This window comes from Equus asinus, chromosome 6 (assembly GCF_041296235.1).
Source record: "Equus asinus isolate D_3611 breed Donkey chromosome 6, EquAss-T2T_v2, whole genome shotgun sequence".
Lineage (NCBI taxonomy): Eukaryota > Metazoa > Chordata > Mammalia > Perissodactyla > Equidae > Equus > Equus asinus.
The window spans coordinates 77,620,416-77,692,004 of NC_091795.1; the positions used below are offsets into that span (position 1 = coordinate 77,620,416).

A 71,589-nucleotide genomic window follows, 5' to 3' on the forward strand; every position below is an offset into this window, starting at 1 on the left:
GCTTAGTCAAGCCAGGCATTCCAGCCTGTGTGATGGTCCTGAAGTAGAAAAATCCCAGGGTCCAGAACACCTGAAAGTAGTCCAGGATGGGAGACTGGACAGCAGAGCACCCAGGCTTGCAGGAGGCAGGGAGAGTGAGATGGCTCAGGATCAGAAGGCTTTGGTCTTTATCCTAAGAGCAAGGGGAGTAACGAAATGAGATTTGAGTTTTGGAAAAGACCCTCTGACTGCCGTGTGGGAAATGGAGTGGAGCAGTAACAGATGTGGGAGACCAGTGAGTCTCAGTGCTGGCTGTAAGTTGGAATTAACTGGGGAGTTTTCAATAAGGATGATTGGAGCCCACTCCCAGATATTTTTTCACTTGGTCTGGCATGAGGCTTGGGCATTAGTGACTTTTTAAAGTTTTGCAGGTGACTTTAATGTATATCTAGGGGTGAGAACATTTGAGTATATTTCTAAGGAGGAAGGAGAAGGGGAGAAAGAGAAGGAGAAAAAGAAAAATAAGGAGGACAAAGAGGATATTGCTCTACTCGAGGTAATAGAAATGGCGGCTTGGCGCAATGGTGATGGAGATGGAGAGCAAATGACGGGTAATTTTAGGAGACAGATTAGAGAGTAGTAACCAAGAAGTCCTGCCGGATTTTTGGTTTGGGCAACTCACTGAGAAATAAAACACTGGAGAAGTACCAGTTGTGGGGTTTATGACATGAATTTAAGTTTGGACATGTTGAGTGTAAGGTACCTATGAGCCATCTAAGGGGACAGCAGGAAGTTGGATACAAAGACCTGGAGCTCAGAGAAGTCTGGGCTAGGATGTAATTTTGAGCATGACGGATGTAGAGACAGTATTTAAGATGTGGCTGGGATTGCCTGGCAAAAGGAAAGTGTGGGGGTGGGAGGAGAGAAGAGGCTGAGGGACTTCCGCATTGGAGGTTCAGTAGAGGAGAGGAGTTGGCAACAGAATCTGTAAACAAGACCCTGTGGAGAGTCTTGAAGCTCAGAACAGTCAACATTTTGATGTTCCTGAAAGTCAGAAAAGATAAAGTTTGAAAAATGTTTATTGGATTTAGCAACCTCTAGGTAATTGATGACTTTGGAGAGAGATGTTTTAGGAGAATGGTTAGGGAAAAAGACAGACTGGAATGAGTGGGAAGGAAGGAAATGTAGAGAAGGACACACCAAGAGTTTGGTTGTAGAAGGAAGAGAGAGGGGGTGGTGGTTGCTGGAGAGGGTTGTAAGATCAAGGAAGTGTTTGTTAAGATGGGCGAGAACTGAGTGACTTTAAATGTTATTGGAAAGGAGAGAGGGGGATTGCAGATACAGGAGAAAGACAGGATAATTGAAAACAGAGAGGAATGGGATGGAATCCAGAGCCCTGGAAGAGGGATTAGGATCAGTTTTAAGGAGTCACCTTCCATTGTAAGATGAACGGTTGGGTGCTGAAGTGGATAACTTTGTCCGTTAGAGTGGGAAGGTAAGGGACTTCTTATCTGACAGCCTTCATGTTCTCAGTGAGGTCATCGACTGGGAGTAAGGGGAGTGTGCATATTGGGAAGGATTCTTTGAGTGTGGGTGGTAAGAGGGTTGGAAATTTGAAGAGAGTTGGAGTGATCAGCAATATTTGTTGTGGAGAGATGAAGAGTGAGGCCAGAGAAACAGTAGAATGCGAGGCTGTATAACAGGCTTGTAGAAAACGCTGATGAAGAATTTATAGTAGGGTTAAATTCTGGAGTGACTTTCTGAGACTTAGTGAGACTCTATTGTATTAATTATTACTATATTGCCAGTTATCCCAAACTTGTTAAAAGAATAAACATGTAATATCTCTGTTTGGGGTCAGGAATTTGGGCACAACCTAGCTTGGTGCCTTTGCTTCGAAGTCTCTCACAAGGCTGCAGTCAAGGTGGCAACCAGGGCTGGGGTCTCATCTGAAGGCTCGACTGGGGGAAGATTTGCTTCTAAGCTCACTCACGTAACTGTTGGCAGAATTCAGTTTCTCACAGGCTGTTGGGCTGAGGGCCTCAGCTCTTCACCTGCTCTTGGCCTATGGCCTCTTTCAGTTCCTTAGCAGGTGGGATTCTCCAAAGGACAGCTCACAATATGGCAGCTGGCCTCTCTCAGGGCAAATGAGAGTGAGGGAGGGTGTGCAGATGGAAGACATGCTCTCTTTGTGACCTTATCTCAGAATTGGTATACCATTGGTTTTGCCTTACTCATATGGTAGAAGATGCTCCCCAGGCATAGCAACTCTCAAGAGGAAGGGATTACACAAGGATGGGAACACCAGGAGGTGGGGATGATTGGGGCCATCTCAGAGGCTGCCTGCCACATTGCATGGAGTGTGCATCATAGGAGATAAGGCTGGGGAAGGGCTTTGGTCAGGTTGTGAAGGCCGTGGACACCAAACTAAGGGATTGGAGTTTCATTGCACAGACTATTGGAGTCATGGGCAATTTTGAGGCAGGAGGGTGGCAGATCAGTTTTTAAAAGGTTTACTCTGGGTCAGGGTGGATGATGGTTTGGTTAGGGAGAGAGAAGAGGTTCAGGTAGAAGAGCCAGGAGCCTGTCTATAGCAATAGTCTCGAGAGAGTGATGATTTAAACTGGAAATTGAGAGTGGTTATAGGGAGGGAAAAATGGATTCAAGAGGCAGCCGAGCATTATTACAGGGTTCTCAGCCAGTCCTCCTGGTTGTGGCCCAAGGGGCTGCCCTCCATGAGGAGTTGAGCTGGGGTCTTGGGTATTTTAAATATTGGGAGGAAAGACAGTGGGAATCTCCCCAGCATGAGGTGGTAGCTGTTTTCACCTTTGTAAGATGAGTGTGCCCAGATGTAGGGGAGCCTCCAAGAGGGTGGGAGGGGTTGTAGATGGGTCAAGTCATTCAGGGAAGGTGGGGACTTTCGTATAGAAAAAAAAAGCTTTAGGAAAAAATGCAGATTTTTGAGAAGCGAATGAGGGTGAGCTGATTCAGAGTAACCAACTCAATAGGAAAACTTAAAGAGTAAGAGAAGGAGGAAACAGGAAGCAGAGAGCTGCTGGGTGGAGCCCGGGGGGTGGGGGCGACTGAGGTGGAGACTCAGCCACAGAGCTGAGTGGCGGGGCACTGGGCCAGGGAAGTCAGCTATGTCACAGGTTCATGGGAGGGGGCCCGGTCGGGGCAGGGTCATAACCGCTTGCATTTATACAGCATTTGACAACTGGCAGAACGCTTCCACATAGGTTCTATTGTAATTTCACAACAGCGCGGAGAGGCAGGCAGGGCAAGGATCACAGCCTCCGTGTTAGAGGTGAAGAAAGAGAGGTTCAAGGAATTCAGATGACTTGTTCAAGGTGACCCAGCTAGTACTTGGGCCAGCTGCAGGGTGATCCTAGGGCGCCCGAGTCCAGGCCCAGTGCTCTCTCAGCTTCACTGTGCTGCCTAGTGTAGGCAGCCAGTGTAGGAGGTCTCACTCCTGCAGGGATGCAGATGGCCAAAAGAGAGAGCACCTTCTAGGTCTGAAGAATGAGAAGAATCCCAGAAGTTGGGCTCCAGAGTTCACTTAGAAGAAACAAAGGGTGAGGTGGGAGTAATTGCAGAGATACAGGGATATCTGGTGGAATCCAAGGGTAGGAACCCAGGGGGCCCTCTCCAGGGAGGCACGGGAACCAGGAACCTGAAGCTGTTAGGAACCCCAAAGGTGACCTCTCTTCCTCTCGCAACACCCAGCTCCCCAGGCCCAATAGGAAAACCAAAAGGGTAAGAGAAGGAGGAAACAGGCAAGACTGTTTCCCCTATCTCTGTATCTTTATGTCTGTCACTCTGGTCTCCCTGCCTGTGTTGATCTCTGTCTGTGTCTCATGCCTTACCTCTCTCCCTCTCTCTGCACATCTGCTTCACCATCTCTTCATCAGCTGTTTTCTCTGCTTGTGTGTGTGTATGTGGGAGGGGGGTGTAAATGGGGCTGCCCCCTGGCTCTAGAAGCCACATCACAGCTCTACCTGAGAACAAACCAGACCATTAACAGAATCTCCTGGAAGACGGGATCTGATAGGCTGAGGGAGAGCCAACACAACTGCCACCCCTGTGACTTTTAGAAAAGGGGGTCCCTGTGAGTTGAGACCTGAGAACCAGAGTCCTCAGTGGGGAGTAGAAGAGACTGTTTGATGCTGTATGGAATAATCCACCTCCAGGGACGCAACAGGTACTCACCTTGGCTAGACCCATTCCAGCCCCAGGGCCTGTGCACTTGCATTTCTTCTCTCTGGAATGCACTTCCCACATAGCCACGTGACTTGTTCTCTAACCCTCCTCAGGGCTTTGCTAAATGTAACCTTCTCTGCTAGCCCTTTCCTGACCTCCCAGTCTAAAAGCACACTCCCAGCCCCATTAGGCATTCCTGACCCCCTGCTTCATATTTCTCCATCACACATCACTCTCAGGCCCACTATACATTTTGGTATTTATTTCTTATTGTCTATCTCCTCCTGCTAGCATGTGAGCTCCACACAGGCAGGGATCTTTGACTGCTCTACTCGTTTCTGCATCCCCAGAGCTTAGCAAATAGTAGGTGCTCAGTGAAGATTTGCTGAATGAACTAATTAATAAGTAAAATATATCTTGTCTTCCCAAGTGCCCTCTCCCTGCAGAAGTGAATGTGAAATGACTGAGTCTCATGAAGCGGGGACCACGGGGTCCCCTGAATGGATGAAAAAATAAGAAAGATTGTGACGCTAGAGGTAGACCTTTAGAAAGGAAATCTTTCTTTCTCTGGTCCTTACGGGTTGGCAGAATTAGCTAATGGTTTGGGAATGAATACAAATAAAGACTTTCTAGGTAAAATAAGAATAACTATAGATTATCCCATAGAATGACAAACCCTATGAAATGGAGTAAGTGGCATAAACGTTATTAGTGAGGGCTGCCATGGGGTGGGGTTCACCATGGTCCCTCCAGTGACACCCTATGGGCAAACACCTAGCCTTTTTATGACTAAAGCCGGCTTTCTGTGACCTGACACCTTCCCTTAGGAATACAGAACATGCTACCAAGTGAGGAACTCTTGGCACAAGATGTTGTTGTCCAGCGTGCCAGGAGGAACCATCCAGCCTGGGCAAGATGCAGGCAGGGCTCAGAGCACAGAATTTAAGGAGGCACCCACTCTGGGCTTCATGACAGAGCAGGGTCAGTCCTTGTAGGAACCTGAAAACGGGAGCCTCCTTAAATCCTGTGCTCTTAATAGGATGCTCACTCTCAGGGCAAGAACCGTGATGACTTTTGGGTTCCTAGGCACTTTTGCCTTTGTTGACCCCTTCCTCACTAAGAAATATACATTAAAATTATATTTCAAGCTGTGTTGAAATAAAGAAAAATACAATCCAAGCCAGATTATATTTCTTTCTTTCTTATGACTTTAAAATAAATTAAAACAGCTTCATGGTTCCTAAACGGGTCCTGGGCCCTAGGCACTATGCCTACTGTGTCTGATGGCTGTTGGCCCTAGTGAGGGGTTGCACAAACCCGAGAGCGAGTCCTCCTAGATTTTGCACCCTGGCTGCCTCACTTGCCTCACCCTAGTCCCAGTCCTGGGTGCAGGAAGATTGATAGCCCCTAAGTCAGCCACCTCCATTGAGTGATTTCATTTCCTTCACTTCTCTGAGCTGTAGTATCCTCAGGTCTAAAATGGTTATAATCAAGTAAGAATTCTTTATCCAATATAACTAGGAGAATACAATAAAATCACCATATGATCCAGCAATTCCACTCCTATGTAATACCCAGAAGAATTGAAAGCAGCGACTCAAACAGGAACTAGTACACCCATGTTCACAGCATCATTATTCACAATACCCAAAAGGCCAAATGTCCATTGACAGATGCGTAGATAGACAAAATGCAGTATCCACATACAATGGAGTATTATTCATCCACAAAAAGGAATGAAATTCTGATATAGGCTACAACATGGATGAACCTGAAAACATTATGCTAAGTGAACTAATCATATACAAAAGGACAAATAGCGTATAATTCCATTTATATGAAGTACCCAGAATAGGCAAACTCAGACAGAAAGAAGTTCAGGGTTTCTGTCTGGGATGTTGAAAAAGTTCTGAAAATAGATAGCGGTGATGGTTGTGCAATATCATGACTATACCTAATGCCACTGAATTGGAAACTTAAAATGGTACTTTTTATATACATTTTACCACAATAAAAAAAAATAGGTTAAATGTCATACGAATGTAAGAAATCATTATTATTCATAATTACCATGTTGCTATGGTGGACGAGTGTTCCAAAGTTCACAGACAGACGGGCAGGCATAAAACTGCTTCGTGAACACAGCCTTCTCCAGCCTGGACCCGTTGCTCACCGCTCACTGATTTAATGACCAAGTTGAAGAATGAATGGATGATAGTCAAGATTCTTGAACCCTGAGTATCATAGAGCGTGCACTTTCAGCCTGGAAGCCTATTCTTCCTTGTTCTCCAATAGCACTCCTGTTGGGAGACTAAGGATTATGGGCGTGACCAAGAGATCTGAGATAGTCCTGGTGTTGGTGGCACCAGGAGACCCACCAGGCCCTGACAGTGGGCACTTTGTGCTGAGGTTAGCCTGATTCAATTTCCTGCTTTGGAAAGAATGTCCTGGCATCTGAATGAGCTGAGAGGAGAGCTCTGGGGGCATTATGACCTGGGACAGGGACCCAGAGGCCTCAGTGTTGGAGCTCCTTCTCTTTCCATGAGTAAACTTTATTTGCCAAGATAAGGTCTTAGAAAACACACAAAAGGGATGAGGTGGGACAAGGAATTCGCAGGACAGGACACTACCCAAATGAATTCACCACAGGGTTTCTTCAGATAATAAGGCTGCCCAATGCAATTTTGGTTCCAGGTACACCCCGCCTTTCAGGGGAGTCTGTGAATTTTCTGGAATCTGTAAGCAATGCATTGGTATTTGTGGGGAGAAAGTCTATAGCTTCCATTGGATTCTCAAAGGGGAGCATGACCCAGAAAATGCCTTTGAAACCACTGTTCCTGAGAATGTAAGATGTGGTCTTAGAGATCAATGTTTAACTTATACCCAGTTTTGGGGGCGGGGCTGGGGGCATATGCGTTGTTTCAATGACGTGTTGGCCTGTACACATCTAGCAGCAGAAGAGGTACGATGCTCCAGTGGGGTCACTGCTCAGTCCTCCAACCTTCTTCTCCTAAGGGAAGCAATTAATTTTTGAACAAGCAAGCTTTACATCTGTGCACAAACCAAGTGACAGCACAGCTCCTTGTTGACCATGACATTCCTCTGGCTTTTGTAGATACGTGTAAATGACACGCCCAAGTCACAAGTCAGCCCGGAGCACAGAGCCTGTAAAAGAATGACCCTCCAAGGCACACTGATCCCTTTAAGGACTCTTTGTGGTCTATTTTAATCCCCCAGTGTCTTGGGCAATGTACAGGGACTTTTGGCCAGGCTGGCAAGCGTCAGGCGAATGGCAGCCTACGTGGCCCGGCACTTTCCCGCACAGGGCGGGGAGGCGGTAAGGAGAAGGGTCATAATGAACGGGTAATTTAAAGGCTCTGAAGAGTGACTCAGACATTCCAATGGGGCTTTTATTTTTCCTTTTTGTTGATGTGTGAAATGTAATTGTAGTCATTTTTTCCAGTGAGTTGATAAACAGTGATTATCCATGGCAGCTTCTGAGCTGGGGCCATCATGAACCCATCCACGTGCCAACATTTTTCTCTCCCCGACCCCCAACACCTAAGATAACCACCCTGAGCTTAAGGTCAGAGGTTTCTTGGTCCCAGGAATTTCAGCAAAGCTGCAGGCTGCAAGGGGTCAGAGGAGGCTTCCCAGAAAGGGTGGGCACAGTGGGAGGTTGGAAGCTTGTGAGCTCAGGCCTGACCCCTCTACACACACACACACACTTTGTTACCTGGGATGAAGGACGAGCAGAGAAATGGCTTGTTCCGCATCAGAGAGATGGTAATTGAGAAAGGGACAGAAGAGATATAACATTTGGTGAGCACTTTCTGTGGCCCAGGAACTCAGCTAACTGACCCCTTCCACATGCATCCTTTCATGTAATCCTCACAATAGGAGAGAATTATTGAAACCTAAAAACATTCTAAATGCCAGACATTACAATAATTACTTTACAATAATTACCTTAATTGGGTATTATTGTCTCCCTCCAATTTACAGAGGATGACACTGAAGCACAGAGAATTGAGTCACATGACCAGTCAGTGAGTAGCAGGGGAATTGGAATTTGAACCCAGGTCTCTCTAACTCTAAAACCCCTTCTCTCTCCATCACACATGGCTGCCTGCCGTCAGAGAGCTGGTCTTGCTGACCCACAGTAGACAAATTCTCTTGGGTAGCAGGACTGTTGGTGGATCTCCAGGCCAGGATCCTATAGCCCAAACCTAGCTGGTGGTGTGGGCAAAGGATGGAGAAGCCAGCCAGGATTGGGGTGGTTCTTTGGGGGGCTGTTGAAGAGCATTCTAGCTGGACCGCTCTGGCGAACCCTTTTGGTGAGAAGCCCTGTCACAGTCCTGCGGGGTGGTGTTGGCACCAGGCTGGGGTGGGGCAGTAACAGTGGTGAGAGATGGAACCGAGTTTTAGAAAGGAAGTGCTGGCAAAGGTTTGACTGGGCAAGGCAAGGAATCAGGGGAATTGGAAGTGAACAAGAGATCTGAGGCAGAGATTAGAAAAATGGCAGCCCTTTTTTCTAGCAGTTTGTACTAAAGACTGGGTGAGGTTGGACCTCCAAGTAAACTTTTAATTAGATCCAAAACCATAATACTCACAATTTTAAAAGGGGGTGGGTAGAGAGGGGCAAGTGATTAAAATGGCCACTGACACTGTGGGTCTCTGAGCCACCGTTTCTCATCATTAAAATGGGAGTGATTGCTCCTCAAAGCTGGTTTGTTTTGTTTTGTTTCTTGGGAGGACATTCAGGAGTCACTTGAATATTAATTCTGCTGAAGTTAATTGTCTTTTCCTTCCTGGCTGCTTTTCGGGTTTCCTTTCGTCTTAGGTGTTCTACATTTTAATTTGTGGTATGGGGGCTGGCCAGGTGGCACAGCAGTTACGTTCACACACTCCGCTTCTGCAGCCCAGGGTTCACGGGCTCAGATCCCGGGTGCAGACCTAGCATTGCATGTTAAGCCACGCTGTGGCGGCGTTCCACATGAAAGAGAGGAAGATTGGCACAGATGTTAGCTCAGTAACAATCTTCCTCACCAAAAAAAAAAAGTAATTTATGGTGTGTATTTCTCTTCATCTTTTCTGGGGGGATTCAAAAGCCTTCACAAATCTGTGGAATATTGTTTTTAATCATTTATGACAAATTCTCATCCATTTTCTTGTTGAATATTGTATTCCTTTCATTTTCTTGCTCATCTCCTTCAGGATCCCCAACTGGATATGTATTAGATATTCTGTCACTACTCTCTCTGTCTCTACTCTATTTCTCTATCCTCAAAGTTATTGAGGACAATATTTGGAGCACAGAAAGGAGTACCTTTCTTGGTAAAGGTGAGTGGATATATAATTATTTGAGGGAGTGGCTGAGCCTTATATTTAAAAGACAAACTGAAACATGAATCATTGCAAAATACATTTATATGAAGAGGCATTGGGATGCAGAGTGGTCCTCTGTATCTTAGGTATTCAAGGAGTGGTGGTTCCTGGACCAGTAGCATCATCCTCACTGGGCAGCTTATCAGAAATGCAGAATCTCCAGCCCACCCCAGACCTGCTGAATCAGAATCTGTATTTTAACAGGAGCCCCAGAAGATTCATATGTATTGTAAAGTTTGAGAAGTGCAATTGCTTTACAAACTTAGCTGAATATTGGAATTGCCTGAGGCGTTTTACAAAACATGGGTGCCAGGGTCTCACTCCCAGAGACAGTGATTTCGTCGGTTTGGGGTGAGGGCCGGAATTCGAGACTTTGTGAAGCTTTCCTGCGATTCTAACATGCAGCAAGCACTGAGAGCGCAACTCTGCAGCCCTGCGGTCCAGGCGCGGGGGGTGTTGGCAGGAGAAGCAGGATGTCTGCTCGGCTTTCCCAGGCAAAACCCACCTTGCCAGCAGGTGTCAGCCCTGGCTTTTGCCCAAAGGAGGTCGCCCTGGGATTCTAGGTTCTAATCCCAATTCTGCCTCCCCAAACAGGCTGTGTTTTGAGCCCCGTCACCATTAGTCAAAGGAAGGACCGAGTAAGTCAACTGTCCTTCTCTGAGTCCTGGTATCCTCACTTGAAAGTGAGGCTATTTATTCCCTCCAGCCATAAGGTCTAAAATTTCCCCTACATTTTCTGTCCCCCACTCTTCACGGTCCTGCTGAAGTGGGCTTCTCCCAGCCAGGCTGGCAGCACGGGGACCAGAAGCAGCTTAGACAGGGCAGGTGTGCTCCTGAGGGGTGCAGGGGGCGCAATTCCATTTACAGGAAGGTGGCGGGGGTCAGAATGGGGGAGACCCTTTGGAAGAGTAATTGACAGTGAAGGGACCCTGGGAAGCCTTCTGAGTGTAAAGGCATTCTTTATCTAGACCTGGGTGGTGGTTTTATGGGTGTATAAACCTTCACTGAGCTATTCACCTGGAAAGTGAGCACTTTATGTAAATTATACCTCAATTAAAAACGAAGAGCAAGTAGTGCTCAGCAGGCCCCCAGGGGAATGAAAAGTTCAAGTCACTTGACAGCCAGGAGCTGGGGGCAATGACTAGCTTGGGGGCTAAAGCAGAAACTGGGTAGAGGGGGAGAAAGTGAGAGCCAGACAGACCCAGATAGACAGATACAGGCAGGGATGGACAAACAGACAGAGAAGGTGCTTGTGGGAATAAGTTGACCCAAATTCCAGGCAATTGAGTTTGTCCCAGGTCAAAAAGGTGAGATTTGGCTTCCAAGTAGCATGACCGACTATACTGGTTTGCCCAGGACTCCTGGTTTTTGCAACGGAAGTTCTGTATTCCTGGAAACATCTCAGGCCAAGTGGCGACAGCTCATTGCTCCGCTCCCAGGCCCAGGGCTGGGGCTGCTGGGGAAAGTGGAACAGGCCCCGGGTGAAGCTGTCCCCACCCAGGGCCCCAAGCTGTTTGGGAGCATCCCACGATGGGCTAAGTAGATGGGCTCTCTCCTCTTTGGCCAGAATTGGCCATGAATCACAGAGAGACTAAAATGAGGTAGTGGCCACCTGCTTAATGGTCCCCTCAGGTTTTCCCCAGCTATGCCCTCTGTCCATACAGCCTCAGCCTTCACAGCACCACCAGCTTAGTTTACGGTTGTTGATTTGCTTATGGGTATTTCTCTGGCTTTGAGCCCCTGGGGGTGTGGGTAAGGCTTCCTCGCCTGCACAGTGTACTCTGGCTCTGCTTGGGGCCCCAGCACCAGTGCCTCAGGAGGCTCTTAATATGTTTGTGCCATGAATCCTTTTGGTAGCTTGGAGGAGTTTTAATCTTCTCAGAATAATGCTTTAAATGCATAAAATAAAGTACAGAGTGTTGCAAAGAAAACCTGAGATACAGCTATCAAAAGGGTTTTTAAAAACACATTTGTGATCAAGTCATAAATGTCCTTTTATTTTTTTGGTCAGGAAGATTGGCCCTGAGCTAACACCTGTGCCAACCTTCCTCTATTTTTTGTATGTGGGAAGCCACCATAGTATAGGTTGCTGAGTGGTGTGTAGGTCTGCACCTGGGATCCAAACCCACAAACCCCAGGCCACCAAAGTGGAGCACATGAATTTAACCACTAGGCCAGCAGGCCGGGCCCGAATGTCCCCCTTTATTAATACTTTATCTAACGCAATCCAGCGGCAGGTGTGATTTTGAGGTAGTCATGACTACCATGGTAATTCATGATACCCGCAAGAAGCGTACTGGGAAAGTGAAAATACGTGTTTTCTGTTGGTGACAACCACAGGTGCTGCTGACGCTCCTGCGGTTTGTTGCCTACATTCCTAATAGCAGGAAATGCTAAATTTCACTTAATAGTTAATGAAAATATAACGTCATTTTTGTCCCATCAGAATTCACACGCACCCCTAAATTCTACCTATTGTCCCAGGTTAAAAAATGCTGTGTAAATGTGTATTGTAAACTGTAGAGTGCAGTGCCCTTGTGAATATTGTAAGTCCTGGAGGGATGGGGGTGCCTCTGGGATAGGCAGGGGAGGCTAGGAAGCAGGCTGAAATCAGCAGACTGTAGACCAGAAGCAAACAGGGGAGACTCTCTCTGTGTTTCAGAGCCGGCTGCCAATCCTCAATAGGCTTTGTTGTGGTAAAATGACACTTGGTATGACCCTCACCCCCTCCCTCCATGCCCCGGTGCGTGGGAGGCCTGGAGGCTGCCAGAGCTCAGGGACTGAGGGGAAGCAGGGAGCCTGTCTCTTCAGTCTGGAGAGAGGCCTTTGGGGAACAGTGGGAGGTGCTTTGGGGTCAGCACAGGGTCAGACCCAGGGGAGCCAAAGGAGAGGCTTCAGGGCTGCCGAGAAGGCCTCTGTCCCCACGGGTGCCCTGAACATGCCGCCTGTGAGACAAGCTTCGGGTAAGCCCTCCTGTGCCCTCCTTTCAGGTGAAGGCCCACCTGGGAGAGGTGGCACATTCAGACCTCAAGGTCTTAGCATGAGTGATTTTTCACATCCCCCTGTGCAAGAGTGCAGGGGAGCAGAGACCCTGGGGGCAAGGGGCCCTGTTCCTGGCACCAGCCCAACTGACCTCTGGTTGGAAAACTGCCCTCTAATTAGCAATCAGGAAATCAAGGCATAGCACAGCGCCAAGCAGCATGACCCCAGCTGTAGCCTGGTGACATTTCAGCCCTCAGACAGCAAGCCCCTGTCCTGCACGGCAGGGCTGCAGACTCCTCGGGTTATTTTTATCTAATGGCGCTATTGTTGGTCGTCTGGTAGCTGCTGTCGTGGGTTCCAGCGGCAGCGAGCTTGCAGCGAGGATTTCCTGTGCAGCTTCCTCCTCCTCCCTCGTGTGAGGTTCCCTCCCTCCTCCAGTGCTCACCAGGCAATTGCCAAGGGCTGCGTGGAGACTAACCCTGGCCTCGGAGGAGGCCAAGGGCATCTTGGCCTTCCCTGGCTTGTCCCCCATAACAGCCACTCAGGCTCTGCCCTTGGGTGCCTCAGTCCCTTTTCCTCTGCAGAGGAGGATGGAAAGCCAGTTTTCCTAGTCGCCTCTCTCCCACCCTACAACTCTCTAAGACAAAAGCAGTGCTTTCTAGAAAGCCAGGTTCACTAAGTCAGTGACCCTCAAACTGTGTGGAGTGGGACCTACAGCAAGAAAAATATATTTCAAGACCCAGTACACACTCCATACAGATGTAGGAATGAAACAGTTTCAGGGAACAACACGACCTTCCCGTGTCTGCTACACTCTGATTTCTTCTTGTTCTAATCTAGCCTTTTCTATTTGTTTTCTTTTTGAAGTTCTGGTTGCAATCCACAAATTAATCCATTTCACAACCCAATAAGGATTCGTGACTCAGTTTGAAAGATATTGCACCAGCTACCTCATTCTGGAGCGATCTCTCTTTTCTGGATGAAAGAAGGGAACTCGAGTTTAGAGGGGCCCTCAGAACCAGCCACTGCCCTGGTTTTGGAGTTATATCCACTTTACAGAAAAGGAAGCTGCGACTCAGACAGGTTGAGAAGCTTGTCCACAAAGTCAGCCATGGTGGGAGCATTTACACCATGGAAACTGGCAAATGCTGCAAATCAGGGCTTTTTTTTTCCCCCTTGGAGAGCCAGCTCTTACACATTTACCAGCACACCATTGGTTCTAACCCTGCTCTTTCTGGTTCCAGAGTCAGTATATTTCAAAGCCCTTTAACCTCAGCTTCCTCATCTGTAAAAAAAAAAAAAACATTAAAAATGCCTACTTCATGGGAAAAAAATTATATCTATTGAGCACATTCTGGTAAGTATGAGGGACGACTGGAAGGAAATAAAAATGCAAATAATTGATTTGCCACTGTCATGGGATTTGAAAGATGAGGTCCCCAGATTCCACCATCTTATATAATTTCCATCATTGCCAAATGTAGTTTGTACAGAAAAAAGTTTTCTCTATAACAACATACACTGTGCAAAACTGTTGTGAGAATTAGAAGAAATGAAGATAAACCTCTAGCCTAGAGCTCTGTAAATGGTAGCAATATTAGAAAAGAGTGAATTCATGTTTTTCTGATTGGAAATGGCAAAGGAAGATTGCAAATGAACTGCATTTCAAAGTAGGATCTTCTACACAGGTAAATGGAGAGAAGGGAGCATTCTAATGAATATTCTGATTCATAGACTAGGCCAACAAGCATCTCATACACTAATCACTAATTTTCAAAATTCTAGAATGAAGGCTCTACAGCCTCCAATTTATCCAGTGCCAGTGCAGTGGTGCCCCCTCCAACTGATGGACACTTCTGCCTGGTGACACCCAGAGAAGACTCTGAGCCTTAGGACAGTGTGGGCGCCAACGCTGGACAGTGGCCTTGGCCTGCCTGATAACCCCTCACATTCATTGCCATCTTGTCTCTAAGGCCACAAAGGAAAAGTCTGTGTCGTCCTCATCATAGTTATGATAATAATGGCTGTATTAATCTCCTATTGTGGCTGTAACAAACTACCACAAATTTAATGACTTAACATAAATTATCTTACCATTTTAGAAGTCAGAAGTCTGAAATGGCTGTCATTAGGCTAAAATCATGATGTTGGCAGGGCCGTGTCCCTTCCGGAGGTTTCTAGGAGAGTCATTTCCTTGCCTTTTCTAGGGGTGCCTACATTCCTTAGCTGGCAGCTGCTTCCTCCATCTTCAAAGCATTTCATCTTCAAATCTTCCTCTGACTCTGGCACTCACTCACTGCCTCCCCCTTTCATTATAAGAACCTTGTAATTAGATTGGACTCAGCTGGATAATCCAGGATCTCCCAAACTAAGGTCGGCTAATTAGCAACTTTATTTCCACCTGCAACCTTAATTCCCACCTGCCGTGTAACATAACATACTCGCAGGTTCCTAAGATTAGGACACAGAAATCTTTGGGGTGGGGGGCATTACTCTGCCTACCACAATGGTTAACATTTTGAACACTTACCATGTGCTTGGTATAGTCCTAAGCACGTTACTAGTAATAATGCATTTAAACCTCACCACAGCTCCATGAGGTGGGTACCCATTTTACAGATAAGGAAAGTGAGGCACAGAGAAGAAGGGTAACTTGCCCAAGGTAACACAGCTAGTAAGAGGCAGGGCTGAGCTGCAGATCCAGGAGTCTGATCTCAGATCCCATTCTCCTAGCCACAACCGCCCTTCAGTAATTGGAGGACAGATATACAAAATGAATTCTGCCTAATTTAATCCTCCTTTGACAACCCAGCAGCTCCTTCAGGATGTGACAGTGCCTCAGATCCCCATCAATATGGACTGCCATTTGCCACCAGTCAGACAACTCTGGATGGGCTGACTGGTGGACTTCCATGGGCTGCTTCCTTCCCCAGTGGGGTTCTCATGATGAGCAACAGAGATTCTAAACTCTGCTCTGTGGTATCAGACTTCAGCTACTTCTCTTTCCCTCTACTCTCGCCATACTAGCTTCACAGACATTCCTCAAAAAAGTCAAGTCAATTTCTACCACAGGGCCTTTGCATTTGCTGTCACCCCACCTGGAATCTCTCCCCAATTTACACAAAGCTCAACCACCACTTCAAACAGGCCTCTGTCCTTGTTATTTTTATTTATTTATTTTATTTTTTGGTAAGGAAGATTGGCTCTGAGCCAACATCTGTTGCCAATCTTCCTCCCTTTTATTCCCCTTTTTTTCCCTCCCTAAAGCCCCAGCACATAGTTGTACTTCCTAGTTGCAGGTCATTCCAGTTTCTCTATGTGGGACGCCTCCACAGCATGGCCTGATGAGCAGTGCACAGCTCCATGCCCAGGATCAGAACCAGTGAACCGTGGGCCACTGAAGCAGGGTGTGTGACCTTAACCACTTGGCCATGGGGCTGGTCCCAGTGTCACCTTTCTAAAAAGCAGCTGAGCTTCAGGCCCACCGTCATGGGAATTGTCTCCTTCCCTTGCCAATATTTGGGGTGGGGGGGGAGAGGAGGCATTGAATTCCTTTCTTCTCTCTGCTTTTCCCCCCTCACAGTGATGAGCAAAAGGGGGCAGACTAAGGGAGTTGCGTTTGTGAGCAGGGAGGTGTCTTCACCTAGAAGCTCCCCTTGACTCTGGTGAACACAAAGGACCTGGAGCAAAAAGCAGGGAACAGAAGACTGGGGCCAGTTCCTTAGCCACCAGATCTTCAAAGGGAAGAGAGAAGAAAGTCTTGACTTGTGGAGCACCTGCTGAGCACTCGACCTTCCTACCCATGTGCAGAAGGTGCTAGTCTTATCCCCATTCCACAGACAGGAACTGAGGATCCTGGACATTAAGAAACTGGCCTCAGATCATATCTGGAGGGATGAGCAGGACGTGGATGCAAGCCTGCCTGAATAACACAGCAAATTCACCAGCTGCCGCCCAATGCTCCTCCTTTAGGGAGAGAAGAGGCAAACTGGGGTGAAGTGGGGGCTGTGTTGAAGGGATTGGTCAACTATGAAAAAGGATTTTTTTTTTCTAAATGAGTAGTTATTCTATTTAGAAGGTCACAAGGAGACAATGGGAGAAAGAAGTGAAGACTCAGGTTTGCGTCCCCCAGGAGACATTTGTACAAGAATATCTGATTGTTCCAGTACCATTTGTTGAAAAGACTATCCTTTCTCTGCTGAGTTGCCTTGGCACCTTTGTCAAAATTCAGTCAACCACAGACATGTGGGTTTATTTCTAGACTCTATGCTGTTCCGTGGATCTGTGGTCTGTCTCAATTCCAATACCACACTGTTTTGGTTACTGTAGCTTTGTAGTAAGGTTTGACATCAACATTTGAGTCCTCCAACTTTGTTCTTCTTTTTCAAAGTTATTCTGATTATGCCAGGGCCTTTATATTTCCACATGAATTTCACAATCAGATCGTCAATTTCCACCAAAAGGCTTGTTGGGATTTTGATTGTGTTGAATCTGTAGATCAACGATGTCTATTTGGAGAGAATGGACATCTTACCAACATCGCGTCTTCAGATCCATGGACATACTGTACCTCTCCATTTATGTAGATCTTATTTAATTTCTCTCAGCAGTGTTTTGTAGTTTTCGTTGAACAGGTTTAGCACATCTTTTGTCAGATTTATCCCAAAATTATTTATTTATTTTTGTATTGAAGAAGATTAGCCCTGAGCTAACATCTGCTGCCAATCCTCCTCTTTTTGCTGAGGAAGATTGACCCCGAGCTAACATCCATGCCCACCTTCCTCTACTTTATATGTGGGACGCCTGCCACAGCATGGCTTGACAAGCAGTGTGTAGGTCCACAGCTGGGATCCAAACCCTCGAACCCCAGGCTGCTGAAGTGGAACATGTGAACTTAACCACTGTGCCACCGGGCCGGGCCTAGTAGTTTATATTTTTTGATGGTAAGTGGTATTTTAAATTTAAATTTCCAATTGTTCGTTGCTGCTATATAGAAATGCAGTCAATTTTTGTATATTGATTGATCTTAGATCCTGCAACCATGCTGAACTCACGCGTCAGTTCTAGTAGCTTTTCCTTTTTTTTTTTTTTTCAGATTTCATAGGCTTTTCTACATAGACAATGTCATCCGTGAATAAAGACAGTCATCTGAGAGGCTGTGTTCTAATAAACTCCATCCTCAGGCTTCAGAAGGAAATAGAGGGACAATCCAAGCTGAAGATGGTCGAGACCAGCAAGTTACCCCACGGGAGCAGATCCATAGACCTAATGGTTCTGCTTAGGCTAATGTTACAATGGACTGACATTCTATTAACACCAGGGGACACCCTCAGTGTAGATCACTTGATTATCTATTCTCACCATGGTTATGAGCCCAGATGTAGGCTGAGTAAAGGCAAAAATATCCAGCCTCGGGTTAGAAAAATGTCACCAACCCCGTCCACAAAGCACCACCTTCCCTCACTTCGACCTGCACGAAACTCCATCACAGTCTCCAGGCCTTCCATCTTGCCACTCCAGTCCCATCTCCATAGAGCCAGACGGCATAAACACGTAAGTGACAGCATTCCAGCCCTGCACGCAGAATAACACAATCCACCCTCCCCAGCAGGCCTAAGCAGCCCTCTGGACTATTTCTTCCCCCTCTCCCCCAGCCAAGCTCATGCCAAGCCTTCTCTCTGCGGGAAGCATTCCCTCCACGCACCCTGTTTTCCCTGCCTTCCACTCACCACATTTGTCGTTTAATTTTACATTAACACAGCGCTAGGAGGGCTGGGACCACAACTCTTTTGTTTATCCCAATGTCTTAACAATGCCTGAGAACTGCTCAGTTGAACAAAGTAAATGGTTTGAATGACTGCCGAGCTCTCTCCAGCTACATACACCCTCATCTGCTCACGCCCAGCCTTTGTGAAGGAACTTACCCTGTATCTCGGGTGTTTCTCTTCCCTTAGAAAGGTGGCTTAAAACTGTGGCTGCATGTTAGAATCTCCTCAGATGATTCTAGAACATAGTAACACTTGGACCTTCCGGCAGCCCACAGAAATCCAAGTCTCTGGGGGTAGGACCCACGGATTTTCTTTTTTTTTTTAAGCTCTCTTGGTGATTCTGATGTGCATCCAGAGTTGAGACCTACCAGCATAGAAGGAAAGGCTGTTTTCATTCAGCCAGGGGAGAAAGAACCATCGAGGGGGCTCACCCCGGAAAGGCCAGCAGGTGGGCTATGTCAGGAACCCCACCCACCTCGACTTCCCCCAGCTCAGCCTCCTGCCAGAGCTGCAGCTTAGTCCTAGGCTCTGTTCATTCCAGTGGAGCAGGAAGAAAGCAGGAAACCAGACCAGAGTGGAAAGCATTTTCAAACTTTATTTACAACTGTCACAGTGACAAAAAGTAGTTTGGAAAAAAAAAAAATGCTAGTTTCTCCCTGAGCCTCAAAAAAGAACAGATAGAAGTTACAGGAGGTTCATCTTACAACAGGCATTTTTACTGAAATATTAGGGGTTTTTTTTCAATACGATCAGTTAGAAATACACACGTTACTTAAAAAAAAAAAAATAGAGGAGGCCAGACAGGAGCTCAGCCATTTATCCAAGAGTGGCTGGGTTCCCCCAACAGGCTCACCGCTGAGGGTTCTGACTTCAGCTGTCAGCCTCTGGCCCACTCAGACTCCAAATGGTCATACAAAGGGGTCTAGCGACCAGCAAAAATAATAAACCACCTCCATAAACACACATATACACAAAGTAGATTTGTTATGCAGTTTACAAGCACGTTCCCATCACACGGCAAGACCAGGACAGATGATAGAGAGGAGCAGATGAGAGGGGGACACAGAAACACGGGATTTTAAAAGGCAAGACCCCATCCACAAAGGGAGGTGGGATGAGAATGCAGCTGTGGGGAAGGAGAGCGAGGAGACTCTGCAGCCAAAACAGAAGGAAAGGGAGAGCGCGCATGAGAGAGAAACCCCACAGTGCAGGCTGCAGGCCTCTCCGCCTTCCACAAGGAGCTGGAAGAAGTTATTGCCATTGGTGTGTAACACAAGCAAACAACACAGAGGGAGGGAGCAGGGGGCTGGGGTGAGCATCGGCTCCCCGGAACCAAATCCTGCTGACCGGCAACAGCACACCTTCATCTTTTGTCTTCGTGCCTCAACATTGCCCAGAGCCACACTGACCTTGAGGTATTAAATACATCTCTACACTCAAATTCAAAACCGGGGTCAACCTGGACCAACTGGACACCTGAGGGGACATGGTCGGTGCCTTGGCTCCAGGGAGGCTCTTGAGCCCACCTCTTGGTCACTCAGTCCTGCTCTGAGATGGAGCCAGTTTGAAGTGTGTCCTGCAACCTGTTGCACCACATGGTCCCTAACTATGACAAGAAGCTCTAAGTCCAAGGCTAGCTTTCTCATACAACAGCCCTTGCAGTGGACAGGTGGGGAGGTGGGGAGGGGTGAGGACCACTGTTCAGTGCTCCCTCATCACACCGTCTTCCCACTGGCATCCAGGAACAACATGGGGAGAAGCCAGGGCTCTCAGGACACCCTTTGGTTTCAGACTTCGATCCCCAGGCTGCTATACAAGAGCCTCATCACCCCCATCCAAAATTCCCAGCTTAGCCAGCTCTCGGCACCTGCGTTAAAGCTCACCTCCCCAACAATAAGCAGAAAAAGCCGCCTCTGCTCGCCACTCAGCTCCCACCAGAAAAACAGGCCACGCGCCCACAGGGGAGTGGCGTTCAGGCTGGCTGGAATCCACAGCACTCTGGGAACCACCTCTGCCTGACTGCCGTGGCCAGGGACCAGGCAGGGTGGCGGTAGGAGAAGGAGCGAGCAGCCTGGGAGAGCCCACCTGCTCTGCACTTCCACTCAGACTGGGGCAAGTCTGGGGAGCTGTTGGGGAGGGCCCTTCATGTGCAAGTGTCCACTTCAGGGGGAGCAACCAGGGTGGGAAGTGTTCTCACTACTCCAAAAGGGCCAGGGAGCAAAAAAGATAAATCAGGGGAGAGAAGCTCAAAAGCCCTGGCTCCTAAAACCCTCCCGGTTACCGCGGGTCCGTGAACACGCCACAGCGGGAGCACAGGGTCGGCAGAGAAGGAACAGGGAGACCTTTTTCTCTCCTGCGCATCACCTCCAGCTGGCTTTGCAGGCAGCCAGTTTCCATGGCTCTCCTTTACCTGCCTCCCGGTATCAACACACCAGAAAAAAAGCAAAGGCAGCAGTGGGCGAAACCAGAGAGAGATGAAGACTCTGTTTTCTGATGCCCCAGCAGCCAGAGAGAAGGCTCACTGGATACTTCCTGGCTGTACTTCTCTGCTCAATGTCTTCTTTAAAACGTGCGTTTTCTCTTTCGTCTCGTGTTTGTTTTCTTACCCCAAATCTTCCTCGCTCGCTTTGCACAGCCCCTATGCCCCCCGCCCCCAGAGCCCACTGGAATCCCACCACGGCCTCTAGCCTGCTTGAGTTCAGATAATGATCTCACAGGCGCACCCACTTCCCCACATCCCCCACCCCTGCTCTAAGCAGCTTCCTTTCTCAGAAGGCCTTGCAAATTGTCGCAGAGGGCTCCACTGCCCGACACATTTCAAAAAAAGAAAAGAAAAGAAAAGAAAATCAACTCAGTGATTTGCAGGTGCAAAACGGAAGCCATCGTTTGACATTTTCAGAACTATTGTGGCTCACTCTCTTCTTCCATCATAATGGGAAAGAACAGTTCAGGTACAGATGCTGTCTGGCACGACCCCGTGGGAATTGGCGGGGACTCTACTGCTCCTTGCTCTCTTTCACCGTCTCTTCACAGTTGTCCTGCTCATCCTCCTGGACCAAGAACTCCTCAGGGGGCCACCGGAGCTCCCCGCTCTCCACCTCCCCCTCTGTGGGTTCCACCACGATGGAGGGGAGGCGGTCCTTCAGTTTGCAGCAGCGGTCGAAGTCTGACGGGTCGGGGAAGATCTGAAATAAAAGCAGAGCGAACACCGGTCACATACAGATCCAAGCAGAGAAATCCCATTCCTTCATCTCTCAGACACACAGAGAACTGAGCACCCGCTGTATGCCAGGGACGGCGCTCTGCCCTCGGGATACTCAGGGGCACAGGCAGGAGCCAGGGAGTAAATTCTCGGGCAACATAGGAAAGCATCCCTCCGCAGACTCGGACTCTACTCCTGAAGCTCAAAGTTTTCAGGGCAGTGCCACAGAGTCTAAACGGGGGTGTAGCTCTGTTTGTATTTTTTATTTTATTTTCAAATGAAAGACTTCAAAATCATGTCATCCACAGTAAATCACACCTCTATTTGCATCAAGCATTTTACTCAAGCAGTCCAAAGCAGACAACAGGTTCCACGACATGAAATTCCTCCCATGTCGATTACTGGCACCTAGTATGAGCCAGCTACCAACTGCTTTGCATATATAATTTTGAACCAACACAGACATGCTGAAGGACAGGTGTTGCTGTGCCATCTTTAAAAAATTTCAGGCTTGGAGAAGGAGGTTGCCTAAACCATACAGCCTGGAAATGAGAGGTGGTCGACTGAGATTCTAACCATGTCTGTTTGACTCCCATGCCCCAATGCCACCTGCCCCTCAAGCACATGGGTCCTATCTTGCTGCAACTGTAAAGTCAAGGCCAAATCAGGGTTGAGGGCGTGGCCCCAGCCACAGGCAAGCTGGGAACAAAATCCCAGGCTCCTTTTTCACCTGTGAACAACTCCTGGCTCCTGGACGGCTCTGCACCTGGAAGAGTCTGTTTCTCTTCCCAGAGTCCCGTCAACGAGGCTTGTTTTTTCAATGCCTACTGTGTGTCCTACCCAGAGCTGGAAGAAATCCCAAACCAGGCTATAAAATCGAGGGCCACGTCAGGCTCTGTGGATTCCCTTTGCACACACTGCCCTGTGACTACCGCTGACCCAATTCTTTGCTTAAGCTCTTAATCTGATGGGCTGCTGGCCCCTTGCCACTCACAGTCCTCAGTGACACACCGAGAGCCAGAGAGAGGAGTCTCTGTCTGGGACACGGGGGCTCACAGAATCACAGATGTCGAAAGCCACATGGCACCTTCAAGCCCATCTCTTCAAACCTCTCCATTTAATAGACCAGGAAACCATGGCCCAGAGGGGTCAGGAGAATTGCTCAAGGCCACACAGCTTGTTAATGACAAGAGAAAGGAAAGCAAAACCAGGAGTAGGTGGAGACACACACATGAAGAGATCCTGGGGCTTGCCTGAGCCTGGCTCAGCTTGAGACAGGCCCACGGCAGCAGACAGGTATCCTCTGTTCTCAGGAGGTAGGAGAAATGCTCTCCTACAAACTCAGGCCATCTCAACTTCCGTGGTGCCTAACCTTACTGCACCCCAACCCCAAGCAGTGCTGTCCCAGTCAAGTCACTGAGCACGTCACAGGACACGTGAGGCTTCTGGGAATCACGGGCCTCAACAAAACCTCCCCAATCCCTGTAGACGAGTGATTATTAACCATTTATCCAATAAAGCCCGATTGCTAGGGATTAAGCCTTAAGCCAGCTGCACAACCAGGCATCATTAAAGACTTAACAAGGCTCATAAAAAGTATAGTAATGGCAGCCAGGAGGAAAACAAGCCGGGGAAGGGGTTTGGCTAGTGGGGTGAAAGGAGGCGTGGGGAAAGTTCACCCCTACTCCGGGCTTTCTCTTCCTGATGCGGCCAGCCCTGCAGTCCTACCCTTGGACTGTGCTCTGCTCACGGATCCACAGGTACCGATAAGGGAGAGGGTCCGGTGGCCTCTATGGGCCCCTCCTCACTTCTCCTCTTGTGGAGCTCAAGCCCCTCCCTGGGGGTGAGGACACAGGCAGCTTCCAAGCACAAGCTTTTGGGAGTGAGCGAGGGGAACCCCAACGCGTGGAAAGCACGCCCTGGTTGACAAAGCTCTTTCAGACATCACCTAGATCTGCTGTTTTCAGCGTCTGTGCCTTTTGGAAAATGAATGGATGCCTCTGGGTCAACACACCCATTTCATAGATAGAAAACTGACCAGGGAGAGTGGGCAAGACTCTGAGCCCATTCAGCTGCTGGAGGCCCCAGTTTCAGGCACCAGGATGACCACCTGGGCTGCCAGGTCCAGAAGATAAGCTTCCCAGTCTGGACAGTTGTTCTAAATCCTCAGGACCCAAGACGGAGCTGTGAAACATCAGGAGGGGATGGACGCCTGGCCCGGCACAGACCTGGGCCCTGCCTCTGCCCTCTGCCCTCCAGGCCAGGGCAGCGCCCACCCTGTGACTCCCTGCTGAGAGATGTGGCAACCGGATTCTAATGATGATCCCCCAAGCCCAGGAAGAGCAAAAGGGACAAGAAGCAGCAAGGCCGGCAGAAGGACGAGGAGGACGGTAAGGGCGGAGAGTCCATGATTTCATTTCAGGCTGGGAATAGGTCTTTAGCTAAAATTAGAGGAAAAAATGTTAAAATGATAATGATGATGATTATAGAAGATATGCCAGGGACATTTTCTGAGTAGCATCTCAACCTTTACAATAATCCTATGAAGTATGTAGTGGTGTGATCCCCATCTTATAGATGAGGAAACTGAAGCACAGAGAGGGCAGGTGACTCGCTTAAGGCCACAGGCTAGGAAGCGGTTAAATGGAGACCCAAACTCAGATCTATAAGACTCCCAATGAGCCATTCACTTGATGACACGTTGTGTCAAGCCAGAGACCCCACTCTCCCTATGTCCTTGACATCAACTGTATACCTTACCAATCCTCTCAACCACCTGTGTCTCGGTTTCTCTTTTTGAGAAGCGAAGTGACCTTCTTGTCTCACTAGATAGGTACAAGGTTTTGGCAAATACAAAGATAAAACGCTTTGAGGACATAGGCTAAATTCAAACTGGCATGTCCTCTTTGGAGCCGTTTCAACAGGACAACGGTAAGCGATCTGCGAGCAAGAGGCAGCGGTCCTAATACAGTAATTAAAATAACTCCAAACAATGCCTTTCATACCCAGAGCGGCACAATTAAGCCTTTTAAGTCCTTGGGGGAAGTCTGAGCGTTGAACTTCTGATACTGCTTAGCTGCCAGAGAACTTTGCTCCTGGAATTACTCAAAGCAGGTGCCATTAAAATTTTCCTTTTACAAAGCCTGTTAATTGCATTTTAAAAAAGCACTATAATCATCTAACCCATCAGAGATTTTATTTTATTATCAGATAACGTCAATTTATGCCTCTGAAATGGTAGCTTTCTCCACAAACAAGATGCACCCAGAACCAAACAGCTTCTCATTTCCTTACACGCAGACAGAAAGCCTCGCAAAGTGTTGCTGAGTATTTTGCCAGCACAATCTTATCTCCAACAGCTGCTTAAGAGGCTGACCCTAAGGAGGTCAAGATTTTTCCACTAAGTCATGCTTTTTAATCATGTAGGCAGCAGAAAAATGAGAGGTTGCAACTGCAATTTGAAGGGGTGGGGAAGGCAGTGGAAAAAAGGACTCAAGTCAGACTTGCCAAGCACATGACAGGTACAGTTGAGGCGGCAGGCCAGCCCAGTATGCTGTTTGCCTGCAGGAGCTGGCAGGGAATAAAGAACTGCCCCTGTTCCAAAAGGAAACTGCTTCTGGTTAAACCTCTTACACCAAAGAGCCCTTTCTCGCTGGACGGAGAAAGGAAAAAAAAAATCTTTTTCTCTTCTCTCTTCAGCAAAGGCTCATCTCCAAGAGTCCAGAAAGGAAGCTAGGGAGGCTCTGAGAAGCATTTCCCACCCACACCCCCAGGGCAGGGCAGATCTAGAAGCATCCATCCCACACTGGGATTCCCTCAGCCCTGCCCCTTCCTCTCTCTGCCAACACTGGACTGCACATCCAGCTGTCACCTTTGGCTGCCAGGGCTCATGGCTTGGATGAAACTAATAGACACCAAGTCCCTCCTTTGCAAATGGAGTGAAGTCTTGAAGATCAAACACACCAAGAAGATCCTAGGTCCCTCATGTCCCCTGTGTAGGAATAGCAGGCATTCAAACTTGGTAATGGTGAAATTTATAGAACACATTTCTTCAGAGGCATCCTTTGCCAGGTGGCCTTCAAACCCAACAGGCCCTGACGTTCGGGGAACTCAAATGAGTTCACTGGAAAGGTCAAGGGAGCTTAGGACCTTCTAGGGGGAAGAAATGGTCTGTGAGATATAGTTTGGATGCCAATATACTGGAATTTCTGGTTGTATAGATCAGAGCTGTCCAATAGAACTTTCTGTGATAATGGAAATATTTTCTATCTGCACTGTCCAACAGTAGCCACTAGCTGCATGTGGCTATTGAGCACTTGAAACGAGGCTAAAACTTTTAATTTTCTTTAATTTTTATTAATATAAATTTATATGATATATGTAAATATAATATAAAATTAAATAGCTACATGTGGCCAGTGGCTACCACATTGGACAGCGCAAATAAATGGTTAAGTATGAGGAGAATGAAAGCAGGATTGTCCAGGAAAACTCAGGATGTTTGGTTGATGGACCCACGTGGGCAGCCTCAGAGCAGAGAAGTCTGGGGTTGAGTGTGAGCTCCTGCAGATGAGAAATTAGTCAATAGGCTCTTTGCTTAAGTATAAAAGTTGCCGGTCAGTCAGCTCCCATTTCACTCCTGGAGGGGAACTGAAAGGTAATACCAGGGCTCCAAAGGCCTGAAATTTGGGGGCCTAGCTATCAACTGTCTGCCTCTAAGCCAGGTGACCTAAACCTGGCTGCCTCTGGGGTGGGGACAAGAGAGAGATGTCTGGCACCTAGGATGGAAAATGTGAGCGATTCTGGTTGGAGCAGCCCTGCCCTGTGTGTGTGCATCCATTAGCCGTCATCCCTGACAAAGGACCCGAGCTGGCCACAAAGAGGGAGGAGGGCTCCGCAAAGAGCTGAGAGATGCTAATAGGGAAAGCGGACACCAGCAGGTGGAGGAGATGAAAGGTGGTTAACTGGACACAAAGGGCTAATTACTAGCTCTGCAAGCTGAGACCTCGGCAGCTGAGACATCCTGCTCCTCTTTGCTGGGGTGGAACAGAGGAAAGAGGCATGCTAGGGTAGGGTGGAGAGGGGAGGTCGGGCAGAGGGCCTGAGATGAATAACCAGGTAGCTCCCCAAGGCACTGAGAGGGATCTGCTTCAGCATACAAAACCACACGGTGAGCCTCTCCCCTCTCTGGTTCCAAAGGGAAAAAAATCAACCTCAAACTTGCTATGGAAAATCACCACTCCCACAGGTAGACCTGAGTCTGAAAGACCTGGCTTTTACCTTGCCCCCATGTCGTCTTATCTTTACGACCGTAGTCAAGTCATTTTAACTTCTCTGAGCCCCAGCTGCCTCCTGAGTTAAACGAGGAAGGAATTTCCATTTTACAGTATTATTGGAGGGATTACAGGATGCTGCACGTGGGGTGCCAGCACAGAACCCAACAGGCTCAAAGATATGCAGGCCCATCCTCCTCCTGTCCTCATCTATACATTGGGATTAATCCCAATTCCCATCTTGTATGGCTTTGGAGTTCTGAAAACTTTAAATTCCTGATGACGATTCTTATTAGATAAAGCTGGGGTCCCTAAGGAGCATTTAGAATAAGAGACCGGAAAGTCAATAGCTGTGGCTTGGGACAGGAGCAAATTAGCATTCCTAGGCTTGTGCTCACAAATCCTAGGCCAGGTTCTTTGGAGAAATGGTTGCAACTTCATCACTTCCCTGCAGTGCCTCTGTTTTCCCAGGGCATGGGTTAGGCCAGCCGGAAGGGAAGCCACTGCTTTGTCCTGACCCCAGTCTTTCAATGGCAGCCCCTGCAGCTAGAGGTCTTCCCATTACACACCTCCCCCTCAGCCCACTCCAGGGCCTGCCACCTGGGTAAGTCAGACCCTGTCCTGCCCCTCAGCTTCCCGAAGTCTAGAGTTCTTATTTTTCCTGGAGAACAACAATGGATTGGCTTTGTGTGTTTATTCCTTCCTAGGAGGAGCTGGTTTATAACAATAGGCAGATCTCTACCAGCATCCTGCTCTGCCAAGGGCTGAATGAATGAGCAGCAGCTAATTCAAATGAAAAGTACACCCTGTTTTTTGTCCTCTAACAATATGTGAAGGCAAGAAACATGTTCTTTGGAATTCTTGCCTCCCACTATTTTATCATCATCATCACCATCATCATCATTATTATTATTTGTATTTTACTGACTTTTCAAAGTGAAATGTGGCTGGTAAGAACAGAAAGAATTATAGCAAAGGGGCAAAGTGGCTACTGTCTGGATTCAGAGAGGGAAGAACATTCTCCAGTCTCCATTCGGATGCTAGTCACCTTATTCTCCATCCTTGAGACTCTTACCTCGCTCAAATCTGCCCTGGACCGGGACTGTGGGGTATCCACCTCCCCCTCTCCTAGCCTTCTCTGCTGTCTCTAATCCTATAAGAGACTTGAGCAGAGATTTGTGGCTTTATAACAACTGTTGGTTCTCCTTCCTTTGGATTAAAGAAGTTTAAGCCTCCAGCCTTGAAACTTAAAAGAAAAGGAAATCCTCTGGATAAACACCATCTTTCATAAACATCTCGCAAACACACACCCATCCTGCAAGTCAAGACTTCCAAATTCCATTAATTAGCACTAATTGCTACTATCTCTGAGCCCAGCTGATGGGGCTTTTGGAATGTTAGAGAATATTTCTCAAAGTTCTCCAGGGCAGTAGATCTGGCATAAGTGATTTCAAATACCCACATCCTATCAACTATGTCATCACTGCCCTTTGGAGAAAAGATATGCCTCCCAGTCACCTCTGGGCCTCCAGGGATGACAGCTCCCTTTCTCCATCCTCCTCTATTGGTACTACCCAAATGTCCCATAGTCACACCTCCTCTCTCTCAGAAAGCCCAGACTGACACGGCTACCATTTCCAACCATTCCCTCATTCTTTGTTTTGGAGACAAAAATTTTGGATATTTGGCCTGGTCCCACCACCTTCTCGTCCTTTTTTGGAGTTCCCTTCCTACTCCCTACCACATGGCTTCCAAACCATCCTTGTACAGAAACAACTCTTTCGAGTCTCTAAGGACTTCATTACAGCCCTGCCCCATGCCCTTTGCTCAGCCCTCAGTCACCACCTCCTCTGCAGCACACTACCAGACCAGTCAGCCTACTTCATGCCTTAGGCTCTCTCCTGATTCTCATGACACTTCTCAGGTCCACCTGACCTGTCTAACCTCATCTTCTCTGTGCCTTCCCTGGACTCGATGTCACCCTAGGCTTTTCTTCAGACTCAGGCAGCTTTCTGGCTTCACCTGTCCATCTCAGACTGAGGATTCCCAAATCTGTAGCTGAACTTCCACATTTCCCACCATCTGTGAAACGTCCCCACTTGGATGATGTCCATCACCTCCAACTCACCTTGTCCCAAAGTGAGGTCATCAGCTAACTTACCTGTCTTTAAGTTGAAAACCTTTTAAACTCCCAAACAGGAAGCCTTGCTTGATAGTAGGTCTTGTAAAAGAGACCTGGAGACTTCAGTTGATCATAACTGCAGTATTGACGCTAAAACACTGAACAAACAGGGCTCTATTCCTGCAGCTCCATCATCTCATGGAGGCCGTCTATACCAAGGGGGAGGTGATGGTCCTGCTGTCCTCTGATGAGACATATTCTGTTCAGTCTAGAGTAGTGGTTCTCAAAGCTCAAATCCCAAGTTCCTCTCAGGGAGGGAGTATCCATGGAGTTAAAATATTTTCTTAATAATACTAAGATCTTATTTGCTTTTTTCCCTGTGTTGACACTTGCACTAATGGTATAAAAAGCAACAGTGGGTGAAATTGCTGGCACCTTAGCAAGAATTAATGAATGCAGTGGCAGCACACTGTACTTATAGTCACTATATTCTTCACCACCTCACACTCACAATTTTTAAAAAACTTAATGTCCTTGATGAAGCAGTAAAAATTAATTTGTATTAAATATTGACTCAAGTATATGTTTTTTCAATGTTTTATGTGACAAAATGGAAAGTCAGCATAAAACACTTCTGCTACATATCAAAGCACAATGGTTGTCTCGAGGAAAAGCACTTACGTGATTGATTGCAAGCTGAACTAGCCACTTTTTCCATGGAACAGCATTTTTACTTGAAAGAATGACTGACCAACCAACTACAGTTATTCAGACTTGGGTATTTGGCACACATGTTCTCAAAAATGAACAAAACGAGCCCGTCACCTCAAAGAAGATGACTGATGGTATTTGTTACCAATGATAAAATTGAGCTATCAAGCAAAAATTAGAATTTTGGAAAACTTGTATCAGCCACCACAAGCTTAACAGTTTCCTAATACTTGAAGAATTTCTCATGAGACCAGTGGAGATACTAGCAAATGTAATTTTTTGATATTATATAATGAAATGTGTCAACATCGGGAAGATCTGTATAATTCAGTGAACCTGTATTTCCAAATGATCAATGTACCACATTACAAAACCATTCGTGGGTAAGAGATTCATTCAAAGTGCAGGATGGACAAATGGATTTTAATGTAAGAGTACAAAAAGTTCATTGATATGGTTTCAGATTCCACGTTGCCCCTAACTTGTAAGAAACTACCACTTGTCGAGTTTTGGTGAAATAGCAAAGAAAAATATCTGAAAAGGCTATTAAAATATTTCTTCCATTTCTAACTACACACCTGCATAGGCCAGATTTTCTTCATCTACTTGAACCAACACCTATCACAACAAATTGAATGCAGAAGCTGATATGAGAATCCAGCCATCTCCTGTCAAGCCAGATATTTCACAGATTTGCAAAAATGTAAAATAATGCCTTTTCTCACTAAACTTTTTTTGTTTTGGAAAATATATTTATTTTTATTAAAAAGTGTTATTTAAACCAACCTGTAATGGTTTTATTGTTATTTTAAAGGAATTAATAAATAAAAAATGTAAACACTGTCTTAATATCAAAAGATATAACCTACATAAGCAAATATTTCTGGGCTCCTAAATAATTTTTATAAAACGTAGAAGGGACTGAGATGAAAACGTTTGAAAACCTCTGACCTAGGGAAAAACTAGCCCCTGGAAGATGACCACATAAGTCAAGGTAGAAAGACAATATATTTTAAAACTGGAAAAGATCTGAGGAGAACATAAAGGGTGCCTTCAAATATCTGAAGGGCTGACATGAAGAAGAGAGCAGATTTTTTTAACTCCCAGGGGCTAACGTAGGATCAGGATGGAGAATTTCACTTCATTACACAACATTCCAACAAAAATGATAGAACCAACTCTCTCCATCGTAGATGGGGAAAATCAAGGCCCAAAGAGGTGATGTGAGTTGTCTGAGATGACACAGATAGCGGCAAAGCCAAGATTAGAAACCAGTTATCCAAATTCGTAGTCCATAGTCCTGCTGTGCTGAGAGGCTCTGAGCTCTATGTCACTGGCAGTGGCCAAAGAACGTCTAGGTGACCCCATGCCAAACTACTGTAGAATGCATTCTAACGTCTGATGGGAGACTGGCCCAAGCTCAAAGGTGCCCTCCACTCTGAGATGCTATGGTGCCACATTTTGATTCCAAGGAGAGAGTATCTATCTGTCCATGATCTCCAAACTTTTTGTTTGTGTACTCCCTGAAAGAATTTTGAAAAACTGTGTCTCCTTTCATATGTTTTTAAACTGACACATAAAACTTCTGAGATATTATAAATATTAATATTTTAAAATAAAAATTATATACCACTCTTTTAAATATACTCAACAGCTTATAAATACTATAGCAACTTGATATCAACCATCACCTAGTAAAAAATCTCATGAACAAGCTCTTATGTCAAATCTTATTCCTTTCTCTACTTAAAACTCTATTTCCATTCTACTTCTCCATAGAATCTTATCTTAATATATTTTTATGCTTGAAAGTTTTTAGTCATTAGCTTTTTTTATACTTCCCTACAATAGAAAGATGTATTTACATATATAAATCGACAGTTAATGTTTTTATGTCCTGTGACCCTAAGGCTTGTTAGTAAAAAAAAAAAAAAAAAAAATCTGGATTGACATTACAGCTATTAGTTTATAACTGATCAATAAACACACCACAAATAATTTTTAAACACAAAGGTAATTTTCTTGATTGGTCTTAATGTGATAGATAAGTGGCATTTATGGAGCTTCCTAGGCAGTAACGTTTTGAATGGTCCATTTGTTTCATGCCCCAAAGGTTTCTATACCCTGGGAAAAGGCACCTTAAAAGATTCAGGCTGGCGAGAGGCAGGCCCTTCTCTTATAAAGGGGAGTGGGGCAATCTCGACAGGAAAGGTAGGAAAAGAAAATTGGTGAAGCCTATCTTCAGGAAATGCAATTTTAGAAAAGCCAACCAAAGGAAGCTGAAGATGTGGAAATTGATTTCCCGAAAATACTCTGCTGTCACATCCCTTGGAAAGTTTCTGTGAACCCCAGGGGCAGCTGAACTCCAGTTTCAATGCTTTGTTTAAACGTGAAGTGGTAGACACAAAGAAGCATTATTAAGAAGTATTTTGGTGTGAAAACTGCCAATATTAGGATGCCAAGGAAAACAGCCAGGAAGGATCCTGTTGCTTCAATTGCAATATCTGAGAGGACAAATGACCAAAGAAATTCAGGAATCATAATCTAGTATTCGCTGATCTTTAAGAATGCTTCCGTCTAATATGTTCAACTCTTGAAGAAAAAGAGTCCCTCATCTAACAACAGTGACACCAGCCTCAGGAAGTCAGACACCAGCGTCATTATTCCTTCATGTCCACATACACATTATGGCTCAACTATATTTTTTGTTTACTCACTTGTTTAAAATATATTTTTTTTAAAATAAAATTCTATCACTACATAAATAAAAAACGAACATTACTTGTCATAGGTAATACATAAAATACCATAAAAATACACTATGTCTGTGTAACACCTAAATTAACTTCGTAACCACCAGCAGTACGTGGTCCTCCTGGAATATTGGCCTAGGCTATTGTTGCAAAGAACCTGGAGCCTTGCAGGGTTGTTGGGTAGAAGGCCCTCGGTACTGGGCCCAAGACTTCAATCATGTTCAGATCTACTTCTAAGAGCCCAGTCCATCCTTGATTCCAGGAAAGCAATATCTCTAAACCATGACCATTCCATGAGCCAGACCTGGAATCCCAGGAAAACCAAGATGGCTCAGGGGACTAAAGGTGCATCTGTCCAACTTTCATGGGTCTCCAGGCTGAGGTGACTTCACTTGTCTTCTTCAAGGTCACACAGTGCTCCAATGTCATTAATAGAATAAAGGAGACAAGTAGGGCAATCGTCGACCCATATACATTCGTAATCCACAGAGTGTGTCAACATACCCACCACGCTACAAGAATATGATCACCAGCTATTTTGCAATGCTGGCTAAATGTTGCCTAAACATCATCAATTGCTATCATCTCTTCTCAAAATAAGCAATTAACAAACTAGAGGAAGATATATAACATCTCCTAAACACTTTAAAATAACCAAACACCTTTCTGACTCTATCCACAGAGCTCCTCCATTATCCCATCTCCCTAGAATTTATACCCCTGAGATTCTATTTGCCAGAGCTTTCAATGCTGGGAGCTCCTATTTTGAAAAACTCTTTTATTTGTTTTCTGTTTTTAAGGTAATATATAATCAAGAGGCTTAATGATGTTGAATCTCTTTGAATCAGTAATTCTACTTCCAGGAATTTATTCCAAGGAAACAAATCAGACCTGTGCAGAGATTTATGTAAAATGATTTTCAGAGCAGTGTTCTTTATAAAAACAAAACATGCCACAACCTAAATATTCAGCAATAAGAAGTGGTACATAATAAAATGAAATGCCATTTTATAAAGAAAATCAAATAACAGGAACATAGTCACAATATTTTTTTTTTTTTGAGGAAGATCAGCCCTGAGCTAACATCTGCTGCCAATCCTCCTCTTTTTGCTGAGGAAGACTGGCCCTGAGCTAACATCTGTGCCCATCTTCTTCTACTTTCTATGTGGGATGCCTATCACAGCATGGCTTGCCAAGAGGTGCCATGTCCACATCCAGGATCCAAACTGGCAAACCCCGGGCCACCAAAGTGGAACATGCGCACTTAACCACTAGGCCACCGGGCCGGCCCATTATAGTCAGTGAAAACAAGATTCACTACAGTATATACAGTATTATCTCAACTTCATAATTTTAAAGGTAAATGCATAGAAAAATACTGGAAGTAAACATACCAAAATGTTCTGATGCTAGGAATATGTGTTTTTTTTCTTTGTACTTCTATATGTTTTCCTAAATTTCTAAAAGGAAGAAAGATTACTTTTATGATTATAACACACACACACTCTTAAACCTTTTGACTCAGAAATTCTACTCCTAAGGCTCTGTTCTAAGGAAACAGTATAAACTATGGACAAAAATGTATATATAAAATTATATATAAATAATTACATTATGTATGAGAAAAAAGTATACAATCTAAAAATTTCATCTATTGAAGAATGGCGAAAAAATCACCTTGTAACTTTATGATATAATATTGTGCAGTTATTAAAAATGCTGGCTTTGAAGGATTTTTAACATGAGTTGTACTGATGTGACGCTGGCAACTTAACATACTGTTATGTAAAAACACAGAACACAGCTCTGTGTGATTTGGGCTACATAAAAACACAAGTGCATTGGAAAAGAAGGCCAAAGATGCTCAAACATTAACAGTTATGATTCATGCATGGTGAGATTATGGTGACTGGAAAACAAAAAGTTGAAAGAAGAAAATTAAAATTCCATATTGGACATATTTTACTTTTAAAATTTGAAAAGTAAGCATAAGAATAAAAAAATGCATACTTTATCAATGAAAATATGAAATTACTGAAAGGGGGGGAAGGAAAAGAAAAATTTCCTATAATTACAACATTCCAATCTAAAACAACCAACATTAACATTCCACCGCCAGCCCTTTTGGTCATGAGTGAATAAGTGTGAGTGTGTGTATGAGTTCATGTGAGTGTGCGAGGGTGTGCAGGCGTGTGCTTGCGAGTGTGTGCGTGTAAGGGTGAGTGTGTGCATGTTTGGGTGAGTATGTGAGTCCCAGCAGGCACCTGGCCTCTGTTCATAGGGATCAGTGGCTGAGCTTGGCACTGCCCACACACCTTGGGCTAATGGTCACCTACCAAATTAGAGCTTATACACAGGGCTGTGTCTCAAGAAAATATTTAGGAATTTAGGAAAACCAAGGATGACTCTCAAATCTAGGGTGGTGAGTGTTTCAAGATCTCCAAAGTAAAGGCAGAAGGTAAATTCAAGATTTACTATTAATTCTGTTTGGGAAGCATCTTCAAGTACAAGTTAGGAGAAAGTCAGACCTAGAGACCAAGCACCTGGACTGAGGTTTGCAAATGCCCTCCTTGCTCAGGTCAATTCTACTTTAGGTGAAAGATCCAGAACTTTCCTTCCCATTGGCTTCAATAAAATTACTGGCAGAGAAGCAAGTAGTCAATGCTGCTTCAGCTAAATGTTTGGGTACTTCTTCTATACACTTGACCTAAAAGGAGCTTCTGACAGTGCAAGGCAATTAATTCTAGCAGGGAGGAGGCCAAGAGAGCTCCCAAACTTCCCTCGAGGGCAAAACGCTAGCTGGACAACAGTTGGGGGAAATTTTTGACAAATTTTAATTTTTTGTTTGTTTATTTGTTAGGAAGACTGGCCCTGAGTTAACATCTGTTGCCAAGCTTCCTCTTTTTGCTTGAGGAAGATTGTCGCTGAGCTAACATCTATGCTACTCTTCCTCTATTTTATGTGGGATGCCTGCCACAGGGTAGCTTGACAAGCAGTGCTAGGTCTGTGCCCAGGATCTGAACCTGTGAACCCCGGGCCACTGAAGCAGAGCATGCGAGCTTAACCACTACGCCACCAGACCGGCCCCTACAAACTTTAATTTTTTAAAGACAAATCTGTGCAATAAGGAGCCCTCCCTCAGCTGAAGAGTGAAGCAGCAGACACAGGGTTTGATTTACTGATAAAGAATCCTCCCAAGGTAGGCTTGGGAACAAGGGAGGGACAGACAGTGAGGTGAGAGGCAGCAGAAGTGACAGGCGCAGCAGCTACAAGACTGGATGGGAGTGAAGGCCCAGCAACCCTGAGCCCATGTGAGTGAGGGCCTGTCTTCATATCCTCCGAGGATTATTTCAGGATTCGGGCCTGAAAGATCATTTCAGGACATTCACTAGACACCCAGGAATAGCTCTTGGCTCCAGTCACAAGATACACCACCCAAACTCATCCCGTTTCCTAATGGTACAATCCTCCTTTCTATCCAACTTGGGAGACCGGGTCGACGTAGAGAAAATGCTGATCCTCTAAAAGTCTATGCCACAGGATGGCCAAGTAGAGGGATAATCTCAGTGCAGGAAAGGGAGAGAGGAAGGGTCCAATCCATCATTCAGCACTCATTAAGCAACTATTTGTAAGACAGTGGGCCTGGCATTGCAGGAACAAAGAGCAGTCAGACATAGACCCTGGCTCTGGGGAGTGATGAACACCACCACTTGAGAGGCCTCAGGCCTAACACAGGTCCTTTGAGAGAAGGCTGGGTTGTATGGTTCTAGTGTGCAACACGTTGGCTAGGAAAATGAAGAAAGCTTGTTCTCTCCCTGGCCATGCTACAGACTCTCTGTTGTGACCACGGTATGCGTGCTGGGGGGGAATCCCCATGGGAAGAATTCCAGCCCTCTGCAGGCCCTAACCCGGGGGCATTCCAGAACAGTGAACACGATGTTTGTGTCAAGGCTTTGGGCAGAGGAAGGAAGGTGCTGTATCCCTCATACAAAGTAGACTTGATCTGAACAAAGTGCACACTGACTCACAAAGAGGCAGTACGTGTGGACACAGGCCCAACGCCGCAGAAAGAGATGGACTCCTTGTGCTTCTGAACCATGTGGCCCTAACTGCCTGTTTTGCATCACATTATTATGATTTGTATCGAGGAAGGAGCAGGGTGGAGGCGGTAGGGACAGGAGAAAGAAAACTCCCTGTGATTCCAGTAACATGTTGTGTCCACTGGCTGGACGTCTCCTGCCAAATGCTTTGGAATTTTAGTTTTATGTCTCTCCAGGGACAACTGAGGCTTTTTAAGTCTGATGTGAAAGAGGATTTCTTGGTGACCATGGGACTTCCGTGTGGCTGCTCAGCAGGGCCTTCAAGACCCTTGAGAATACGTGGGGTCCCACAGCTGGGGGTCACCAGGGAGACAAGGGGCACGAGGAGGAAGAGACAAAGGTAGGTGATGAGTTACGCCCAGAATGGCCTCGTGAGCAGGGGCTTGTGGGAGATGGAGGCAGGGACACGGAGGAGGAACGTCTCTGAGGGCTTAACCCAGGGAGGAAGCTCAACCCGTCACTTATTTCAGCATGTGCACTGACACAGGAGGGGACAGCACAGGGAAAGCCAGGCTCAGGGGGTCTTCATAAAGAAAGGCTCAGTGTAGATGTGAGTGAGGAGAAAGTGTTTCTGAACTGCTGCCTAACTTTAGTGATTAAACTGAGCCTGTTCTTTGAGAGACGAGTTGCTGCTTCTGATAAAGAGTGAGGAGGGGAGATTTGGCTATTGTCGGGCTTCAGAGAGAGAAGAGGCTGAGCATTTCTGCCCAGGGAGAGGCCAGCTCTCAGCCAGCGGAGTGCTTTAGACCTGTCCTAAGGCAGAGCTGGAACCGGGGCTCTCAGACTGCAAGAAGCAAACAACAGGGCTGTAGCAAGAGGTCAGCCGACCCCCCATGCCCCCACCATACAAAATGCCGGGATATCCCTCTCTCCTGTATTGGGAAACACAGGGGAAGATGCAGAGAAGCTGTTAGCTCTGTGGATCAAAGGGAAGGCACGGGGCACCGTGGCGCGTGAAGAGCTAGCTCCTGGTTTACAGTGCATCCTCGCTGGCTTCCCTGAGCAGGAGCACCCACTGCCCGTCTGACAGGAGGCTGGACGTCAGATGGTAGGAGTACGTGACCAAGAACAGCAGAAGGAATACAAAGAGTGGGCAGTAAGAGACATATGCTGATCAAAGAGGAATTTAAAGAGCCTAGGGAAGGATAAAGTTATCAGATCTTGCTCCAGATGCTTTAGAAGCAACAGTTTTAAATGAAAACCAAGGAGCCATATCTATATCTAGAACTTAGCAAGGGTGATAAAACTGCAGAAGCCTCAGCATGCAATGCTGTGGGGAAGTTAGGCAGTATGGCCAGAATCCCCATAGCCCTTGGGTTGTGGCAGCATCAGTGTCCACAGGCAAATGCCCAGGACCCTTCCCCAAATAGAGCCCAGGCCAATTCAGGCACAGCACAGAAGGAGACGCAGTCAGAGAGGCATTCCAAAACTCCACCTTCTAGAGCCCTGGAGCCAAGGGAGGGCCCTGCATGGCAGCCACTGACTTGCTTCCTTGAACTAGGGAAAGGAAGAAGGTGTTAGGTGACAGATATCTCTGTCCCAAGGGGCTGGAGAACAGGAGGCCCACGAACACAGTGTGAGGAGGGAGTTGCAGCCCCTAGGGACATAAAGGTCCTCATAGAGACCCTCCCACTCAGCCCAGTTTGCTGGCTGCCACCCACAGCCAACCCAGCCAGCCTGAAACACACTCAGACTTTCTAGTAACCATTTATTCACCCACCCAGCGAGTGTCATAATTCCTGCCAAGTGAGTGTGCAGACATGGATTTCATGTATTGAACTGACTCTCTAAATGCATGTTAAGACAAAACAAGGCACCGGCCCTGTCGATTTTTATACACGCCCACAACACAGCACTAACTTCCTAAGCACAAGAGGTAAGGCCTACCTGGATCTTTCAGGGGATGAAAAGGCATCATGTGAAGCCTTGATAGGCGTGAGCCTGAGGGGGCCCTTTAAAGATCCTAAAGCAGAAGTGAAGGAGGTGAGCTTTAGAGTCAAGAAACTCAACTTCACTGAGACCACCATCCACTAAGCTGCTGCTCTGGGAAGGCCCTGAGCCAGTGGGCACCTGGAGTCGGGGAGGGTGCAGGAGGGGTGATGGCTGATGTGCACGAAGAGGGTAAGAAGTCATCCCCTACCCTCAGAGACCTGGGCAGAGAGGAGTCAGGCAGGACCCATCTCCTCAAAGCCCAGGGTAGCATAATCTCAAAGCCCAAAAAGCCACAGGTGTTGAAAGAAGAAAGAGGTCACATCTGGGGCAGAGAAATCAAGAAAGCTTCATTTTGGGTAGGTCTAGAAGGAGGGGGAATGATTGACAAAGTCCAGTGTGCCTGTTTATTTTATGACCTTGTTTCAAGGTCAAATCACAAGCCTGAGGTTCTGTTTCATCTGCCAAGTGGGATTGACGTCTCCTTCCCACTTTTCAGTTCCTTGGAAAAGCAGGTCTCTGTAAAGCCATGTACTGTTATTACCCTCAGGAGGAATGCCAAGAACAGAGCTCTGAGATCTCCCACCCTCGGATCTGAGCCCAGCCTGAGCACGCACAGTGGACCGCCTTGGCCAAATGCAGTCCCAGCCAATCCCCAGAGCTCTGGTGGGAATGTGTTTAATTGGATAGCACTAGCTTTGAGTGGGCCCAGAGACTATGTCATCTGACAATTGTCAGACCAGCTCACTGCAGAGCCCTGCACCTGGCATAAACAGGGGCTAGCCAAGGGGTGTCTGAAGGTGCAAACAAATTAGATTAGAGACAGAGGTGCCCTCTCAAAGTCCTAATTTTCTTTCAAGAACCAGTCCCAGTCTGACCCCTCTCTTCTAAGCCTTCTCGTCGCAGCCCATACCTGCACGGACGGTAGCTTTCCCCTCGCTCCACCAGACTACCTGCGTTCTGGTTGTTACGTACATGCCTGCTGGTTTCCCACATGAGCCCAGGATCCTCTGGGCAGCGCCCAGCATAGCACGTTGCACACAGCAAGTGGCCAATAAATGTTGCTTGGTTAAAGATTACAACCTCTCCCCTTTTTCTTCATCAGGCAACCAGAAGACCTTTCTCAAGCCTTGTGACAGTGCTTGGAAGTTCCAGGTCAGGTATTTTGGAACTGGGCCTAGCCCCATCCCAGGTGGCAGGGACACATTTCCTGAGGGGCTGCGAGGACTGGCCGGCAGCCCAACCCACAGGGAAGAGTTGAGGGCCCTTTTCTCTGGTGTTCCTGAGACATCTCAGGAGCCCAGAGGCAATTTCATTTTCCTCCTGCCATGGCAGCCCCAACTCAGCCTTCCTCACCCAGCGGTGCAGCTGCTTCCACCAGGTCATGTGCCCTAACCCTCCAGCAGAATGGCCTGAAGGGCTCAAAGGGTTGAGAAAACTGCCCTGTAGGACCTGACCTTTTAGCCTGGGACTGGTTCGAAAGGAGAATATAAAAAGCACACAGAAGACGTATCGACGACTGTGTTTGGAAATGTTCTGTGATGGAAATCTAAAACCTAGAACTGAAAGAAAGTCTTACCTTTAACCACAAAGAGGTTCAGTCTGATTCAGCGGCTTGGAAACTGGTATCCAAAAACAGCCCAGCCGGTGGGCCAGGAAACGTCTAACCTCCCACAGGCTGTGGGCCTTCAATTGTCTCTCTCAGGCGTGCTGTGGGGTGGAGGGTATAAAACCACCCAGGAGAGGGTATTCCCCTCCCCCCAAACCACCTCAGGCTACCTGAATACGTATTTCCAGCCAGCAAAAGGGGCTTGACCATGTTGACACAAAACAAAAGGGCCTTCTTAAACCTCCCAAGCATGTCTGAGGGTGACTCTGCTGTCACTTGCCAAGTTACCTTACCCAGCCTTAGCTTTCATCTCGGCTCTCTTTGATCACCCTCCCTCCATCGCACCCACCTGGCTCTCTCTTTCTTCCTTTAGCAAATAAATGCCCTGGAATGGTTCTAAGGAATGACTAGCCAGAGCAAGTCAAGATTCTAGCCAAGAGCCAACCGAAGGTACAGACACAGGTACATCAGAAGAACAAGGCTCCAGAGTTCGAGACCCAAGTGACCCACTCAGGCTGAGCCTGTTTTCTCATCTGTGGAACCGACCAAAATTCCCCCAGAGCTCTTCTCAAGAGTAAACGAGGAACATCCGTCAAGTGCGTGGCCCACGGCGGGCATTCGGTTAGTATTTGCTGAATAGGCCCATCGCACCCCCCATTTATCTTCCCTGCGCCAGCCACCCTACACAATTTCCCCAGCCCCAAGGTCTTCCCTTAAAAACAGACTCCTTCCTCCCCTTCACATAATAACCTAGGAACTCTCCTTGGAAATCTAAAACACTTCACTGCCCCAAGGGTAACTGAAGGTGCTCTGAGGCTGTCCAGGAGCAGTGGAAAAGTGGCCTGGCAGAAAGAACACCAGGCGAAGAATCCAAAGGTGTTACTTAGGTCACTTCTTTCAGTCCTTAAGTATTTTGGATCTGCCGCACAGGATGATCTCTAAGCTAAATTCCAGCAATGGCCTCCCTGAGGCAGCCTCCCTTTGGGGGAAGTTCTCCTCAACTCTCAGTAGTTTGAACATTAGCTCTCTTGGAATCAGTTGGTCAACCATCAGCCTAAGAAAGCAGCACTTGACACGGCTACTCCTCCACCAGACCACCCTTCTCCACAAGCCTCCCCTCATAGTGATGTTTCTACTGCCCAAGGCACAGCTGGGAAGGGACGGTTCGTCTGAACTGACTCCACGAATCACTTCCCCCTTTGCTACCATGAATCCGAGAGTCCACAGCAGCCAGGGTGACTAATTAATAACATTGGCTCATGTTTCCTGAGCCTTTACTGTGCCCCAGGGACTGCAAATCCTTTATGCACATTATCTCATCATGTTGAATCTTCACCACAATTCTATGAGGTAAGGACTATCAATGCCCCATTTTACAGATGAAGAAACTGAGGCTTACTGGCATTAGGGGACTTTCCCAAGGTCACATAGCTCTTATAAGCAGCACCGGGATGCAGAACCAAGTCTGCCTCCAGCCCCAGCAAAAGCCACTAGGCTCTAAAGAGACAGAAGGAAGCCAGTAGTGAACTCACCTGATAGGAAAGGCCATCCTTTCGGGGGTTGAGGCCAATCTCCTCCATGGATGGGGTGTTCATCATCACCTCAGTCATCTCGGCTGATCTCAGATAGTCAGGGCTGCCAAGAAACCCAGACCAAAAGTCAACAAACATAGGCACTTTCACATTCCTACTCTCGGTGCATTCTGCTGTTAGATCAGGGGGCTGTCTGGAGGCAGGATGAGAGATGCTCAAAACAGAACTCTCAGAAAAACAAGCTCACACCCCAAGGAAGTGCCTTACAAGCCCAGAGCATCAGGGCTCTCAACCTCGACCAACAAAGCCCATTGTCTGAAAACCTCTCTGGCAAATCTCTCCCCTCCTCTCCTGTACTAGTCTCCACTGGCACAGAGCCACTCTGGATTTTCTTTTAAATGACAGAAGCAGAAAAAACAGAACAGTAGGTAGTTGAGTCTGTCTGTCTATATTAAAACCAATTCAACCCTTCTCCAGAGGTACTACATAGTATTATTATTACATAATAATAACAGGTCAACCTCAGGGAAACAAAGTCCAATAATGTTGCTGTCCTAAATTTCTCTTTGTCTCTCTAGAGTTCCTTCTTGCAAAATGTCCCACTTAAAGCCCCAAGGGGTCGGCTTTCTGCAAGCTTCACATCTGCCATCCAAGCCCTTTCTCTGGCCCCAGCCACAGCAGCTGCAAGCTCACAGCTTGAAAAACATCCCTGGATTAAAAGCCTTAAGGATGCCTGGACTCTGATTGCAAAGGAAATTTCCAGAGGGGCCAAGCTGGCCCACCATGGGCTGACATGTGAAAGTGCTTTGTACTCTGTAAGCAGGATACAAATGTTCCATTATCCTCACCCAAGCCTTGGGCACATACAGGGTCCCGAATGCATAATGCCAAATAGCACATACCAAAGTCAATGCCCTCGCTACACAACACCCGATATTTTCACCATCATGCCTTTAAACATGGTTAAAAAAAAAAGTAGGGTAGGATGTAGAGGGACTGTATCTAAAGAAACAGAGGTACCAAGCTCTTCTTCATTTTATGTTTACTATATAGGGTAGAAATGGCAATGGATTTGGAAACAGAAGCACTAGGTTCTGGTCCAAGCTCTGACACTCAAGAGCTGTTTGATCTTGAACAAGTCATATAATTTCTCTGAGCCACAGGTGCCCTGTTTGGCACCAGGATGCTAATAACGCATATCTCATAGTTACACTAAAGAGCTAACCTCTGGGAAACAAAACATTGCAAACCACGAAGTGCTAGTCAACTATAAAATAATTCTAAACCTTAATTTCTCAGGGGATAATAACCCTGATGGGCCCTAACATCCACCTTGGCAAGTTATGAGTGGCCAGGGGCACAAAGCTTCCAATAGCCTTCAAAGTCTCACCCACATGGCTGCTCACATACCACGGAGGTGGGGAGGAAGGGGCGCCCGGAAGGAGAGGGGTACGCAAGCCTCAAGAACCGGAGAATTTTTACTTTGAGAGTTCAGTCTCCTCTCTAAGCAGAGCCAGGCTGGGATGGGGGAGGGGAGACTAAGAGAAGATGCTGGACTTCCGGGCAAGTTCAGGGTCAGGAGATCGGACTCCAAAAGCAGTTTCCTCCCAGGTCATAGAAAGGCTGCCGCCGACCCCCAAAGAATTGGACCAGAAGAGCGCCCACAGGTCGCTCGCCAGGTTCTTTGCCTGGTGTAGGGGCGCTCGCTCCTCGCTCCGGGCTGTGGCGCGGACCCGAAAAGTTGAAGCCAGAAGGATGAACTTTCTGATTCCCGGGCTGAGCAGGACTGGGCTGAGCAGGACTGGGCTGAGCAGGACCGCGCCGAGCTACAGCCTGCGGGCCGGGACCCTCCTCGCCTGCACCTGAGAGCGCGCTCCGGGGCCGCCAGCGCTCGCCCCCCGGCCGCTCCTCCTCTTCCCCAGCGCAGGAAGGAAGCAGCAGCCGGCGCTCAAGTCGCCGCGGCCGGGGGCCTCGCTCCGCAACGAGCTAGGCGTCCCCGGCACATCCCTTCTAGTCCCGATCCCCGGTCTTCTGCCGCTCGGCCGGCCCGGGTTCCTTCCAGCCGAACTAGGCGAACACGGCTCCTCTCTAGCCCGGGTCCCCACAACAGCGCGTCGGGTTTTAGGGGTTATCGAGAGAAAGAGGATCGAGAGGGTGCAGCGTGTGCTTGTGCTGCTGCCTGTGGCTTCTCTTGGTTTACGTGTGGGGAGAGCGTTTTTCCCCCACCCCTCGGAGCTCTGCAAACGCCACCGCTGCACCAGCTCAGCCTGCTGCCGCCGGCCTCGACGCCGAGACTTGCATGCAAACAAAAAGAAAAAGGGGAGGGGCCCGGGGCGAGCAGGAGCCCCCTGCGCCAGGCGGTGCGCGCGCCTCCTGCAGCCCTCCGCATAAGGGATTTTATTAGAGGGGTTCAGGCGTGACCCCTGGTTCTCCCCCGACCCCACCACCACCATATACACACCGTCCCAGCCGTCACTGAAGTGAGGTCTTCGAGTTCACTTCCTTTGTCTGGATGTTCTCAGCACCACCTCCGCACCCCCCCACCCCCCACCTTTGCAACCTTCACGTTGTCTCTTGCACGGGCTGGGGCGGCGGGTTAGCGCCCAGCGTCCGCGCTGCCAGCTGCCCTCGCACCCGAGCCGGCACGAGCCGGCGTCCGAGGCCCGCGGCCACGGCCGCGAGACGGATGCCCGCCGGGGGCGCAGGATACTCACCAGTGAATGGGGAAATAAACAGACATGAAGTCCTAGGGGAGGCTGACCCACGCCCTTGTGATTTAAAAACGGTCACTGCGTCCCGAGTAAGGATGTCACGGGCGCAGACAGGCGCGGCGGGCAGGGACGCAGGCGGCCGAGTGCGGGCACTGGGCGTTCGCCGGTCCACCTTCCGGAGACAGCCCCACTGCCAGCTGCGTCGACAGTGAAGACGGAGCTCTCGGTTCTCCACCGAGCTCGCGGCCCACAAAGAGCCCGGGAAGCCGTATTTATAGGGGCGGGGGCGGGGCTCAGCCCCAGGAGGCCCCGCCCTCCCTCGCCCACTCCTGGAATAACGTCACCAAAATCATGAATGGCTTCAGCGCTTGCTGCTCCTGCGGGCGGCGGCTCGGGGGCGCGCTCGGCTCTGCTCCCCGTGGGCCGTGGTTTGCTGCAGCTTCCAGCCCGCCTCCTCCCCACGACTCACACACGCACACACGCGCGTGGACACGCGCGCGCACACACTTGCACGCACCCGGGCTGGAGTTCAATGTCAACGCCGCTTCGCGCTCACAAGCCCGCCCGCGTCGGCGACCCCCTTCCTGCACACACCCTGGGGAACTCGGGGACAGAGGACTGTGGCGTGAGGAGGGCGCTGGGGCCGGCTCCGGACGTGACCGCTCGGCGACCGCGCAGAGCCAGGGGAGGGCGCCATCAGTCGACCAGCGCCCTCGTTTGCACCCACTCACTGTCCCCCGCCCATACCTGGGAGATCCCTCTTCAGCGTTCATCCCCCAAACTAGACCTCTTCCTGGCATCCTTGGCCGCAGCACCTCGATCGCTGCGCGGGAGGTGCGTCTCTTCTATCTCACGCAAGCTGCGTGGAAATGAGAGCACAGCTAAAACAGAGGCAGTGGAAAGATAAGAGGGGACGCGGAGCTGCGGGACCGAGTGCCTGCGGGGGTAGCATTAGTTTACAAGGGGCTGGTTTGCAGCACTGAGAACCGTGGAGGGTTTTATTTGTGTGAGAAAGGATGTTGTGTCGTCGTAGGATCTTTCCATTGGACACATAGTCACCCCGCCGGCGGTGCGGGGCAGGGGACGCGGATGGGCGCCGCTCAAGCACAGCTCACCAGCCTTGGCTCCCGGATCTGCTCGAAGCAGGAGAAACAAAGAGCTTCAGCCGGACCCCTCCCACACTGCCCTGGAACTGAATCTCCTGGGGTCTGTCCAGGCGGTCAGGCTGCGCAGCCCCCAGAGCCGGGATGGGAGTGTGCCCCTCTGTGGCTGGAGCAAGTTGCTTCACACCTCAACTTCAAACTCCTGTAAAACGGCTTTATAACCCTGACTTATGAGTGTATTGAGGACGGAGGAATTGGGGGGAAGCGAGGGGGGTCAAAAAGAAGGCAAAGTTAAATGTGCTTTGAAATCTGTCAGGTCTTTGAAAGGTAGTGAATGTATTGAATCCATGTCTTTGCGCTTAAAAGTGGAAACGAATAAACTTATCTCAGGTAAAGGATGACAGGATTCATGGTGAGGATTTAACAGTGGCAGGACCGTGTGGAGGCCCTCATAATTTTCATCAGCCCCACAAGCCAAGGCAAATAAAAGTAATCGCTAAGAATTGATAAGAATGATTAAATTTAAAAAACAACTTTGGTATTTTTAGTCATTCATATATACAAGCTGAGTAAAAACAGTGTACTTCCTGTGAAAACGCAGCTTCAAGAAAAGCCCCTTAGTTGCTCCCTCCAACCAGAGAAATTCCGGAGCTTCTCCCTACCCCCAGCCCACAGGATAAATCAGAAATTGCTTTGTGCTGCCAAGTACCATCTCCATTCTGCTTTTCTAGAGGTAGTGTCCTGATGGAGGGGGATGCAAGTCTTCTGTGGACAGGTGCTAAGGGGATGCTCCAGGTGTGGGTTTACTGCTAACAGGAGGGGCTGTTGTGCCTCGGGTAGGGAAGCTGCTGAAAATCTGAGCGTTGTCATCTACGAAGCCAAAGGAGAAGCCAATGCTTGGAGAGCTGGCTTCCAGGCTGGCCTTCCTGGGGCACTTAGAGGAGAGTGCCTGAGCTAGGCCCTGGGCCGGCAGGACTGACGCCTTCTGCCATCTCTCCCCAGGAGCAATCCCTGGCAAGACCTGGGATAAAAAACTGTCTCACCGCTTTTGCATACCAACACCCCCGTTGCATATTTGTGATTATTGCTTTGTGAAACTTTCAAAACTCAGAAAGCTATCCCCCACGCCCCACCCCCACACACACCTTGTGTCAAAATGGCCTCATTTTGGAGAAGAGGAGGGGAAGTAAGGCCCTTGCCAGCAGATAGCTGGCCTCCAGTAAAATTTCCTACACTGGAGAACATTTGGAGTAAGTTGGAGTGGAAAGTAAGCTTTGGGTTGTGACCCCAAATCTACACTTTCTGTTTCCCCTCTGGAACCACGGTTACACATTCATTCATTTGAAAATATGGGAGACAAGGGGCTTAACTTTGATACAACTATAACAAATATGTCATTTCTCAATCGTAATACTTTATATAGTATCTTGCATGTTTTTCAAAACATTTTCACAATCTTGGCTTTCAAAAGAATGTAATAAGATTAACATAGCACGATTTACAGTCCCCAGTTTACAAAAATGCTAACGGAGGCTGAAATAAACGAGGGGACTTGCCCTACTCTGCTGCATTGCGCTGGGTCACAGCATTCCCTTCATATCTCTCAAGACACAATGTACTTGAACATGCAGACTAACCATTTCTTCCCAATATCCTATGAGGTACGTTTCTATCCCTACTGCCTTTGAGTAAATGAAGAAACAGAAACACATGCAAATGAAGTTACATTGGGCCCCAGAACCTTAGAGCTGAAAGAGACCTTCCAAATCACCGAATCCAGTCTCCTCATTTTACAGGTGAGAAGACATCTAAGAGATTAAATGGCCTGTCCAAGGTCGCCAGGCTATTAAGTGGTGAAGATGGAACCTAAACGCAGGGCTTCAGACTGATGGTCAAATGTTCTTTCCTCTACAACCCTACGCCTTGCAATGAACTTGCCAAGAAGTCAGCAGCAGAAGTCAAACACACCATCTGGACTGTCAAATCCCCCCCAGTCCACCACCAGCACTTATTGAGTATTTACTGTGTGCTGATCAGTAAACTAAATAGCCCTCTGCACCCCTCCCTTCTCCCACCTTTGTCCCCAGGACTAAAGGGTTGAATTGCAATTCTGCTTCAATAGAATTTCCAGGTGTAACCAGAACTGCCTTGCTTTCCAACATTACATAAATCCAGTTTCCCAGCTCCTTCTCTCCCTCACCTAAACTAAGAATTAAAAACAGAATAAAGGTACTGAGCTTTCTATCTTATTAGAGCTACCTCCAGCACCACAGTGCCATGTATGCAGGATACGAGGCTCATTCTTCATCGAGTGAAAAAAAGTCTCCATCCTAATTCATTTAGCAACATATTCCCACACTTGATCTCCCAATTTGCCTAGTAGTGGTGAAGCTGGTCCTTTGGTTAGCTATAAGGGACTTCACGAAGTAGCTGTTTGCTAAGGTACACTCATTTCTGTTAGCACCTTTATGCCTCCCAACAACTTTAAAACATAAGCACTATTGCCCCATTTTGCAGATGCAGAAAGAGAGGCTCAGAGAGGTTAAGTAACCTGGCATGACCACCTGGCTCTCAAATGGCTGAACTTAAATTCAATTCTGGGGGTTGTTGGTTCTAAAGCCTGTGTTTTCTCCACTGTACCACACGTATTCTGGCCTCCGTGGTTTTATTCGTTTGTTTTAACAGCTAAACTATAAACTGAATTCAAAAGCGTTGGTTCCAGTAGCAAAGACCAGGATGACTGGTGTCTACCCAGTGGGGCAGGGCTGGCAGAATACATACATTTCCCACCCTGGGAATCTGAGAGCTTCTTAAAGACATCACTCCAAGGGTTGGGGTTGAAAAAAAGATTGAGTAAGAGAAAGGGAGTTTCTAGCCAATTTTTCGGTGAAACTCATTTGAGTACATAAGAAATCTGAAAGGCAAGAATGTGTGTGGGTTGATGTGAGGATGAAATGAGATAATGTTATGAAAACACTTGGTAAGTTGGAAAGCACTGAGCAGATGCATGGCTTGTTTTTAAGGTATCTGGGGGAAAAGAGGGGTTTCAGCAGAGTTGATTGCATCTGCTTCAGTTTTTCACTCATTTCAGCCACAGACTGCCCCAATTTCCCCTGAAGCCCTTGACTGAAGTTTCCAGCTTTTGGGGAGCAGACATTAGAGGCAGGTAATGAAGCTTTGCCTGGTGGGCACGGCTGTGGTCCCAGTGTCCCAGCATCTTCCCTCACACCCCAGGAGTTCCTCCAGTCTTTGGTGCTTCCCAGCAAGTGTTCAGCTGGGTTCTGGGCACATGATGAGCGAGCGAGGCCTGAGAGTGTGGGCATGCTTTCCCACGCTGGCCATTGGGGAATTAGCAGCTCACAATACGAAGCAACCCAAACTCACCAGACGAAATCTTCTGCCTTTGACTGATTTTGCTGTAAGTCCTCAGGTAAGTTGCATGATCTCTGTGTGTCAGACTCCTAAAGCAATAAAGCAGGCAATAGACATCTCTTTTTAGCTCTCAGGGTGCTAACAAGGCCGAGAGAAATTGCTTCTATAAATGCTCAAGAGGAAAGTGCTTTGTGTCCTATCCTCTGGGCTCTGCAGCCCAAAACAAAGCCCATGGATACCCTTGCCATGCACCATCCCAGGAGGCGCCTGCTCTTTCTGCTCAGAAACTTCTCACCCCTAAAAGAAGCCTGGGATCTGGCAGCCCATGAACTCTTGCCTTCCCAAATATCAAAGAGATCCAGCCCTGGCTTTTTCTTTATTTCTATCCAGGGGCCTTTGAACCAAAGGGAATTTTCAGAGAAAAAACTCTATGGAATCTTTAAGGTCCAGGCTCTTAAAAGAAAACACTAAAACTGGAACCAGTTCAAGGCTCTCGTGTCCAATTAAGGAAATAGTCACATTCCTGTCCTGGCTCTGGCTCTCGTGTGCTTTCTCTCTTTCCACATCTACACAGGAATGCACTTTAACAGCCAGAAAAGAAGTTACTGTCACTAGGACACACATCCTATTGCAGATCGCTCCTCGGGGTGGGCTCCGGCAGGCTGATACCTTGCCTGAGTCAGACAAAGGGCACGGAGTATAGAGCAATCCAAATTTCCTTCATACCACTCCCTCCCCCTATTTCACCCACAACTCTGGACCAGAAACACTCTGAGGTACCTGTCAGGTTTTGAAAAAAGAGGAAAACACTTACAATAGTTTCTCGTGAAGAAAAGCACTTTCAGTTTTCTTTTCAAATCCACAGGATGTCGGCTAGCTTCCTCCAGGGGCAGCTGCGTCCCTGTGGCTTTCACACCCACGGCTCCTGCTTGGAGGAGCAAGCAGTGAATTATGTACCGCGGGGAGCAGCTCCTTCTGAACCAGCTGCCAATTCTGTAACCTGAGCTAACACCAGCTCACTGGAGTCCCTGGTGTACTTCACACCCACATGGTGCCCAGCCTTGGGATCAGATAGCTGGGCCCATATTATACCTTCCTGCCCTTTGCACAACAATTCTACCAACAGGCATTTAGCACCTACTATGTGCCAGATGGTAGTGGTTCCAAGGAATCACTTTAGGAGAACTTCAGTTCTCTCCCATTCCCATCGCCCCAAAAGCATCCCAAATAAACACACCCTCTAAGTGATAACAGTGTGTCTGCCAGGCCAACACAGCTTTAAGGCAAATTCCCTAAATTACTTTAGTGGTCCCCTAAATAATCACAAAGCCGAGTAAAAACAGCCCACAAGCTATGCCAGTGCAGTTTGCATATAAGACGCCCAGCCTCCGCCCTTCCTGCCAGATTTGTTGCCCCTGAGTTCCTTCTAAAAAGAAATTAAGGGCTGCCTTTGGGGCTTGGCATGGTGTCTGTCACTGGGAGACTGGGAGGACCGGACGCCAGCCCCCCAAAGGCCATATGATAACTGCTGTAGCAGAGACATGTGACGATGGAGGTGGTATGATTACTCTTGCCTTGGAGAGAGGGGCACTGTCCACCAGAATATGAGCTCTGGAAGGGTAGGATTGAATCTGTTTTGTTTGCTCCTGTGTCTCCACCACCTGGATGAGTGCCTGGAACACAAGCACTCCTTCTGGCACTCAAGAAACATTTGTTGAATGAATGAATGAATGATTGGTACCAGAAGAAGCTAAGGAGAAAGAATGCCATTGAGCTGACCTCAAAGGATAGGTAGAAGCCAGAGGTCAATCCTAGCAACAAGAACAGCATAAGCAAAGGCCCAGGAGGGAGAAAGTGCCAGGGATATGCTGGGAACTAGGAGGGAGTAGAAGAATCTAGATCTTGGGAGAGGGCACGAGAGACCCCCACGACTCCAAGTCCGCATGCTAAATGAATACTTGTTGTTAGTAAAGGACCCTGTGCTCTGCAGAAGGGACTGTGCACAGAATTTCTAGCAGGAAAAACATCTGTCAGTTCTACGAGCCATAGCAGTCCAGTTTTCCCCACCTCTACAGAATCTGAGCTAATATCAGCATTTCTCCTCCAGTTAGGTGAGGCCGAAGCAGAAGTGTTAAGTAGGTCAAATTGAGCTTATGTGAAATGTGTCTTCTGAGACTTCCCCTTTCCATTCCCTCTTGTTTCACATCTCTCTTTGACCTGCCCCAGGTGCCCATTGAGCTCAAGAAACCTGATGCTCCCTTCATAACAGCCTCCCAAGCTCCAAAACCATCCATTTCTTTTCCATTGAAATGTTCATCCTTCAGCTTGCTAATCCCAGGCAGCTGCCAGGCAAGCGAACTTGATCTGACGAACAAATTCACACTATTGTGAGAATGACATGCTTGCAATACCTCGAGGGCCTCCATCTCAGAGTGGCACTTCAGGCAGGGTAAGTGGGTGAGAGAGAAGATCTTTGTGGTCTCAAAGGCTCACGATGGTGGATGGTAGCAGTCTGAGGGGAAACCGCGCCATGGTAAGGCAGAGAAAGAACTGAACCCCTCAGAAGGGCTAGGTGGCTGCAACCAGCAGGCACACATATAAAATGGCTTTCCGTGTCAGTCACAGCCCTTCTGGAGAGATCTGATTGGAATCCATGATTCCAGCTCTAATCTGACAACAGCACTTAGTGGATTGATTACCTCCAGTGATCAATGGGAGGGGCGTAAGAAAGGTCTGGCAAACCCTTTTCTTCCTCCCTGTTTACTAAGAAGAGACAGAGCTTCAGGCCGAAGGGGACTCTTCCGAGTGGGCCCTAGGCACTCAGCACCCTTGCCCAGGCCCAGGCCAGGCAGAGCCACCTAGGTGTGCACCAGGAAAGGTGGCCCTGACCCCACTGCAGAAGTCCTGCAGTCCTGCAAAGCCAATGACAAGTCACAATGGTGAGACAGGCCAAATGCCTTTTCACAGGCTTAATGGGCCCTCGGGGCAGCAGAGGCTTCCACAGAGGCTTTCTAAGCCTAGTGAGCAGATGGAGGGGCACATCTGGGGCTCAGGCAGGAGCCTTGCCAGCTACTGATGGCAGCAGGACACTGGCCGCCCACACCTCCTGCCCTGGCTTCTGGAGCCTGCGCTGCAGCAGGAACCTGGTCTTGCTCTCCCCCACTGCCCTCTGAGCAGACACCTGGCTGTCTTGTTCCTCTTCATCCAGGCCTCCTCTTAGGAAAGGAAAACCAGAAAGCTGGAAGGAGATTCTCAAGGCCATTTTCCAACTTCATTCTTTGATGCCCCTGATGCTACTATTGAAAAAACTAGAGCATTACAGGTGTTTGAGTCCTTCTGGAGGTTGGGGGCCATTCCCCACTCCTAGCCACCTGCTCTTTGTAATTGCCAAGCGCTTGGAGAGTGCACCAACAAACGCCTTGACTCACTTTGCTTCCAGGTCCACCCTAGAGAGGGTTCCCTTCCCACAGACTCTCCAGGGTTATTCTCATTTTATTGCCTTCATCGACAAGACCCTAATCTTCCACAGTGCTTACTAATTTTTCCACTTAAAAAGAAGAAAATGTAAAGATTGATGAATCACACACCAGATCTAATGTTGTCTGACATTCTTAACAGGAGAATGAACAGTCCTCTTCACTTCTCTGGCCTCCGTTTACTCATCTGTAAAATGGGCCTGATCTTCCCCGCCCTCGGCTCCTGGACAGTAAGATGCAATAGTGGCAAGCCCTGGGCTGCCTCAGCAGAAAGGTGCAGTGCTAGATTATCCTCCAGTGGATCTGCTTGGAGATGAGCAGTAAGAAGAAGGGAAAGTGAAACCCACTTCAATTACTTCATTTTGTTGCTGGTTAACAAGAAAACATAGCAAGGACAGCAAGTCTCTCTTGGTTCTGAGAAAGAGAGACCAAGCCAGTTCTCTTGAACAGATAGATGCCAAATCTAATGGTTGATATCCCATCTCTCCCTCTTTCCAGCACATTTCTTGGCATATTCACACTGGGTCTCACACTTGCCCATCTTGGCTGGAAGCACACAGTTCTGTGAGCTGCTGCACACATATGACAGTCTAAGGAGGTCACACTGGCCCTCACTGGCAGGCACACCGTCTCCCACCTTCACAGCCCACCCTTCTGCACGTGGGGACACAGGCATCTTAAAGCTATTTGTTCAACAAGCAACATTAAGAAATACCCTGCTATTGAGTGCCAGCAAGTCACCCAGCTCTTCTATTGTTCTCAGGACCTCCACATGTCCACACAGGCACATACACTTACGTGCCAGGGGCATCTCGGCAGTTGAACAAGTGCTCTGTTTTCTGGGTCTAAGGTAGGGAAATAAGGCTGACATCAATCCAAATAGAAAAAGAAACTTCTCATCCAGTTCACATTGTTTTACAACCTTTGTTTGTGTTTGGGTATTTGTCACAAGCAGCAACAAACACCTCCCAGCACTTCAGGGGAAACAGGTGTGAGGGCCTGGTGTGACTCCAATATATCTAGCCTTCTCTTCCTTCTATAGAGCAATGATGGGGAACAGCAGTGGGGGGCCTCGCCGTGATAGGAGCCCACACGGGGATCTGACAGTAAGAAAGGAGGGGTTACACTGGAGAAAGGGAGGTCAGAGGGGGCTGCTGTGATAGCCCAGGAGGAAGCAGTGCCGTGGGAGGTGCAGATGGTGGTGAGAGTCAATGCAAAGATGGAGCCTTCAGAACTCAGTAATTGTTCGGATGTGGGAGCAGAAGGGAGAGGGAATTGGAATAGGCTTGGAGTTCTTGAGCTTGGGCGACTAGAAAACTGGCACCATCCACTGGAAAAGCACAGTCTGTAATGGGCTGGTTTGTGGAGAAGAGGGTCATGTCCATTTTACATTAGTGGGGTTTCCATGTAATGACTGCCTGTTGAGTTACAGCTGCGGCTACAAGCGTTGTCATACCATCCGTGCTCATTGTTTCTTATGCTCCTGGGTCCATGGTGGCTAAGGCTTCTGTTCTGAAAGTCACATGCCTGGCAAGTCTCTGTGCCTTGGGTGCTTCGACCCTGTTGCAAATGGGTTCTTCAGAGGCAGATGCAGAGACAGGGTTTGGGACCAACACTGATGAAAGGAAGGGGGAAGAAGCAGCCTGGGCAGATGAAGAAGTCTAACTGAAGTTCAGGCTCAGTAAATCTCAGGCAATCCCATGGGAGCTTTGGAGCTAATATTACCAGTCAGAGTGTCCTGATTGGGACAAAAGCCTGGTCCGTTGTTCCCCTGCCTCGCTTAGTCTGCAGCGTGGGCTGTCTTATCCTGGGGAAGGGTCTGTCTTGGGAGAGGTGGCTCTCTTTGGCTGAGGCCGATCTTGAAGGAGCTGACAGCTGGAGGCAGTCAGCTGACCCCCTCACCACAGCTGGGCAGCAAGTTCTCCCCTGAAAGGGGATCTTGGTGGTACATTTCCTTTTCTACCATAGATTCCAAAGCCTACAGCCCTGCTTTATCGCCTTTTCAGTTTGTCACGCATTGCAGAGGACTACAGCTGGGAGAATCCTTAGGGAGGGCACAGATTAGATGCTTGTCCGTCTTTTCCATTTTGTAGGTGACAGAACTAAGGCCCAGAAAGAAGAGCTGCCTTTCCTCAGTTCTGACCATTGGTGAATGGTGAACTCAGGACCAGCCCTTCGTCCTCTGGCTCCTTGGCCTACGCCTGCTCTGTGCCCAGCAGGTCGTGGCAGGAAGACCATTGCTCCCAGCCCATGGATGCCCCCTGTCTTGCCCTTCAATGTTTGCAGGTTTGCTGGGAACACTAGGGACTCACTCCCCAAAGCACTGAGTGAAGACCTGGGGAGCAGACTGAATTCAGATCTCAGAGAGGTGGGGCTCAGGGGGGCCTTAGAAATTGGCCCATCAGATTGCCAAAGCAGTTCCTTGCCTCGGACTTTTATCCTGGGATTAAGCCAGCTCAGGAAAGGTCTTTCTGGAGTCTTTCATAATGGCTTTCAATGGGCTGGGCATTGGCATGGCCATCAGCCTGCATTGGGGGTGTTTGTTATAGGAAACGTTCCTATGAAACCCCCTGTGGGGCTTCTCATAGAGCTGGTGTTGAGGACACTCTTATAACATTCTACTGTGTCTTCTGATGCTCTCTTATGAGGCCCCATGCGGAGCCCCAGTGTCAGGAATAGATATCCTTCCCTGAAGCAACTGCTTCGTTTCTTATTCAGGGGTGCAGCGAATGCTGTACATGCTTTTCTTGCACTTTTGCTTTTTAGGTTAGGAAGTCAGAGCTTGATCTGAAGATGCCTTAGTCCAAGAGCACAGGACCTTAGAGTGTTTGATAAGGTATTGACCACATCAGGCTTTATCCTTTGTTACCTTTTATATTCCCTTCCCCCGATTTTCTCTCTTCCTATTTTTTTTTAAATTTTGTTCTATTTTATATGGTTTCTGTAAAATCCCTCAAATGCTTTCTAGAATGGTGTAATATGTAAACAACAATAGTAAATATGACTTCTTTGGAGTCCTTCAATTTGTTTCGGGGCTTACCACTCTGAGTCTTTCCCTTCTGTGTAGCAACTTCCCAGGGATGGAGTTGAAATGAACCTCCAGGAGGGCTCGAACCTGGCCTTCCCCACCCTGTGTTTCAAATCATGGTCGCATCACAGAGCCACCATGGATGAGGTTCAAATGCTAATGGAGTCCTGGAGCCACCCGACTTGTTGAGTGGTCACCAAAATTCAGGTCTTGGAGGGTCTGGAGGGTGAGTCTCACATTGTCCCCACTTTGCCTTGTGTAGCGCGTGGCCAGGACCAGCCAGCCGGCTGCCTTGCTCCTTAGGATCTAGACATGATGCAAGTTCATACCTGGAAGCTGTCTGGGTTTTGCAAGAGCACATCATGGTTCTTCGAGGTATTTAAATATCTCCAGGTGGGTCGATCTGGTTATAATTGCCTTCTCTTTGGTGTTTCCACAAGGTGGGGCCCTTTTTTTTTTTTTTTTTATGGTCCTGAATGGCCCTTAAGAGACATTCTTTCCAAGCTGACACATCAAAGCATCTGCTCCTGGTATGAAGAATCTCAAACGGCGTGTCATAGGAGTGAACACATCAGCACCAGAGGGATCTGAAAACTAGACTTGTCCACCTTTCTGAGCAACAGTCTCTACTGAGGCCAGGGCTTACTAGGCCAAACATTGATTCCAGGATTCCTGAATTGCTGTGCTTGGCCCTGATGATTCTGTAGAAAAGGAATTACTCATTCTCGAGCGTTGAGAGGGCCAATAGCCACAAGCAGACAACGCCCAGCCCCACCACGGGGAGTTTATTGTCCTTTGTCTTTGGGTTATTTCAGATCACTGGGAAGGAGGGGGAAGGTAGTAATGAAATCCCTTGGAAATGATACATATATAGCACAAATTAACCTTTCTTAGCATCAATTTCCTTGCCTGCCAAGGAGGGGACGAGGATAATCACCTGCCTTGCAGAGCTGCCGTAAAGAGTAAGAGAGCAAGAGAACAGAAAACACCTGGTACCGCAGCTGTCAGAGAGTCATACCGAGCTCCTTAAATGGTAACTATTTCCACTGTGTAAAATGCACACAGTCATCTGAACATTAAGATTTCGCTTGCTCGCAGTGTGGTCCATAGACAAGCACCGTCGGCATCACCCTGCAGCTCTGCAGAAATGCAATTTTTCAGCCCTGCCCCAACCTGCTGAATCAGAAGTTACTTAAGGAGATCCCCAAGTGATCATATGCACATTACTGTTTGAGAATCATCAAATTAAGGGACATCAATCTTACCTTTGCATCTGGTGAATTTGATGGCATTTCTCTTGGCAACCAACAGACAATCAGTAAATGAGTCTGTCAACCAAATCCAGGCAATATTTACCTAACACAGCCTGCTCCCGGGCCAGTTGAGCTCTGTGATGGCTCTGGCCAGCCTGCCGCTCTCCCTGCTCACCTGCCTCCTGTGGTCACCTGCTGGGTGGCCAAGGCTCTGGGGAGATGGAGGGCTCCTTGTTTACCGGGCAAGCACAGATAAGGTTTCTCACAGCCCCACCTGAGCTCCTGTGCCAAGGTAAACTTGCTCTCCAGAATCGCTCCCTGACTGGAAAATGTGTCAGTCTATTTATTTCTCACTCCCACTGGAAAAAAGGTGGGGTGGGGGAGTGGTTGGTCATGCTGTCATTCTTTCCACGGAACTTCTCAAAGGCATCGCATTTCACAGTGACTTCCAGGCACTGCTTGTGTTTCGCTGCACAGTACGGAACAGAACTGGCCAAGAACATGAGTTTCTCTTCCTTCTCCCTGCACTCTGCCCCTCCCCCCACCTCTTTCTGGGGCTTTTACTCCCTGAGGGTTTTGCAGGCAGCCCTGAAAAGAACCTGGAAAGCAAAGAGATGCAGAAGTTTTCTTAGCGTTTCTCTTAGAGAAGACCTGCATCTGGGGAAACAGTTGCTGGTTGGCGGGATGGAGGGCAGCTGCCGCTGGCTGCAAGCGGGAAGGAAACGGATTCTCTGGGGGCAAATCTGCCACTTTCAGAGACATCAGAGAATTGAGAACAAATAGTGAAATGATTTTCTAAAACCCACACAAGGAGTCAGCAACACTTGGGGCCATTGCGTTCATTACAATTCTTATTTACATTTCTCTGGAGAAGAGCTAAGATTTTCTAATTGGGTTTCTGACTCTCACAAGCTGATGAGCAATGCTGCAGGCTAGCAGACAGCACTGGAGGAAATCTGGACTCACGCTGGGAGTGCAAGCCCATCATTCATTCCCCTTATCAAGATCTCCTGCAGTTCATCATCATTTCCATCCCAAGTCTGAAGTACTTATTAAGAAAACAGGAGTTAGTAAAATGAGGGGCCTTATACAGACCAGTAAAGATAATGTGCCATGAATCAAGAAATATGATTAATCCAGTCCAATTTAAAAACTGTTTACAAAATGTATTTGTAACACTTCAACATGTAGATAAAATCGGAGACTAATACAGTGAACCCCTGTGGACCCACTTCTTAGCTGTATCATTCAGGACAGGTTTGGTTGTGCTGTGGTAACAAACATCCCCAAATCCCAATGGCTGAAAGCAACAAAGGTTCAGTTCTCACTTATCCACCCATCCACCACAGGTTGCCTAAGGATATCATGTCTGCTTAGGGATTGGGGAGGAGAGAAGCTTTGTCTTGGGCTGCCATGTTGGCCGAAGTTTTGGGCACTGGCTCATGAGGCCAGAAATATAAGTCACTCCACTCCAATTCATTGGCCAAAGTCTCTAGGCCACCCCTAACTTCAAATGAATGGGAAATGCAATCCTACCATGTGCCTGGAAGGCAGAGAGCCAGACATACTTGGTGGGCAGCATTAATGATGGCTACATCAGCTTTAGCAAATACTACCATATTATCTTATTTGCTTCAGGTCTTTTTACTTCAAAGAAAGTAAATATTAGGAGCCGACCTGGTGGCGCAGCAGTTAAGTTCACACATTCCGCTTTGGCGGCCCGGGGTTCACCTTTTCGGATTCCTGGTGCAGACCTATGTACCGCTTGTCAAGCCATGCTGTGGTTGGCGTCCCACATATAAAGTAGAGGAAGATGGGCAAGGATGTTAGCTCAGGGCCAGTCTTCCTCAGCGAAAAGAGGAGGATTGACAGCAGATGTTAGCTCAAGGCTAATCTTCCTCAAAAAAAAAAAAAAAGAAAGAAAGTAAATATTAGAGATACAACTGAGTTCCCGTATGTACTCATCCCCATCCCATTCTCCTCCCTCATTTCGCAGAGCCTAGCTATTTTGAATTCAGTGTTAATCATCCTTATAGATGTTTTGATATCTTTTACTATTTTTATTGTACTTTTGTGTATCCATAAACATTATAAAGTAGTATGCTGTGCCAGCTTTTAAACTATATATATGTGTGTGTGTGTGTGTGTGTGTGTGTATAATATAATCTTCTGCAATGCACATTTCTCCCTTAGCATTACAATTGCGAGATTTTTATCTATGCTGACACATGCTGTATTGTATTCCATTGTACACCTATAATACAATTTAGTCATCCGTCCTCTTGTTGATAGGCATTTAAGTTGTTTCCATGCTGCAGCAAACGTCTTAATACATGTCTCCTTGTGCAGACAACAAGACTATTGGCTAGGAGTGGAATTTCTGGACATGACCACCTACAACTTTACTGTTATTGCCAAATTGCTCTCCGAAGTACTTGTATCAACTTACAATCCCACTAGCGGTGAATGAGGCTCCGCGATGTAACAGATCTTTGCTGGCACTCGGCATTGGCTGACATAAATTTTTGCTGATCTGGTGGGTGTGAACAGTATTTCAGCATTGTCTCGATTTGTATTTCTTTGATTACTAGTGAAAGTAAGTATCTTTCTGTATTTTTGTTGACCTTCTGGGGTTCCTCTTCTACAAAGTGATAGCTTATATTCTTTACCTGTTTCCCCCATGCCCACCCTCCTCCCACGTGTGGTTTGTCTTTTAATTGGAGAGATTTCTTTACATATATTCATTGCAAATATCTTCTTCCAGGCCATGACTTGTTTTTCACTTTGTTATAGTGGCCTTTTCTTGTGTAGAAGTTAATTTTAATGTAGTCAAAATTAGCAGCTTCTTATGGTTTCTATTTTTTGTGTTTTTTTTTAAAGAAATCCTTCTTTATCTCAAGGTCATGAAGAATTTTTCTGTGTTTTCATCTTGTGTTTTAAAGTTTTGCTTTTTGGTTTTAGTTCTTTTATCATCCTGAGGTTGATCTCAGGTAGACATCTGATTTTGTGTTTTCCATATGGATGAAAGTTGTGCCTAAGACTCACTTATTAAACAGACCACCATTTCCACACTGACTTGTAACATCATCTCTGCCTTATATTGTTTCCAAACATGGGCAGGCCAGTGGTTGGGCTCTCTATCTCCACTGGGCTCACCTTTTGCCAGAACTCTATTGTCTTCATTACTAAATATTTTGATAATAAATCTTGATATCTGGTAGAGCCAGTTCCTCCACCTTGCACTTTTTCAAAATTGCTTTTCAGTTATTCTTGGCCCTTTGGTCTTCCAAACCAATTTCAGGATCAGATTGTCTAGTTCCAAACAAAACAAAACACCCTATTGGACTTCAATTGAAATTCTATAGATGTATTTGACATCTTTATGATTTTGAATTTCCTATTTATTCATTTTCTTTTGTATAGCATGTGCTCATGATTTCCAAGTCCTCCATAAGACCCCTCATTTCCTCCTCTGCTCCCCTCTCCAACCCTTCTTACTTTGACTCAGACATGGCTTACTTCCTATTTCTTACTGCGGCTTCAGTATCTTATAATACTTGCCTCTTTCAAAGGTCTCCTAATTTTTCCAACTCTCCTCAGTATGCAGAAGGTAAAACCCAGACACACGTTGTAATGATAAGGGGATAGGGGAGTGTTCTGATAGTCTCCTGTGAGAAGAGATGACAGTGTAATTACCTATGGGGAGGGAGGTGCATAATAACCTTCTCTGAGCTTCAGGGGGTAGTGTGGGTAATGGTAAAGAAGCCAGACTCTGAGTTTGAATTCCAGCTCTATCTTTTACCAGCTCCAATCTTGGGCAAATGACTTAACCTCTCTGTGTCTCAGTTTTCCCTTCTGTAACGTAGAGATACAAATATTAATTATCTCATAGCAATACTGTGAGAAATAAATAAGCTAATGTACGTAAAGTACTTGGGACAGTGCCTGGTATATTGCGTGTTATCTATTACTATCTTTACTAAGATAGGATTTCCGTAGCGCACTGGGAAGTGGTTGGTTTGAATGTTCCAACTAGATAATGTCAGAGTAACTCGCTAATCTTAACACCAGACAAGGAACTTGCTGGTTATCATTGTATCTTCTCAGTAAGCAGAGGCACCATCCACATAGTTGAAGGTTTACTCATTAGTGATCATCAGTCGTGCTAGTTTAGTGTTAACCATGTTGTAATTTTCACAGAATCAATGAGCTCAGGGTTGGATGGTGTCCAAGATAATGCAATCTAATTTCTCATCTCATGCTATGCTTGAAAACTTTCAAAATAAAGCTACAGAAAAGGAAGACTTTTATGAAAAAAGATCAGAAAGGCAGGAATATTGAAAGGGCACCAGAGGTATTTCAAAAATAAAACTGAGGAGATGGTAGAAAATACCATGAACTGATAAAAGTTCAAATGTTCCTGGGAGTGGCCATTAAGAGACCCCAAAGTGAGGGGATGGTTCTAGAGAACTGAGAGCCTAGGTCCGGGGGAGGAAGTCTTATCTAGAAAAATGTCTGTGTTTTGGAAACCAAGGGAGTATTTCTCTGGACTCTACATCGTTGCCTAAGTAAGCTATTTGAAGGGCTTGGAACATCTCCGTCCCCTCTCCCCACCAGCAGGCTGCCAAGGGACCTGACATTTCCACCATTGGTGCTCCCTTTGGGTTAAGACCTTGGATGCCCCTATTGAAAGAAAATATATATAACTTATGAGATGTAAGCCCATATCATCCAGGAGATCCTTAGATTGAATTCCTCAGCTTAGGCCTGGCTGAGAGTGGGGTCACAAGGTGTGAGAGTGGGGTAACAGAAGTAGTGAAGGCAGCTCCACTGGGCAGAGGGGAGGGAAATGCTCAGAGTGTGCGGCCCTCTTACAGGCAGGGAAGGCAAGAATGGGGACCCGATGAAACCAGAGGAGGAGATGATGGGGGGATGGAGTAGGAAATACAGCATAACGGTGTGGATGAGGGTGTGGGAGGGTAGGGTGAAGAGTAGATGGAATCGCCAACCTGGAGTTGTTTCTTCATCAGAAGGAAAGCCGGCTCTGGCTCCCAGAAGTTTCTCGCCAATGATCTGAAAGCCACAGACCTGTGGGGTATCTTGCCCCCCCCAAGGAAGCAGAATTAGATCAAGGACTCCACATCACCATCTGGAATCTCCCTTCAGACTCAGACTCCAGGCTGGAGGTTCTTACGCCTGCTGTGGTATGTCCCTGATACAGTGGCACCTCGTGTGTGCAGCTCTTCACACTTACAAAGTACTTAAACATCTCTTTTGCTACTCCTTACACCATTGGAAACTGGACAGGACAGTGTCATTATTCCAATGTTATACAAGAGAAAACTCAGGGTCAAAGAGGAGGGCAACTTGCCATAAGTCCCACAGCCAGACAGGAAGAGGTCAGACCAGCCTCACAACAGGATCCCCACAGCTGTCAGAATGGAGCTTCGGGCCAGATAGAGAGCTGGTTGATGAAATGGCCAGCACTTACCTGAGGTCATTATCTCAGAGCATGGCTGGGCTGGGCTGGGCTGGGCTGGCTGCCCAAGTGCTCATTCTCACAGGGAGGGGTCTGTTAAAGGGGCTGCCACCCTGATAGAGGTTGTGCACCCAGGTGTGGGCACACAGTACTATCAAGCAGCTTAGTTGCTGCCTGGCCCCACAGCACCTCCTGTTCCAGCCCTGTGGCCACCCCTACTCCTCCATTCTCTTAGTTCATTCATTCATTCATTCATTCAACACACAGTGGGCACTGATGCACAAGGAACACAGAAACAAAATAGGGCCCTACTGCTTGCTGCCTTTCTCAGTGTGTTGGAGGGAGGCAGGATCTAAACAGACAAGGGCAACAAAATGTTGACTCTCTTTCCAGAGAGGGAGGATAATGTAGTGGTTAGGAGCACAGCCTTTGAAGCCAAAATGGGAAGATGAATTATGGAGAGAGGATATATTTGAAGGTATAATGACTGAGAATTTCTTAGAAATAAAGAAAATATAAAACTTCAGATTGAAAGGACTCAGTGTTAAACAAGATAGATAAAAAAAGAATTCACAACTAGATACATTGTAGTGAAATTTAAGAACATTAATGACAAAGAGAAAATTCTCAGAACATTTATAAAGAAAAAGTAGATCAACTAAAAAGAAAAAAAAATCAGAATGACATGAAACCTCAATAATGAAACTGGATACAAGAAGACAGTGAAGTAATATTTTGAAGTGTTGACAGAAAAAGACTTCAAATCTAGAATTTTATACGCAACCAAACCATCACTTAAGTGCAAATAAAATAAAAATAGTGTCAGGTATTAAGACTTCAGATGGCTTATCCCCACACTTCTTTTTGAAGCATTCTTGGAGCTAATTTTTCAATGCAGGAAGGAAGCTAGAAAAAAGTTCCAGAACAAAACTAAAAAAAAAGAAGAAAAAGAGAGGAAAACATATATATAAGGTCAGAAATCACAGAAAGAGAGTGCAGCAACAACAGGACATTAAACAAGCTGGTTTTTAAAATGGTTATAAACTATATAAACACATGACAAAATTAATGAAGGAAAGAATGAGAAGATGAAAACATGCAATAAATACTGAAAGAAACCACATGCACAACCAAATTTTAGAGTTAACAACGTTACAAAAAATTGTAATTTGGAGACTTACTAAAATTGATACAATTCTGGAAAAGTATGAAATTCCAAAATTGGAACAAGAATAAATAGCAAACTGAACTGTCAAGTATTCAATTAAGCATTACAACATAATAAAAGATCTCCCCCTTTCCTGAAAAGTTCTAGGCTCAGACGGTTTTACAGACAAGTTCAACCCAAGTGTAAGGTTGAGCTAATCCCCTGACATATATAAATTGTTCCAGAAAATAGAAATCTGTTTCTCCTTTGTTACAAGGCTGGTCTAACCTTTATTACAAGGTCAGATAAGGATGGTAAAAACAGAAAAAAACCTATAAAGCTATTTCATGTTTGAATATAGATTTGAAAATTCTAAATAAAATATTAGCTAACTGTGTCCAATAGTGTATTTAAAAAGTTATGACCAAGTAAGGCTTATTTTAGAATATGGGAAATTTTAATGTGAGAATAAACTATTAAAGTAATTTTTACCACTGATGAACTGAAGAAGAAAAATTTCATGATTGTCTCAAGAATTTTTTTAAAGCCTTTGATAGACACCTTTGAATTTAAAGAAATCTCTCACAAAACTAAAATAAATGCATATTTTATTAATTTAACTTGATGAAGCCTATATATCAAATATCTATAGCAAATACAGTACATGAAGAAAGTTTAGATCCATCCCTGCTCTCAAGGGTGCCTGCTGTCCCTGCCGTGTTTTGGCATAGTACTATAGGCTTAGACAGAGCAATAGAATCAGGAAACAAAGAAGAGCAATAGGAAGGAAAGAGAGAGAACCACGACCAACCACACTGAAAAGTCAACATAATCAACAAATTATTAGAACCAGTAAGAAAACTCAGCAAGTTTTCTGGATAAAGATTATACTACAAAGATTAATATCTTTCCTCTACATTGACAATGGAAAGTGGATTAAAATAGAAAATATATTAAAGACATACAATTTTTTTCAGAATAACAAAAACAAACATAAAGTATTTGAGAACTGTTTTTAGAAAGAAGGATAATATATTTAAAGAGAAAAAACTTAAACTAAAAAATTAAACCCACAGAATGGGACAAAATATTTACAACTCATATATCTAATAAGGGGTTAATATCCAAAATATATAAGGAAATCATACAATTCAATAGCAAAAAAACCCTGATTTTTTAGAAAGACATTTTTCTGGGGCTGGCCCTGTGGCCAAGTTAAGTTCATGCACTCTGCCTCGGCAGCCTGGGGTTCACCTTCAGATCTTGGGCGTGGACGTACACACCACTCATCAAGCCATGCTGCAGCGGCATCCCACACAGAAGAACTAGAATGACCTACAACTAGGATATACGACTATGCACTGGGGCTTTGGGGAGGAAAAAAAAAGAGGAAGATTGGTATCAGCTGTTAGCTCAGGGCCAATCTTCCTCACCAAAAAGCATAGATAAAAAATTAAAAATAAATTTAAAAAAAAAAAGACATTTTTCTAAAGAAGACATACAAATGGCCAACAAGTAAAAAGGTGCTCAACATCACTAGTCATCAGGGAAATGCAAACCAAAACCACAATGAGATATCACTTCACGCCTGTTGGAATGGCTATCATCTAAAAGACAAGAGAGGAGTTTTGGCGAGGATATGGAGAAAAAGGAACTCTTTTCCACTATTGGTGGGGATGTTACTCTGTGTAGCCACTATGGAAAATAGTATGGAGGTTCCTCAAAAAATTAAAAACAGAGCCACCATATGATCCAGGAATCCCACTTCTGGGTACATATCCAAAGGAAATGAAAACACTATTTCAAAGAGATATCTGCACTCTCATGTTCATTGCAGCATTATTCACAATAGGCAAGACTGGAAACAATTTAAATGTCCATCAGTGAATGAATGGATAAAGAAGATGTGGTATATATATATATACAATGGAATGCTACTCAGCCATGAGAAAGAAGGACATCCTGCCATTCCTGACAACATGGATGGCACTTGGGAGCATTATGCTAAGTGAAACAAATCAGACAAAGACAAATACTGCATATCATTTATATGTGGAATTTTAAAAAGCTGAACTCATTGAAATAGACTAGAATGGTGATTACCAGATGCTGGAGGTTGAGGTTAATGGGGAGATGTTGGTCAAAGGGCACAAAGTTCCAGTTATAAGATGAATAAGTTCTGAGGATCTAGTGTACAGCATGGTGATTATAGTTAATAATACCATGTCATCTACTTGGAAGTTGCTAAGAGAGTAGAACTTAAATGTTATCACCACAAAAAAGAGATGGTAATTATGTGACACGATAGAGGTGTTAGCCATCTCTGTGGTGGTAATCATTTCGCAATATAGACGTATATCAAATCAACACCATTGTACACCTTAAACTTACACAACGTTGTATGTCAATTATATCTCAATAAAGCTGGGGGGAAGAAAAACCTGAATGTGCATAAAAATCCCCTGGGAATCCGGTTAAAATGCAGATCTAATTTAGTAGAGCTAGGTCTGCCTGAGATTCTGCATTCCTAACAGGCTCCCAGGTGATGGCAATGCTGCTGGCCTGGGGACCACATTTTGTGTAGCAATGCAATAGATCTGTGCTGTGCAATAGGTAGCCACTAGCCACATGAGGCTGTTTAAATTAATTCAAACAAAAATTTAGCTCCTCAGTCATACAAGCAACATTGCAACTGCTCAACAGCCACATGTCGCTAGTGGCTACCATATTGCACAGCACAAAGATATAGAACATTTCTGTTATCATGGAAAGTTCTGTTGGACACCACTGCTCTATCGTTCGACAATTAAAGAGTATGTAAAACTTGTAAGAGGATCAAGATCAAAGCAAGATTATCAATGATTTACTGTCAGCCTTTTAAGGAGTTTACTTGAACTTTTAGGTGATAGTTGAGGATTGACCTAATGTGGTTGATTCTGGGCGTACTGATTCTGGACATACTGACTTGAATGAAGGACTCAAAAGCATGTACAGTACATAAGCAAATAATACAAAGTGAGCAGGGAAACACCTCCAAGGTGAGAATTAAAGTCCAGAATAATATAAAACAAATAAATATAGATTAATTAATTAAAAATAAATAAAAAATATAAATAAAGCCAAAAAGAATAAAACAAATGAAATAGGTACAAGTAGCAAGTAATATATTTAGGGATGGCAGGAGTGCGGGATGAGTAAATCATATAAATATAAGGTGGGAAATGACTAGGAATATAGCAGAAAAAGGACCAGAGGTTAGAGTCCATGAGTTGGGAACAATAACAAAAAGCACTTGTTAACAGCGTCATAAACACAGTATTGGTCAGAAATGCATTTGGCTCTAAGCCTCCAAATGAATGAATGGTGAATGAATGAATAAATAAGTAAATCAACCAATGAACCAAATTGGAGGGGGTGCCCATTTGAGAGACAAGAAGGGGTGTGGAGGAATGGAAATACAAATTGGGGATGATGGGAAAATGAAATAAAATTAAACAAAACAAGAGAGGATCTTTGCACAGCTTGAGAATGATAATGTATCATAATTTGAGAACAAAGACCTTATATTTCCATACCAGAAGTTAAGAAAGAGAGCGAACAGACGGAGAGAGATGGAAGATCTCTCTTGGTGGAAACATTAGCAAAGATGGTGTCTTTAGGGCCATAAGACCAGATTCTGAGTTTTGTGTTTTTTTTAACCACTGTGTGACTTTGGGCAAATCAACTAAACTTGATGAGAGTTTCTTCATCTTAAAAAAAATGGGGTTAAAGGCATACCGATCCTACCTCCCTCTCAGGATTGTTGGCCTGAGGAACAAAGTCACGAACTTCCAGGAAGTTGAATTCCTGGGCAGAAGTATAAACTGCTGTCATTGTGTCCAGTGCCAGTTTGGGAGTGAACTGCTAGAGACTTATGGGGTACCTCACCAGCAGCATTTCAGTTCTGAGCCATTTGGCTGGGAGAGGACTCTGCCCGTGATCCCTGGGGCTGAGGGAGCTGGGTCACATCGTGGAGCCTCATACCCCTCAGCTGCTGCCTAGGCACGTTCTGAGCTTTCCTATGAGGACATAGGACCCCAGAGCTTAGGCACCCCATTTAGAGCACACCATATGGGGATGGAGTGTCCTGAGGTAGGGTGACCCTGACCAGAGAATGGGAGCAGTGGCATCCCCTTCGCCCTCTGCCTACCACTTCAGAGCCAGACCTGCGCCTCCTCCGGCAGCCTTCTGACGCCGGCATCAGCAGCTCCCGGGCTAGTAAGAGATGCTAGGGGAGCATCCTGTGAACTCAGCTCAACTAACCTGTGTGCGCACTTTATAGTTTGCAAAGTGCTTTTACCCTGATAATTCCAATACCCCCGCGAGGCAGTTATTGTTGTATTCTTTTCATGGAGGCAGAATCAGGCTGAGAGGGATAGTGACACAAGCTAGACAATGGCAGATTGAGGACCCCAATCTTGGATTGTTTACATTCAAATCCTGTGCATGTTCCCGGGTCTTGTGCTGCAGTGGGCCTTTTGGAGGCTTCCTCCTGCCTTCTGGGCACAGGCCATGGAGGGGAGGGCTTTTCTTTCCATGTCCCGGGCTCTCAGATGCATGTACCAGAAACCAGCCTCCCCAGCAGCCCGCACTGGCGCTTTCCTGCTCTTTCTTCAGGTTTGCTGTCAATGAAAGGTCTTACTAGACTTACTCCCAGATCTACCTGGGCTTTAAAAGATGTAAACATCAAGAATGGCAGGCATCTGCCCCCTCCTGGTGACTTCTGAACATTGCCCTGACAGTAACCCAACCATCCAGTTCCACCAAATCCATTTCTTCTTTGAGATCATTCTCTTTTATGAAGATAAATACTCTATGGAGTTTTTCAGTTCTTACTATGTCTAAACAGAACACAAATAATGACATTGTACTATGAGTATCAGATTAAAAGTCAGGAAAGCTGGGCTCGAACCACTTGTCTCGTGGGCTAGTGAGCAAATCTTTCAGCTTCTTTGAGCCTCAGTTTACTTATTTGTAAAATTGGTATATCATCTACCTCTTGGGGTGATTATGAGGATTGAGCAATAGAACATAGTTGAGTGTCACAGAGCGTGGTTCCAGGAGCGTTCCGCTTAACACTTGTCCATAGTCATTGCTTTGCAGGATTGTCACTGCTCCTCCACTTGCAGGAGACCTTCTGAATTCAATTCAAATATTTCAAAGAATCATAAAGTTGGAAGACAGTCAAAGGCAGGCCGCAAAGCAGTTTTTAGAGGTTCCCTGTAAGGCACATTAAAAGCAGCCAACACCCTATTCATTGTTCAAATAATCTGGCTCAAAACATCACCCCATAACCTCACAAAAGGTTTTTAGTGCGGAAACTCACCATTTCCTCTCTGGCCAGCTTCGCCTAGGAGCAAGTGTTCTCTCCCTTGCAGGCAAGGACCCCGCTTGACCACACTTGCTGAGGTCCAGAAGCAAGTCAAGGAGCAGGCTTGGGGCATATGTTATTTTCTGCCAAAATCCATTTGCTTTATTCTCCAGTGGATTAATTTAAGTTGGGGGCTGCCTGGTTTTGCATTTATTAAAATATCTCATTCTTGAATTCCCCTACTTTAGCATGGTTTTTGGAGGAATCCATTCCTGCCTTATAATACAAATGTCCTTGAGCGGGTCTCTTGGTCTTTCTAGCTCGGGATGGAGTCCTGCAGCACAGGATCCAGAACCACCCTTGCTGAGAGGCAGTCTGGGGACAGGTGAGCCTTGACGGGGTAAGGAACCTAGAGCAGTGTGGGGACCAGTCGAGGCCACCTGGGAAAAAAGGGTAGGGGCCAGAGAAGTGTTCAGAAAAGGAGGTAGGAAGAGAGTAGTGAAGGCAACTTGTTACTTGACAGTCTTGGCAGAGGAGCTGCTGGGAATCATCTCAAACGCAGCATTTGCCACTTATGGGCAGGTTTTGCATTCCTGCATTAAGAAATCACCCTGTCTGGAAGGCTACTTCTCAGCTTCCAGATGCCCTGCCCACTCACCCTGGAACTCAAATGTGAGAGGCAAACATCTGCCCTGCAGCTCATTATGTTCCTATTGAATCTGTGCTCTATTCCCTCTGGGAGGAAAGGAGAGGAAAAGTCATGAAGATGAAGGAGATATGCACAGGTTCTCCTTCCCTCCTCTCCTTCTATTTGTACATTACAGGCAACGTTTCTCTGTTTCACTATTTGTGGGGCCTCTAGACAAAATTAATTCTGCATGTCTCATCTCCCCTGCTCGACTGCGGGTGATATAGGAGCTGGGACTTATTTACTCATATCTCTGGAGCCTTACCTAGTGCCTGACATATGACAGGTGTGCAAAAATGTGTGTTGAATTTATTTTATTTTATTTTATTTTTGAGGAAGATTAACCCTGAGCTAACAACTGGCAATCTTCCTCTTTTTGCTGAGGAAGACTGGCCCTGAGCTAACATCCATGCCCATCTTCCTCTACTTTATAAGTGAGATGCCTACCACAGCATGGTGTGCCAAGCAGTGCCATGTCCACCAGCCGGGATCTGAACCAGTGAACCCCGGGCCACCAAGAAGCGGAAGTACGTACTTAACCACTGTGCCACAGGGCCGGTCCCTGTGTGTTGAATTTAAATGAACAGCAAGTCATCTAAAGGGTTTAAACTTGGAAACTTGACATCATTTAGTCTAGTAGTTCTCAAACCTGGATGCACGTTAGAATCATCTCAGGAGCTTAAAAAAAAATTAGTATCCTAGCCCCCCCACAGACCAATTAAGTCAGAATCTCTGACAGCAATAATTTCATAGTAGATGCACAGAAAGAGCTCCTCACCTGAAGTCATGCTTCAGAAGGAATCCTTTTGTAAAACCAAGATCACTTTCTAACGCACAAGAATTATTCACTGTATTATGTTTGAGTTATCATATAATGCATTTTCTTAAAGTTGAGCCCATGTGCACAAAATATACAGAACTTGAATTTTTAATAAAGTAACTAGGAAATACAGAAGGGAAAAAGGTAATTTTCACTGGGTATTCAGAGACTTGCCCATTCCTGGAACAGCAAAATCAGTATAATAGCATAATGATTGAGCTGAATTTCATTAAAAAATAAAAAGACAAGCCAAAGGGATGGAACGGAGCCTTCATGTGACCTGTAGGGACAAATTCTGGTCCAAAGACACCTTCTTTGGAAATTTGAATGTCCTTATGTTTAAGCAGAGCAGGAGTGATAAAAATCTAAGTGTAAGTTCTAATTATATTAAAGTGTCTTCTAAGAGAAGTTTGCTTGGCCAGCATCTTGTCTGCACAAACCCAGCTGCTTGAAGATGGCAGAGAGAATTTATCAATCACTGCACTTCAGGACTGGAGCAAAGCAGAGACAGGAAGAACTTCAACATCTGCTTCTCTAAGCATGGTCCTGAACTAGCAGGCTGGATCTCATCTGGTTGCTCCCTAGACCCTCTGAGTTTGAATGTGCCTTGTAACAAGATCCCTAGATGATTTACAAACGCGGGAAAGGTTAAGAAACACTGTTTCAATGTTGCCTCACTCAGCCTCCTTCTGATGATTGCCCCTGGCTTCACATGGAGAGAGGTATAGCTTTTCTTTCTCACCCAAGTAGCCAATATGTAACTCTTCCAATATTTTAACAACCTGTCTGAGCCCTCCTGACTTTTTCTCTTTAAAGGGAAAAGAAAAAAAATAAAAAATAAATGAAATAGCTGTCATCACTGATTTGAGGCCCAGAAGGAGAGAGGAAGAGATCAAAAGTCAACATCTGTGATTCTACAGATAGAAAATGAAATGTTTCCCAGGCAGCCTGGGAAGCAGCTCTCAGGTGATTGGCTGGCTGTCCATGGTCCCTTTCAGGTGGCTGTGTTCAATCCAGAGCCTTTAAAGGGAGCTCCAAGCTGACCATCATGGGAGGTGGGAGTGCTCAGCCGAATTTCCAGGGAAACTCAAGGTGGGTCTGGAAAGGCCCAGGCACCAGCAGAGCAGGTCACTGACAGCCCTTCTGCTTACAGGACACCTTTCCAAAGGAGTAGGATGAAATATCACCTGTACGTAGAACACTTCACACAGGTAACATCCAGTTACCTCCTCCTCCCCTCAGCTCTGAGCCAGCGCCTTGTCCCTCCTCTATGTGGGGATCAGGTCTATGTGGGAGGTGGGCAAATGACGTAGAGTCTTGAGTCTTCTTCCTGGTGATCCCATCAAGCTGTTGCTGTAAGAGAAAAGCCAGAGTATTGTAGAGTAATCAAGCCATGAGTCTACTGGGCTGGGGACAAACATGGGGGTGGGGGTGGGGGGAAGGGGGAAGTAGGCACGTGGGGAGAGCTAGGGAGTGAAGGGGTTCATTCCAGAGACTAATCTCTGTGACTCACACTTGATTGGGTTCCCCCATCAGGGCTCCCAGAAGAGGTGATGGAAGCAAAAGTGGTGAATGTCAGAACTGGCTTTAGTGAGCTCCTCGTGTGGGCCAAAC

At 46.5% G+C, this 71,589-nt stretch overlaps 1 protein-coding gene across 3 annotated transcripts; it reads right to left on the reverse strand.

Annotated features, from left to right (window-relative positions):
• Nucleotides 1-18,892: 18,892 nt before the first annotated feature.
• On the reverse strand, nucleotides 18,893-50,059 carry LBH (LBH regulator of WNT signaling pathway). 3 transcript variants are annotated; one of them, XM_070512351.1, is made up of 5 exons: nucleotides 49,972-50,059; nucleotides 49,549-49,659; nucleotides 48,747-48,823; nucleotides 41,549-41,651; nucleotides 18,893-21,502 (listed from the first exon to the last, which is right to left on the reverse strand). In XM_070512351.1, the coding sequence occupies exons 4-5, from the start codon at nucleotides 41,624-41,626 to the stop codon at nucleotides 21,314-21,316; spliced, it is 267 nt and encodes an 88-aa protein (XP_070368452.1). In that variant the 5' UTR covers nucleotides 41,627-41,651; nucleotides 48,747-48,823; nucleotides 49,549-49,659; nucleotides 49,972-50,059; the 3' UTR covers nucleotides 18,893-21,313. The 3 variants fall into 3 exon arrangements, with proteins under 3 accessions (XP_070368452.1, XP_014721933.1, XP_014721932.1); XM_014866447.3 differs by lacking the exon at nucleotides 49,972-50,059 and having other exon boundaries at nucleotides 49,549-49,689; XM_014866446.3 differs by lacking the exons at nucleotides 48,747-48,823; nucleotides 49,549-49,659; nucleotides 49,972-50,059 and adding an exon at nucleotides 44,263-44,865.
• Between the last annotated feature and the right edge of the window lie 21,530 nt (nucleotides 50,060-71,589).

Coding starts and splice junctions, on each gene's coding strand:
- LBH (XM_014866446.3), bottom strand. CDS start 44,288: ATGTCTGTTTATTTCCCCATTCACTG. Junction 41,652..44,262: donor GTTTATTTCCCCATTCACTG/GTGAGTATCCTG, acceptor GTTTCTTGGCAG/CCCTGACTATCTGAGATCAG. Junction 21,503..41,548: donor AGGATGGCCTTTCCTATCAG/GTGAGTTCACTA, acceptor CTTTTATTTCAG/ATCTTCCCCGACCCGTCAGA.